At 40.3% G+C, this 72,089-nt stretch overlaps 2 protein-coding genes and 1 long non-coding RNA gene across 3 annotated transcripts; all 3 read right to left on the bottom strand.

Moving 5' to 3' along the window:
* Positions 1-2,861: 2,861 nt before the first annotated feature.
* Positions 2,862-7,921, bottom strand: LOC130466960 (uncharacterized). Its single transcript, XR_008927116.1, has 3 exons — positions 7,847-7,921; positions 7,515-7,560; positions 2,862-3,105 (listed from the first exon to the last, which is right to left on the bottom strand). It is a non-coding gene; the product is annotated as an uncharacterized lncRNA (long non-coding RNA).
* Positions 7,922-45,161: 37,240 nt separating this feature from the next.
* LOC130467448 (proline-rich receptor-like protein kinase PERK10) lies at positions 45,162-46,901 on the bottom strand. Its single transcript, XM_056835956.1, has 2 exons — positions 46,891-46,901; positions 45,162-45,729 (listed from the first exon to the last, which is right to left on the bottom strand). Exons 1-2 carry the CDS (start codon positions 46,899-46,901, stop codon positions 45,162-45,164), a joined length of 579 nt encoding a protein of 192 aa, XP_056691934.1.
* Positions 46,902-60,457: 13,556 nt separating this feature from the next.
* Positions 60,458-62,860, bottom strand: LOC110787136 (uncharacterized). The gene is made up of 4 exons (XM_021991709.1): positions 62,221-62,860; positions 62,037-62,121; positions 61,621-61,949; positions 60,458-61,533 (listed from the first exon to the last, which is right to left on the bottom strand). The coding sequence occupies exons 1-4, from the start codon at positions 62,858-62,860 to the stop codon at positions 60,458-60,460; spliced, it is 2,130 nt and encodes a 709-aa protein (XP_021847401.1).
* Between the last annotated feature and the right edge of the window lie 9,229 nt (positions 62,861-72,089).

Genomic DNA, 72,089 nt, shown 5'->3' with positions numbered 1-72,089 from the left:
ATACTAGTGTGTGGCCCGGGCGTTGCCCCGGGTTTTGACATTTACTCGGATTAATTTTTGGTAAATATGTGCCAATATAGATGGTATCGTCATCGGAAAAAACTCTAGCCGTCCTTCTCCCTTTTTTTCTCTCTAGGGTTTACAAATTTCAAAAGGTTTTTAGGCCGGATATAGTCAAATTTCTTCGGAAATTTGGCTATTTCCGGCCCTTTTGGTTTAATTATTCATGTGTTTGTCTTCATATTCAATAAAACTACATCGTTTGAGTGTAGTCGTAAGTTCCCCTATGGTGGGATTAGTGAGTGTAGTAAGTTCCCCTATGGTGGGATTAGTTGAGTATCTGGGTTTTGGTATTAGTATAGTTTTGGTGGAGTATCGTCGTGAATTCGGTTCTTTGATAAAGAATAATACGAGATTGAACCAGTTATCAAAATTTCAAATTGACTTAGATGAATCGGATGGAAACCGTCCTCGCGGCTACAACAAATCGTTAGACCGTCTCTCCAAAAAGGTTGTATGTTCCAGCGCTATGTGCGAGAGATGTCCCACAGTGCAAGATCTTCCCAACGATGGTAGTTTTGATGAAGGAATACCTCTTTTTGATTCAATTTGTTATATATTTGTTAAATTCGATTTCTGTTGTAGATGTCGTATGAATTTTTATTAATGAACTAGCTTTTGGCCCGTTCTACGCACGGGCTATATTTTAAGAAACTCAATTTAAAAAAATGATAAATTGACATACCAAAATGTTAAAAGTATAAATGTATAATACTACACTAAAAACTTTCACTAATAATTTTGATAGTACGTAGACATACTAAAATTCCCAAGATATATTGGGTGGGAAGCATTACTTTTATGGAATATATTATGAGCTCCCCAAGGCCACAAATACATTCTTAGTTTAGGAGTATACTCCATATCTTTTATCCAAGGGGTTTAAAAAAAATGAGAATAAGAGAAATATGTTAGTACGGAGTAACTAAGTTAAGCATATGTATTCTTTGAATTAAACCAAAGAAATCAACAAATCTTCAATATGCTAAGAAATTCACCATTGTTGTTTGTTGGATTAAAAACTATGTTTCAGTTGCCAAGTATATATGAAGTTTCGCACCCTATCCTTTGCATCACAATCAAGAAAAATACCCAAAAGGAAAATGACCTAAGAATTAAGAGTTGTGATCAAGAACGACACGTGATATGTCAAAATTCTGGAAAATATCAAAGACTAAACCATTTTTTAAAAACTCGAAATTATGCTTATAGAGTTGGGGGTGTGGTAGTAGTAGATGTCATACAGATTTCAAAACAAAAATGCATCCATGTTTGTCGGTTTTTAAGTTGTTTGTAAAAGAACTTGAAATATGATGACGCTTGAGGCAAGTCAGGCAACGGGATGCAAAGAAGATGCACCGTTGATTTAAATGGGCTAAAATAATGAATATAATGATAGCTTTAACTAATACCAACCTCATTAGAAGAAATATTTTTCCAAAAAACAATGGGGTGGACATGAATCAGAAGTTCATAACATAATTTTAACTTCCACCCACCTATAGAAAAATAATAAAATTCTTCAAAATGAAGAAATTTAGCAAAATAAGTCAGGGTGGAATATCGGTCAATAAAAAATTGTAAACATGTAGGTTTAATAAATAGTCAAATTCATTAACCAGAGAATTATAACCATCTGAAACGTTTCTCATTCTTGATTCACCATAACCGCCAATGTATTCATCAATGTCTCGAATTAAATTGTTCTAAACGGTGGTAAACTAAAATTGGAAAGCGAAGGATGAAAGGTTGAGGTGACTTATTATGTTTTAAATGAAGAATTGATTATGTATTCTTGGCCACATGTCTTCTAAGTGGTCATGATTATGTGTCTGCCACGTGTCATCAAAATAGTGTTGCTTACGTGTCGTGAAAAGGAAGTTGGTTTTCTTTTTTAAATACTAAGTATTGATATTGATTGATTGATTGATTTTACATTCAAAAAAAAAGATGGTGTCGTCATCGAATTAGCGGTGGTACGTGACACAAGATTAGCAACCAATCGAAAACCTTCTCAATCTGAAACCCAACAGCAGAAAATGAAAACAAGGTCGAATCCTTTTCTTCATCATTAATTGATTAATCACTTAACCTCCGTTAATTTTTTTTCCTCTTACTCATTATTACACTCTATTACCCCGAGCTTTTTTGTAAATTGAGGCTTAAGCTAGGAAAGCAATAGTTGTATATTTATAAATTAAGTAATCATTCTTTTTTTTTTTTTTGCATTCACTTTTACTCAATTTATATGGAACGACACAACGTACGTTGTAGTTGGTTAATATGGTAGGAAGTGTAACTTTTAACAAATGAGATCTAGATTTCAATCCTTGCTACACGTTTTTTGTTGTAAATAGCGATGACGTGGAGTAATAAGAAGGGGTATACGTGACACATATACGTTATTATGAACGCATTTTAATATATCTCTATTATATAAGCCAAGAGGGGAGGGTTATTTTCGTAATCACGCTTTTCGTGTCCACCAACTAAAAGACAAAATTACCCTCAGCTCTTCACAATTACCTATTAATGTAAATCTTATTATTTTAAAAAAACTGATTAATTACTAATTTTAAAAACTGAAAATCTATTTTGGGCTAATTAGATGTTTAAACGTCAATCAACCAGGAAATCAGGCAGGGAAGAAAGAAAAAAAGGAAAGAATCCTGTAATTCTGAAATCTATCAAAAAAGTCAAAATAAAAGGCAAATAAGGAAGTATCACGCATAAATCCAGCCAAGAAAATCGCATAAACCCACAGCCAAGGAAATCACGCATAAACCCGCAGCCAAAAAAAATAACGCATAAACCCAGCCAAGAAAATCACACATACAACCAACCATGAAAATCTTATTACAAATTATTACAATTTCCAAATTAAATCAAATGGACATTCAACTGAATTAAATCAAAATCAGTCTAAACCAAGAAAATTAAAACAAAAACAGCAGAAAATCAGTAATCCAGTATGCGAGTTCCGAAAACTCCATCACCGTTCTTCAAGTCGCACCGATACACGTAAGTAATATCTTCTCTCGAATCCTTGAATGAAAATAAAAACATAAATTAAACAATTTATTTTATAATAATTGTGATTTTTATGCATAAACAACTGTTGTTTTTTAAAATTGTTGTTATGTAGATTGAGTCTGTCTAACTTAAACAATGGCGTTTAATTTTTTTGCAGATTATAAGGTAGGTTCAGCATCGTCTTATTAAACAAAATATTAATTAAATATTTGTGAGTTTTTATTACGAGATGTTTAAATTCACATGTATGCAGGTTTAGAATTCAGTTTATGTTTTCCATCAACCATCGATAAACTTTTAGCATAAAAAAGGTATGTTTTTCTTGAGTTTTATTCTTGGTTATACATTGTATTTTATATGACATCTAAGATACGGTCTATTGTTTGTATTACATGTTGAGTTTTTATTACGAAAATAAACCTATTGTTTTTTATATGATATCTAAGATATAACGCTTTAATAGACCTATTACAGTCCACGATTCATATTCTTTTGCAGGTTAAAAATTTCAGATTTCATCATTGCATACAATAACGACATGGGATAAACTTTAGCATAATAAGGTATATTTTCCATCAACCTATTAAAGATTATTTAATTGTAATATTGCATGTCTTTGTTGTGTTTTATTCTTGGTTATGTATTTTTTTTAAATGTCGTTAAAATAACAGTCCAAAATTGACTAAATTGGTAATTGAAAAAGGCTTACCCAGCCAACCCAGGCTCTAGAACATAAACAAGGCGACAAGATAAACCATAAATTTCGAGCATGCAAAAGAACTTCACTGATTAAGAATCAAGCTTCAGAATAAAAATATATATATATAACATAAGAAACATACAAGTACAATGAGGATTAGGAAATGTAACACATTCATCAATAACCATTAGAAGATAAAATCACAAAAGAAATCAAAAGCCAAAAAACCACATTCATTAAAGAAAAAAAAGGCATCGTATAAAAGAGAAATGAAGAACAACTTTCAAGATTGAAGGTTAGGTATTTAATAAGAACAACTCTCAACATTAGGTTATCACTATACAGACAAACGGAGTCAGAACATTAAGATTCTCTGAACGCAATGTGTGCGAAATTACATAAACCTTAAAATTATTTTGATACAACTAACATAAAGAGTGCGATAACCTAACAAATACTTCATATTTCGTGTCTAGGCTGATAAAGAGTACAGTGATAATATGTATTACCACTTGAGATAATATCTAGATCATAACTGATCTGTACAGATCATGTCCAGATCATGTTCAAATCTGCAAAAATCTTGTCTACATCAGAACCGATCCTTACAGAACCAATATGTTCAGATCAAAACCGATTTGTCAAGATCATAATCAATATGTCCAAATTATAACTGGTCTAGATATCGAGTCTGTACATATTATGTTCAGATCAGAATTGATCTGCAAAGATCATGTCCAAATCAGAACTGGTCTGTACAGATCAGGACCAGATCAGAACTAATCTGTCCAGATCATGTCCAGATCATGTCTAGATCAGAACTAAACTTTACATATCATGTCCAGATCAAAACTGATATGTATAGATCATGTCTAGATCAGAACTGATATGTACAGATCATGTCTAGATCAGAACTGATATGTACAGATCATGTCTAGATCAGAACTGAACTGTACATATCATGTTCGATCAAAACTGATCTATACAGATCATGTCCAGATCATGTCTAGATCATAACTGAACTGTACATATCATGTCCAGATCAGAACTAATATGTACAGATCATGTCTAGATTAGAACTGATCATGTCCAGATCGTAACTGATCTATATAAATCATGTCTAGATTAGAACTGATCTGTACATATCATATCCAGATCAGAACTTATATGTCTAGATCATAACCGATCTATCTAGATCATGTATAGGTCTATCCAATATAAGGAATAGTTAAATCATGAGCAAAGTCAAATAAATAATAACAATATTATAAATTTGTGTAACATTTATTTTACACGTAAGTAGTTTAATATTGATAAATGTAGATTTTTGTTTAAACTTAATTCCGAAGAATCAGATCAGATCAGAAAAAATAAGTTCAGAAAAAAAAAGTTCATATTAGTTCAGACCAGATCAGATCAGATCAGATCAGATCAGATCAGGAAAAATAAGGTGAACTAAACAGGGCCTAATATTATCATAACGAAATATTTAGTGAAAATAAGAATGCTATAACATTTACAACAATGTTAGAAAAAAAGAAATAAAAGATTAAATCACTATCCTAAATTCGACAAAACTTTTGAGAGAAGCCCTAGGGACCGTAAGGGTTGTAACTCAAAAGCTAAAGCCCATTAAAAGACTTTAAGTGTCACTCTTACCAAGCTTTTTATTTTTTATTTTTTTATTTTTGAGGAACATTCCTACAAAACTTCGTTCACACCATCACACTCACTCTTCTCTCTTCTAACAACTACAACATCAATATCAAACAAAAAACCAGAGATTTGAGCATAAAATGGCGACAAAGCTTTCATATAAATGTCCAAGATTGATAATCATATCTTCATTTTCCTTCCTAAAAAAGCCCCATCTTTATCTCCTCCCTGTTCTCCACTTGCCGCCAAACTGCCAGCATATAGAAACGACAACCAAGCACATGTATCTTCCTCCTCGGAAATTAACTTATCTATGGTGTTGGGGGTTCGTGTGGGGTACTGGAATTCGATTTGGGAAAGTTTTGATCTTCAAATCAGAAAGAGTTAAAAGAGAACTCTTTGATCAATAACTATTTAAATACGACATGCAAAATCAGGTATCTCTATTACCTCAGCTAGATGATTGCGTTTTTGGGATTAATTAGCTTGTGAATTTGAGTAGATAATAATGACATGTTCTTTATAATTGGATTTTTTATGGTTTAGTTTGGTGTGCTTGTCATATTTTTATTAATTTGGGTAAATTGAATGAAACTCAGATTCACTTAATCTGCAAAAGGCTACCTAATTGAATGAAACTCAATTTCCCAAATTATCGAAATAGTGCTTGTTATAACATTCAATTTTGGGAAATTTATATATTTACCAATTACCATCATCTGTACTCTTGGCACCGGACAGTGTTGATTGTTCTTCATAACTAATTTTCTCAAAGTGTAGATCTCGATTTAAATCAACATCTTCACTTTGTGAAGAAATTGTGTATGTAACTGTTGATGAAGAAGACGAAGAGGAAGTAGAAGTACGAAGGATATGTATGTCTAATTTATTTGTATTTTCTAATTTATTGGGTGCTTTGTTGTGTAGTTGATTCATTAATTCTGAATACGTATGTCACTAGTCATTTTGTGTTTGGAATGGTGAAAATGTTATGGAAGATGTTATGTTTTTGGTTGAAGATGCTATTATCGAAATTGTGAAATAGGAGGTTTATGTTTTAGCGACTATAGATGTTAGTCTGTTAGGTTCTTTTTAGGGGGCTGATTGGATCAGTTGTCGAACTAATCTTCTGCGGCATAGACGAATAATCCTCATATGGCTGGCTGAGGAACTCTTATTTGGTTTATCAGTTCATTATTGCTGTGCATTTCATTCTAGGAAACGTAACAGTGGTAGCGGAGAGTTAGCTAAATTTTTGAGGTTATATATATATGTCTGATAATAGATTGAGCTCTTTGTGGTAATTCTTGTTATTTAATTATATATACGATGCGATTAGACAATATTGTATTGTTAAAAATATAATGTTGTATTATTCTTGCTACTTTTCTTCTTTGTTCAGGGATGGTTGCAGTCCTGGGTTTATGTCAGTCATTGTGTGTTTGTGTGTTTGAGACTGGTTCTATTTGTGGTAGTGTTTAGATCTGAATACTTGAGGTGTTAGACTTTCTTAGCGTTGTTGGCTTGTCTTGCATGATTGCATGCACTCAATGTGTTTGTTAAAAGTCCTCAAATCACTATTCTCTTGGGTAGACATTGAAATTGGGGTTTGTGTAGATTTGCATTAGATGGTGGGAAATTTGAAATTTTAATAATTTAATTAGTGAATGGTTTTTTGTATGGTTGTTTTTAAGATACCGGATTTACATATATTTATTCCTTTTTTGTGAAATTGTGTGATTTTTTAAATATGTTTTTCTTCTTTTGGGATCTCTTAATTAGTGTTCTTTGCCTTTTAATGGGCCTCGTCTAGCTTTGTTTCTGATTGCATGTGTTTCTTAGATCTGTGATTTGTGTTAGATCAATGTCTCATTCAGTTTGTTTCTCGATTTACAGGTGTTTTCTGAGGTGGGTTTTTATAAAAGAAGCTTTAGCATAAATGGTGAGCTAATAATATACTTCGTATCAGATTTAGAAGTTCTGCAAAATGTTAAAGGTAATTTCTATAATTCAAGTTAATGTGAGTTATTCATCAAATGACATAAAAATACAATCTATAACATACCTTTGTTTCCCATGTGGTTATCGAATGCAATGACAAACCATAAAACCTGCATAAAAATCGATTTTGTATTTAGTATATGTATATGTATTTGTATTTATATTTAATGCAATGATGATATTTTTTCCCTAAATAATAGTTCTTAATTGATTCAAAAATCAACGGACATCAAACAATTGAAGAAGAAGAAATCGTACTTGAAGGTTACTTTTTTCAAAGGCAAGTAACCTTTTTTTCCATTAATTTTCCCCTTATTCCTTGAAAATCAGAAATGCATGGAGTTGGTTAATCAAATACTAAAGAGGTGTATGATTCAGGGCGAAGAATGTACTTACTTGAATCGACAATGTTAATCGTAGGAGGAGAAACGGTGATGGAGTTTATGTAGATGTTTGCGTGGTTTACTTTTTGTTGAAATATTCGACTCAAGAATTTTGATTTTGGTAATTGTAATAAGTAGTTATAGTTAATTTCTATTTTTATCTTTGACTTTTGCTTGTTGTTACATTTCTAGCGTGATTTTTGGTGGGTTCAATTTGCTGTGTTTAAGTATGTAGTTGTAATTTTTTTTCCCTTTTTAGTGTGATTCAGTATTTAATTATTTACTATGATTGAATATTTGATTGTAGTTTTCCTTTTTTATTTCTGATTCTTTTACTAATTTAGTTTGACTATTAAAGAGAGAGATTGATTTGTAATTGTCATTAAGTACATACAGAGTATTACTTGTTAGATACGGTTACACTTCGTAATATGTGTTACACTTAGTAATATGTGTTCTTGAGTAGGAATTAAATTTTGGGATTGCTGTCAAATGTAACTTTTATGCGTCATAATTTGATAACTCATAATAGCACTAAACAATCCGTTTATTACATGAATTCAATTTGATAAAAAAATCAGTTTGTTTTAATCGATCTATTCCATATGGTACACCAAAGGGTATTAAAGTCTATTCAAAGGTGGACACGAAAAGCGTGATTACCGAAAATCCCCTCCCCTCTTGGCTTATATAACTGATCAAAATGACCAGTGACATACGTATTCAGAATTAATGAATCAACTACACAACAAAGCACCCAATAAATTAGAAAATACAAATAAATTAGACATATCCTTCGTACTTCTACTTCCTCTTCGTCTTCTTCAATTCATCAACAGTTACATACACAATTTTTTCACAAAGTGAAGATGTTGATTTAGATCGAGTTTGAGAAAATTAGCTATGAAGACCAATCAACATTTTCCGGTGCCAAGAGTATAGATGATGGTAATTGGTAAATATATAAATTTCCCAAAATTGAATGTTATAACAAGCACTATTTCGATAATTTGGGAAATTGAGTTTCATTCAATTAGGTAGCCTTTTGCAGATTAAGTGAATCTGAGTTTCATTCAATTTCCCCAAATTAATAAAAATATGACAAGCACACCAAACTAAACCATAAAAAATCCAATTATAAAGAACATGTCATTATTATCAACTCAAATTCACAAGCTAATTAATCCCAAAAACGCAATCATCTAGCTGAGGTTAATAGAGATACCTGATTTTGCATGTCGTATTTAAATAGTTATTGATCAAAGAGTTCTCTTTTAACTCTTTCTGATTTGAAGATCAAAACTTTCCCAAATCGACTTCCAGTACCCCACACGAACCCCCAACACCATAGATAAGTTAATTTCCGAGGAGGAAGATACATGTGCTTGGTTGTCGTTTCTATACGCTGGCAGTTTGGCGGCAAGTGGAGAACAGGGAGGAGATAAAGATGGGGCTTTTTTAGGAAGGAAAATGAAGATATGAGTATTAATCTTGGAAATTTATATGAAAGCTTTGTCGCCATTTTATGCTCAAATCTCTAGTTTTTTGTTTGATATTGATGTTGTAGTTGTTAGAAGAGAGAAGAGTGAGTGTGATGGTGTGAACGAAGTTTGGTAGGAATGTTCCTCAAAAATAAAAAATAAAAAATAAAAAGCTTGGTAAGAGTGACACTTAAAGCCTTTTAATGGGCTTTAACTTTTGAGTTACAACCCTTACGGTCCCTAGGGCTTCTCTCAAAGGTTTTGTCGAATTTAGGATAGTGATTTAAACTTTTATTTCTTTTTTTCTAACATTGTTGTAAATGTTATAGCATTCTTATTTTCACTAAATATTTCGTTATGATAATATTAGGCCCTGTTTAGTTCACCTTGTTGTGGGGTTTTTCCGGTGAGATACCTTGGAGGTTTTCCGGTAACTTTTAAAGATTTCACAAGATTGTATTTTTATAGAGAGAGAAAGTAGAGAGAAGGCAGAGCAGCAATTGCTCTTGAATGTATTGATTGTGACTCCTTTTTCTAGGGAAGTGGGACTATTTATAATACTAGGTTTTTGTGGGAATGACCTAATATTCCCTTTACATGATTGGCTGGGGTATGGGAGGAGGACATGTGTCCTTTCTCCTTACAATTCTTTGGCCCCTTTTGGCAATAGTGGGCTATTTGGGCCTATTGTGCTTAGTCATTCACTTGGGATACATACTAATTATGCCCCTTTCCAGGTATAGGTATAATACATACATTTATACACACTTAAATACAAATACACATACATTGTAGATACCTAGATTAATACTCATGCTCCGGAGTAGACTTCGTATGGTTTCTGCTTAGGGGGCGTAATACGTGCCATGTGTCACATCCTCATTGGTACACGAAGGCATGGTAATTTTGCCCACAACATTTGCCTCTCAAGAAGGGCATTTCTGGAAACACTTTCCGGGTATCGCTTCTTGACCTTTGATTTGCATCTTCATCTTTGGGACAGGTGTTGAGGTGGTGACACGTGTCACCTTTCTCCATTTTGCCCCTCCCTATATATAGAGGGGGGGGGGGGTAAATTTCATTTATTACTTTTCGTTTTCACAGAGCTGTCTCATAGGCGATTTCCGGCGTATTCCCACCACCATCAGGCGATTTCCGGCCACCGCGAGACTCAACCTTTTCTTCGTCAAACTCATCCTGTTCTTCGCAAAACTCATCCTGTTCTTCACCGAGTACTTCGCAGATCTTTCAAGGTTAGTTTTCGCCTTTCTTTCTTGTTTTTGTTATCCTCTCGTCATTTTTCTCTTTGTTAGCGGCCGACCTCCTAGTACTAGGTAAGGGTTTGAAGGTTTTATTTAAGATTTTTCCGCCGTTCATCTTTTGTCGGGGCGGACGTCCAATCGCGTCTTATTCTTCATTGTTGGTCACTCCTAAGCCGTGCTTCGTTCACTATGCAGAAGGCATGGCTAGAACCAAGCAAACAGCAGATCCTACGCGCTTGCGCTTGCGGGAAGAAGCATCGACACCCCCTAGGGAGAGATATTCTTCCACCGCCCCGGCAGCCGACGAAGAATATGCCGAAATCTTTCAAGAGATTGACGAATATGTCGAGGTGGGGGAGCAAGCGGCAAGCTCGTCAGGGGGTACAACGAGCCAGGCAGTGGGGGAGTCAAGCGTCGCTCCATTGTCATCGGCCGCCGAGGAGCAAGAGGCTGCTCCCCAGCCTATTAGGCCCAGAGGACGGGAGGAGGCCCAATTGCTTCCGTCGGAGATTCACCCAGACGTAGGCTGGATGCGGTGGCTAGACAGGCACGGGGCCAAGATGAGGGACGACCTCTGCGTGGGGGAAGGGTACCAGATGCGCGTGCCGGCCGGTCTGGACTCGACCGTCAGCCTGCTTGCCGAGGGAGAATTCCCCGTGTATGCCGCATCCATCAAGCTCGGCATAAGATTCCCTCCACACCCCTTCGTTGTGGAAGTGTTAGACGGTTTTAACATTGGGGTGGCCCAGCTGACCCCCAACTCGTGGGCTGATATCTTTGGCTATATTGCCAAATGTGCGCTGAACGACGTGGAGCCGTCTTTCAGCGCTTTTCTGCATCTGGTCTCCCTCTCTCGTTCCCCCAGTGTCGCCAAAGGGTGGTTTAATCTGAGCAGCCGTGGTACCTACCAGACAGTGGTCGGCAAGCTCAGCAAATGGCATATGTGGAGGAAAAGGTGGGTCGTGTTTTACACGGACGACCAGGAGATGTATGAGAGGATGAGCCGCTGGAACTGCAACGCCAACTATATGGACCGTGACGAGCCCCTTCCACCCCTTACTGCCGAAGAGTGGGATCAGATAATGGTCCTGTTCAAGGCCAACACTTACCACTTAACAGTGGACAAGACTTTCCATGTGCCGGCCGAGTGGTTGCCGCACATTAGCCAGTTTCGGAACGAGGCCTTTCTAGCGGCCGTAGGCTTAGGATATTCTATGACTCGAGGTTGTATGCCAATTTATGTGCCGTTCCGCGTTGGTCTATTCATTTTTTCTAACTTTGGGTTTTTTTTGTTCACAGAGGAAGGGATGAGCAAGTTATCGGCGGCGGATATTGGGAAGGGCGATATGACCGATTGGATGGCCGACATCTATGAGGCCAAGATGCAGAAAGCCAAGGCCGAGTTGGAGGAGAAGGTGAGTATTCTCTTAGGTTGTTGTTTTTGCAAGTTAAGCTTTTCCCGTCCAGTGTCTACAGTGGACGTCTTTTTAATGACGAGCCACTATCTTGTGAGTGACTTGTGATTGATAAGGTACGCCTCGTCATTTTTGAGACGGACGTCCTTTTGAATGACGAGCCACTATCTTGCGAGTGACTTGTGAATGATAAGGTACGCCTCGTCATTTTTGAGACGGACGTCCTTTTGAATGACGAGCCACTATCTTGCGAGTGACTTGTGAATGATAAGGTACGCCTTGTCATTTTTGAGACGGACGTCCTTTTGAATGACGAGCCACTATCTTGCGAGTGACTTGTGAATGATAAGGTACGCCTCGTCATTTTTGAGACGGACGTCCTTTTGAATGACGAGCCACTATCTTGCGAGTGACTTGTGAATGATAAGGTACGCCTCGTCATTTTTGAGACGGGCGTCCTTTTTAATGACGAGCCACTATCTTGCGAGTGACTTGTGATTGATAAGGTACGCATCGTCATTTTTGAGACGGGCGTCCTTTTAAATGACGAGCCACTATCTTGTGAGTGGCTTGTGATTGATGACGAGGCCCAATATTTGACTGTCCTTTACGTTCTTTTTTAGCAAGCTGAGGACGCGGCTAGGGCGTCAGGGAAGAAGAAGGGGACGACTCTGTCCCAGCTGAAAAAGAGAGCTGTGCCAGCTGGCTCGGAGACTTCGAGTACCTTCAAAAAGCCCAAACCCATACCCCGCCGTCTTGTGAAGAAGGACGAGTCGAAGGTTGCTGAGGGGGGTTGCCCTGATGACGATGAGATTGGCGTGGACAAGCCGTCTCTGGTTGTGGACTTGGTGTCCAAATCGAAGTCTGGTGGGCATCCTGACGAGCTGGAGGACCCTCTTTCTGGAATTCCGGCCGACGTCCGTTCCCAGATACCTGCGGAGGTAGCCCGCCGAGCTAGGTCATCGGGCGGTAAGTATTATTCGAACGTCGTTCAGACGTATCGAGCCTCCTCTGGCAGTTCTTCTTACTCTCCGCGTCATCCTAAGGCCGTTGTTTTTCCTATAGCCAAAGACAAAGGGAAGGATGCAGCTGCTGCAGAGGACGAGAACGTACCCGCTACTCCCCACTATTCGTCAAAGGATAGGGTGGCTATATGCCGTAAGGTTTTTAAGGCCGTCCCCGCAGAGTATGTTGCTTCTCTTCCTGGCCGCAAGACTGACGCCCAGTTTGGTGCGATCCAGGCCACTCTTCTCGACGTGAGTCTATTTCCAACTTGCTTGTACTTGTTTTTTCTTTTCGAGTCATTTACTAACATGTAGCTCCTTTTGCAGTTGTTCTGCCGCATGGAATTCTGCAAGAGTTGGAAGACCCGCACTGCTGAGGAGCTCAAAGCTCAGGTGGCTGAGTCCACCCACCATGGCGACTATGCGTTCAAATCCATTGAAGAGGTCCGCCTGCAGATGCAGACGACCATAGACCTTCAAGCAAAGGAGGTAGCTTCATTGAGGTCTGACAAGGCCGAGCTGCTTAAGAAGATCTTGGCGCAGGACAAAGACATGGTGGCAATGGTCGAGGAGGCCAAGACAGCGGCGGCGGAAATACGGACGCTCCAGGACCAGTTGCGGGAGTACCCTCAGGTCAAAGAGGCGGCTGAGGAAGCCGAGCATCTTCGGGGGGAGCTGGAGACGGCCAGGTCGCAAGTTCGCTCCTTGCGTGAGCGTCTTTTGGAATCCTATGATCAGGGGGAGCAGGCGACCAAGGACGCTGTTAAGCACGCCTGGGAGAACCACATGTCAGAGTATGATCTTGCGTGGTTCCAGCGGCGAATGGAACACAGTGCCGCTGTGTTGGCTGCTGAGCGTCTCGGTCAGCCGCCCCCTGAGTTTGTATCATCTGATGATGAGGACGATGCGGCTGCTCCCTGATTTGCTTCCTTCCCCTTTCTTTAGAATTTTATTCAAGTGTTCCCGTGCCTAAGGGCAAAAAACAATTATTTTGTTAAGTTTTGGCGCTGCTGGCGTCTGTACCATTGTGCCTGCTGAGCACACAACAATTTCTTTCTTTTTGTTTTTGAATTCTGGGCTACTTTTACACGCCTTTCTACGGGCGTTGTTTTATAAGTAAATAGGTTGTTTTTGTTGCTTCTTTTATCTCGTATTTATTTGCTCTTCATAATTTGATTATTCCTTAATCAATAGGCTTAATAAATAGGTATGCGCTAGGCACTACTGTGGTCGTCTCTTTCTTTGGCGAGCGTGTCTATAACGATATTGATTGACGCAAGTCAATCAATAGGTATGATTTCCGCTAGACAGGCTCGTCAAATGGACTAGACGGCCAAACGTTCATGCCGCCGAACTTTTGAGCAAACAACCTTTGTTTCAAAGTTATTGGTGCCGCTGGAAACTGAGCATGCGCTAGGCACCACTGTGGTCGTCGCTTTCTTTGGCGAGCGTGTCTATAACGATATTGATTGACGCAAGTCAATCAATAGGTGTGATTGCCGCTAGACATGCTCGTCAAATGGGCTGGACGGCGAAATGTTCGTGCCGCCGCACTTTTGAGCAAACAACCTTTGTTTCAAAGTTATTGGTGCCGCTGGCAACTGAGCATGTGCTAGGCACCACTGTGGTCGTCGCTTTCTTTGGCGAGCGTGTCTATAACGATATTGATTGACGCAAGTCAATCAATAGGTATGATTGCCGCTAGACATGCTCGTCAAATGGACTGGACGGCCAAATGTTCGTGCCGCCGCACTTTTGAGCAAACAACCTTTGTCTCAAAGTTATTGGTGCCGCTGAGCTTTTGAGCAAACAACCTATGTTTCAAAGTTGTTCATGCCGCTGAGCTTTTGAGCGAACAACCTATGATTTAAGGTTATTTGTGCCGCTGAGCTATTGAGCAAACAACCTATGTTTCAAAGTTGTTCATGCCGCTGGGCTTTTGAACAAATAACTTATGATTTAAGTTTATTTGTGCCGCTGGCACTTACTATGCCGTACTGGTTGGCCAGCGGCTTGCTATACTGGGAAGGGAGTTGGATAGGTGATCAGCCTACAACTTGGTGCTAATCTGGGCCACTTCTTAGGCTTCAAACAATTAGTCTTGCTGAGAGTTTTTGCTAATCTGGGCCACTTCTCAGGCCGTCATACAATTAGGCTTTGGTTATGCATTGGAGTGTACATTTTTATATTCATTGTGCGAGCAATAAATATTACGAGACACATAGAGTAGTATTATTTATAACTTTGCAAGGTGAATTTAGCCGGTTACAAAAGTGATTACTACCCTACTATGACCATTAGAGGCCGCCCCTTGGGCAATGGATCGTGGTAAGTAAGACAAAGCTTAGCACATATCTAGAAGAAATACTTCTTGAGATTGTCGGCATTCCAAGTGCGCAAAATAGGCCGGCCTTGCATGTCTTGAATGCGGTAGGTTCCATCTCTAACCTCATCATAGATCTCATAAGGTCCCTCCCAAGTGGGCGTCAGCTTACCCTGTTCATTTGCTCGTCCTGTGGACTCCATTTTCCTGAGGACAAAATCTCCCACTTTGAGCACTCTATTAGAGACTCTCTTGTTGTATTCTCTTGCCATCCTTATCTTGTACAGCTGTTGTCTGAGCGCTGCATTTCCTCTAACCTCGGGCAGGAAGTCCAAGGCTGCTTACATTGTCTCCCAGTTAGCATTTTCGTCATACAGCATGACTCTCAACGTTGGTTCACACATTTCTATGGGTAGGACAGCCTCGGCGCCATAGGCTAGCAAGAAGGGTGTTTCACCGGTTGAATTCTTAGCCGTGGTGCGGATGGACCATAAGACATTTGGCAGCTCATCAGCCCATAGACCTTTGGCTTCGTCAAGCTTCTTTTTCATTCCTTCGGAGATAATTTTGTTGAACGCCTCAACCTGACCATTGGCTTGGGGTCGTCCGACTGATGCAAAACAAGTGTGTATGCCGTGATCTGCCAGCCACTCTTTCAGCTTAGGCGTCTCAAACTGGGGCCCATTATCGAAGACGATAGCCTGTGGAATCCCAAAGCGAGTCATGATGTTCTTCCAAATGAATGCTCTCACATCAGTAGTTTTTATGTTTTTGAGCGCTTCTGCCTCCACCCATTTGGTGAAGTAATCTACATCAACGATGACATAACGCCTTCCTCCTGGTGCAGCCGTAAATGGCCTAGAAGATCCATCCCCCATTTAGCAAATGGAATTGGGCTTGTAATGGGCGTCAGAACTCGTGCCGGTTGGTGTATTAGGTGAGAAAAACGCTGGCATTTGTCACACTTCTTGACCAGTGAAATTGCGTCCTCCTTAAGAGTCGGCCAGTAATAGCCGGTTCGAAGTGCCTTTTCAGCCAAAGCCCTTCCACCAATATGCGAGCTGCACAACCCCTGATGAAGGTCTTCTAGAATTTCCTGCCCCTTCTCAGGTGTTACACATCTTAACAAAGGACGGGAGTAGGCCTTTTTATAGAGGGTGCCGTTCCACATTTCAAACCAAGAGCATTTCTTCTGAAGTTTTGCCGCTTCCCTTGAGTCTTCGGGCAAGACTCCATTCATTTTGAAGTTTACTATGTCATCTATCCATGTGGACGTTCTGTCAAGAGTTTCCACCTCCATCTGCTCAACACTTCTGTGCTCTTTTACCTCCCAAAACACGTGCCGAGGGGTATCACAAGACGCGGAACTTGCCAATTTTGACAGGGCATCAGCTTGGTTATTTTCCGAGCGAGGGACTTGCCTTACTTCAAAACTTTTCAGTGGCTCTACTTCCTGATGGACGGCCTGCATGTATTTGACCATAGTCGGATCCCTAGCTTCTTAGGTCCCATTAACTTGGCTCACAATCAGTTGGGAGTCAGATAGTGCTACAATCTCCTCGGCGCCTGCCGCCTTACACATTTTAATGCCACAAAGCAGGGCTTCATATTCGGCTTCATTATTTGACGCCTGGAAGTTAAATCGCATAGCATACTCAAAAGTGTCTCCTTCTGGGGAGTGACAGATTATCCCAGCTCCACATCCATTCTGTGTGGATGAGCCGTCTACATACACTGTCCACACCGTGTTTGTATTCTTGGCAAAGTCAGGCCTCGTCATTTCAACAATAAAGTCGGCACATGCCTGCCCCTTGACAGCTTTCCTCGGCTCATAGGTGATATCAAAGGCGTTCAGCTCTATTGCCCAATTCAGCATTCGTCCTGACGCCTCCAGCTTTGTGAAGGGAAGTTTGAGCGGTTGATCTGTGTAGACCACTATTTTGTGAGCTAAGAAATAAGGACGGAGTTTTTTGCTGGCCATGAACAGAGCTAAGCCAAACTTTTCCACTGTAGGGTATCTAACTTCAGCATTTTGAAGAACATGACTGACAAAATATACCGGCATCTGTATTCCTTCCCTTTCTGTCAGTAGAACGGCACTCAACGAGTGCTCGGACACGGCAAGATACATGTACAAATTCTCTCCTAGCAAGGGACTAACAAGACGAGGCAAGGTATGCAAGTGCTCCTTTAGTCTGGCCAATGCCGCCTCGGCCTCGTCCGACCATTCAAACTTGGCCTTCTTTCTGACAGACCTAAAAAAGTAGTGGCACTTGTCTCCAGCCCTGGAAAGGAATCTGCCCAGGGCGGCCAAGCAACCTGTGAGCCGCTGGACCTCCTTCACTGTCTTTGGTGAGCTCATATCAATTATTGCCTGGATTTTGTCTGGGTTGGCTTCGATTCCTCTTTCATCAATCAAGAAACCTAAGAATTTGCCTGCCGTCACCCCGAACACACACTTCTTAGGATTCAACCTCATGTTGTAAGCTCGAATAGTCTCAAATGTCTCCCTGAGATCAGTTATGTGCGCCGCCCTCAGCTTACTTTTTACGATCATATCATCAATGTAAGCTTCAATATTTCTGCCGAGCTGCTTAATGAACACAGTGTTAATAAGACGCTGAAAGGTGGCCGGTGCATTCTTTAACCCAAACGGCATCACTTTGTAGCAGTAAAGGCCTTGTTCAGTAACAAATGACGTTTTTTCCTGGTCGTCAGGCCACAACGGAATCTGATGAAACCCTGAGTATGCATCCATAAAGCTCATCATAGCATGCCCTGCTGTAGAGTCGACGAGCCGGTCAATCTTGGGCAATGGGAAACTGTCCTTTGGACATGCCTTATTGAGGTTGGTGTAGTCAACACACATTCTCCAGGTACCATTAGGTTTTTTGACGAGGACCACGTTAGCAACCCAGTCGGGGTACTGACTAGGCCTGACGAACCCAGCCTCCATCAACTTTTGTATTTCCGCGGCTTCCCCCTGATTTCTATCTTCCCCATGGTTCCTTTTCTTCTGACGAACCGGTTTGAAGTTTGGGTCCACATTCAGCTTATGGACGGCCACAGCAGGGTCAATACCCGGCATTTCGTCCACTGTGAAAGCAAAGATATCTTCAAATTCTCTCAAAAGGTGGACCAACTCTGCCGCCAGCGGGTCGTCAGGAGAAATCCCGATGGGTACTACTCTGTCAGGTTTATCTGTGTTTAATACCACATTGAAATGGGCCCCAACAGGCTCTGGGCGTCTTTCTTCCATGTGCCCTGCTGAGATAGTTAATGTTTCTTTGACGATCTTGGGTTGTGTGTCGCCACATTTTCGTTTGTTGCTCGATGTCCCTTTCTCTTCACCCGTCCCCCATGCTTCTGGACTCAAGGTGGTTAGGTAGCAATCTCTAGCTTGTTGCTGGTCACCATGTATTGTGCTGACACTCCCATCGTCACAAATGAACTTAAGGAGCATCAGATGAGTCACAATGACAGCCTTTGCCCTATTCAACGTGGGACGCCCCAAGATGATGTTATATGCCGTCAGGTCTTTCACTATGAGAAAACGGACGTCCATTTGTCGAGATTCCTTTTTATTTCCCATCCTCAGAGGAAGGGTAATTATGCCGACTGGGTGGATGATACTACCTCCGAAGCCTATAATGGGATAGTGGATTTTCTCAATCTTTGAGGAATCATGTTGCAGCCGATTCAAGCACTCTAGACTAATTATGTCCGACGAACTTCCTGTATCAACCAAAATACGCCTAACCCTCAGGTTAGCAACTTTTAACTCAATTACCAAAGGATCGTCATGCGGGGTGGAGATTTTCCCACGGTCGGCCTCGCCGATTTCAACTTTTGGAAACGGGTCAACTGTGGCCTTGCCGAACAACATCACTTGCCCCAATCGCTTGGCATAATCCTTCTGGCCCCTCATGGTCGGCCCGCCGGCGGCCAATCCTCCGGAGATGACTGCTACGCACTCTGGGTCGGTACGATTCCCATCTTCCTCCGAGGGAGGGGATTTGTTTTTCTTGTAGAAGGGTTTGCCAGAACCTCCCGTGTTCCTGCTGATATAACTCTTTAAGAATCCCTTGGTGGCTAGGCCGTCCAATGCCCTTTTCAAGCTCTTACATTCATTGGTGTCATGCCCAATGTCACTGTGAAAGTGACAGTACAGTTTGGGGTCCCTACTTTCTGGTGGCGACTTCATGGGAAATGGACGATCAATGTCATATTTGGACCCGACGTCCATCAGAATTGTGTACATGTCTGTGTTATACTCAAATCGCTCCCGATCATAAGTTCTGGACCGTTTCTGACCTGCCGCTCCGGGGGCCCTGTCTGACTCTTTTGCAATAGCCCACGTCCCGTTAGGCCGGTTCTTCTTTTCGAATTTCTCCTTTTTTGCCGCTAGCTCGGCGGTATCACTTCCTCTGGGATCTTTCGGGACGCTGCAAATCTCTGTTGCATGAATGAAGGCCTCGGCCTCATCCAGCACTTCTGGCATTGTTCGGACGCTTTTCTTTACCAGATCAAACTTGAAAGAGCCCTTTTTAAGCCCTCGAATGAAGTTATCGAATGCAACACCATCTGGCAAATCCGGAATTTGCCCTGCCTCTAGATTGAATCTCTTCACATAACTCCTCAGAGACTCGTCTTTCCCTTGCTAAATCCTACTCAGATGCATGCTCGTCTTCTTCTCTTCCTTGTGAGCCATGAACCGAGTAGAGAACAATAGCTCGAGCTCCGAAAAAGAGCGAATAGTTCCAGCTGGAAGTCTCTCGAACCACTTAGATGCTACTCCTTTGAGTGTGCCCAGAAAATACTTACACCAGGTTGAGTCAGTCGTTCCTTGGACATACATGTGATGCCGGTAAACCAAGAGGTGCATGTCTGGATCTGTGGTCCCATCGTAAGCATCAATGTTGGGCGGCTTGACTTTGGGTTCCCCCGGGGCTCTCATGATGGAGTCTGCAAAAGGGGTGGTGTGCCCTAGGGCCATGTTGGACTCCCCCTCCTGAATGTGATACACAGGATCTTGACGCCTTGAGTAGGGTACCCGCTGGGAAGACTCGCGTCCGCGAGTTTGACAGGTTGGACGGGTGACCCCTGGGCGCGCCCGGCTCAGATGCGTATAAGTTGGATGAGGGAGAGGTCTATCCGGCATGACGGGGGTTGACCCAGTGTCAGAAAGTTCAGACTCAGAGTCAGGCAATTTCTCTGCGCGTGGCTGCTCACGTCCTCGGGACGTTTCTCCGATCAGCCGCCGTGGCAGTCGGCGTGGTAGGTAAGACATTGCCTGATTGGGCTGACTTGCTGGCGGCTGTCTCCTCAGGTCCTCGCCTGTCAGCCTGGTCTAGACGTTTGGGGGGCGCAAAGAAAGTGTTGGCCTATTGCTTGCCGGCCCCTCATGATTTGCAGCCACAGCAGTGGTGTAGATCAACATACTCTTCTGTACCTCAGCATTAACTGTCTTTCCCACATCAGCTTGGAACTCAGCCAAAATAGCCCGAAGAGCACCCACAGAGACAGGCATATCAGGGTTCTCCTCTATTACCGTATCCACCCGAGGATCCAGGTGTCCTCCAGGAGGGGTGCGATTGGCCTGGTCGTCCTCCTCGCTGAGCACCTCTACCTCGGCAGCGTGACGAGGGGTGTGCCCGACCGCAAATATACGCGCGGCATCTCCAGTGATTCTCGTGGCCGGCGTATGATGTTCAGTCGGCATTTCTCTTTCGAGGGGTGGCCGCTCTACTCGCGTAGGCCGCCCAGTATCGTTGTCCTGTCGTTGATCTTCCATGTTACCGTACCTCCCCACAGACGGCGCCAAATGTTGTGGGGTTTTTCCGGTGAGATACCTTGGAGGTTTTCCGGTAACTTTTAAAGATTTCACAAGATTGTATTTTTATAGAGAGAGAAAGTAGAGAGAAGGCAGAGCAGCAATTGCTCTTGAATGTATTGATTGTGACCCCTTTTTCTAGGGAAGTGGGACTATTTATAGTACTAGGTTTTTGTGGGAATGACCTAATATTCCCTTTACATGATTGGCTGGGGTATGGGAGGAGGACATGTGTCCTTTCTCCTTACAATTCTTTGGCCCCTTTTGGCAATAGTGGGCTATTTGGGCCTATTGTGCTTAGTCATTCACTTGGGATACATACTAATTAAGCCCCTTTCCAGGTATAGGTATAATACATACATTTATACACACTTAAATACAAATACACATACATTGTAGATACCTAGATTAATACTCATGCTCCGGAGTAGACTTCGTATGGTTTCTGCTTAGGGGGCGTAATACGTGCCATGTGTCACATCCTCATTGGTACACGAAGGCATGGTAATTTTTCCCACAACACACCTTATTTCTCCTGATCTGATCTGATCTGGTCTGATCTGATCTGATCTGATCTGATCTAATATGAACTTATTTGTTCTGAACTTATTTTTTCTGATCTGATCTCATCTGATCTGATTTTTCGGAATTAAGTTTAAACAAAAATATACATTTATCAATATTAAACGACTTACGTGTAAAATAAATGTTACACAAATTTATAATATTGTTATTATTTATTTGACTTTGCTCATGATTTAACTATTCCTTGTATTAGATAGACCTATACGTGATCTAGATAGATCGGTTATGATCTAGACATATAAGTTCTGATCTGGATATGATATGTACAGATCAGTTCTAATCTAGACATGATTTATATAGACACTAGTAGAAAAATATTGATATGAGGAGTCATTTTTATATTGATTTGCAGCGTTTTAGGCGTAGTAGCAAATAGAGTGGCAGCAAATGAATAGTATTGATTTGCGGTGTTAAAAAACGCCTCAAATCAATCATTCATTTGCAGCGTAATTAAGAAAAAAATGCCTCAAATTAATTGAATTGTATGGCGCGTTTCTACCTAAACGCCTCAAACTTTGGTAAAATTGCGGGAGTTTATACGCCGCGAATAATTTGTAATTTTTTTTAATAATAATATATTTTTTTGTAAATTCAACAATCCCAATAATATAGAACCTGTACTCACGCCACATTTATACAACGTTCAAAAGTGTCATCAACCACCAATAACTTCCAAGAAACATTGATTTTTACATATAAGTTAACCATCATATGTTTACAAAAATAAACCACCTAAATAGTTTCAAGTCTATAATAACTATATCTTTTACACTTCATACGTTACAAAATTGCACCAAAAATATAATAAGGAAATTATATATGACCATAAAAAGAGATTGATGAAGCGTTAATTACACACAATGTTCGGTGAAGTATGATGCTCATTTGTCTCGAATTTCATCAATTTGCTCATCGGTGAAAGGATCTCCACTCACTGATGTGAAAACCTAACAAAATAATACATATATATCATCAAATTAGTTATCTTCGGTTAGATGATCTGACGCATAGAAAACGTTAGACGACTAGAATGCAAGATGACTAGTAGTTATGTTTCTTGAACTATGTGGACATGACAATGTCATAATCATGGCAATGTCATAGTAACCTATCATACGAAGTCTAATCTCAAGATCGCAAGATTGGGATTGTCCTCCCATAAATCAGGATGAGATGTTGAAAGTTGTACAAGGCCACTAATCTAAAAAGTTGTTGTCTCCTAGGTCCTCGAACCATGGCTAAGCATGGAAGGGCGAAGCCCTTAGAATCAAGAACCTTGACAACATGAAAACAACATTATTCATGACAATAAAGGAACCAAAAATCGTGTGTCTTTCCATCAATAAAACTTAGTCCAATGAAATAATAAAGGTCATATTTTGACTGTTATAATCGTTTTTGCTCCCAACTCTAACCCGTGAACTTAAATTGGTATTATAAACCATTTAAATGTTTAATATACTTAATATTAGGTTACTTAGACTCATTATCATCTACTTTTGTCAAGTTATGCGCGTTTAAGGCTTTATTGATCATTATAGTTCATATTTTGACTGTTATAGTCGTTTTTGCTCTCAACTCTAACCCGTGAACTTAGATTGGTATTCTAAACCCTTTAAATGTTTAATATACTTAATAGTAGGATGATAAAACTCATTATCATCTAATTTGGTCAAGTTATGCGCGTTTAAGGCTTTATTGATCAATAAAGGTCATATTTTGACTGTTATAGTCGTTTTTGCTCCCAACTCTAACCCGTGAACTTAGATTGGTATTCTAAACCCTTTAAATGTTTAATATACTTAGTATTAGGTTACTTAGACACATTCCCATCTACTTTGGTCAAGTTATGCGCGTTTAAGGCTTTATTTATCAATAAAGGTCATATTTTGACTATTATAGTCGTTTTTGCTCCCAACTTTATCCCGTGAACTTAGATTGGTATTCTAAAACCTTTAAATGTTTAATATACTTAATATTAGGTTACTTAGACTCATTATCATCTACTTTAGTCAAGTTATGCGCGTTTAAGGCTTTATTGATCATTATAGGTCATATTTTGACTATTATAGTCGTTTTTGCTCCCAACTCTAACCCGTGAACTTAGATTGGTATTCTAAACCCTTTAAATGTTTGATATACTTAGTATTAGGTTACTTAGACTCATTCCCATCTACTTTGGTCAAGTTATGCGCGCTTAAGGCTTTATTGATCAATAAAGGTCATATTTTGACTGTTATAGTCGTTTTTGATCCCAACTCTAACCCGTGAACTTAGATTGGTATTCTAAACCCTTGAAATGTTTAATTTACTTATTATTAGGTTACTTAGACTCATTCTCATCTACTTTGGTCAAGTTATGCGCGTTTAAGGCTTTAATGATCATTATAGGTCATATTTTGACTGTTATAGTCGTTTTTGCTCCAAACTCTAACCCGTGAACATAGATTGGTATTCTAAACCCTTTAAATGTTTAATATACTTAGTATTAGGTTACTTAGACTCATTCCCATCTACTTTGGTCAAGTCATGCGCGTTTAAGGATTTATTGATCAATAAAGGTCATATTTTTACTGTTATAGTCGTTTTTGCTCCCAACTCAAACCCGTGAACATAGATTGGTATTCTAAACCCATTAAATGTTTAATATACTTAATATTAGGTTACTTAGACTCATTCTCATCTACTTTGGTCAAGTTATGCGCGTTTAAGGCTTTATTGATCATTATAGGTCATATTTTGACTATTATAGTCGTTTTTGCTCTCAACTCTAACCCGTGAACTTAGATTGGTATTATTAACGCCTTAATTGTTTAATATACTTAGTATTAGGTTACTTAGACTCATTCCCATCTAATTTGGTCAAGTTATGCACATTTAAGGCTTTATTGATCGTTATAATTCATATTTTGACTATAATAGTCGTTTTTGCTCCCAACTCTAACCCGTGAACTTAAATTAGTATTCTAAACCCTTTAAATGTTTAATATACTTAATACTAGGTTACTTAGACTCATTATCATCTACTTTATTCAAGTTATGCGCGTTTAAGGCTTTATTGATCATTATAGGTCATATTTTGACTGTTATTGTCGTTTTTGCTCCCAACTCTAACCTGTGAACTTAGATTGGTATTCTAAACCCTTTAAATATTTAATATACTTAATAGTAGGATGATAAGACTCATTATCATCTAATTTGGTCAAGTTATGCGCGTTTAAGGCTTTATTGATCATTAAAGGTCATATTTTGACTATTATAGTCGTTTTTGCTCCCAACTCTAACCCGTGAACTTAAATTGGGATTCTAAACCCTTTAAATGTTTAATATACTTAATATTAGGATGATAAGTGTCATTCTCATCTAATTTGGTCAAGTTATGCACATTTAAGGCTTTATTGATCATTATAGGTCATATTTTGACTATTATAGTCACTTTTGCTCCCAACTCTAACCCGTGAACTTAAATTTGTATTCTAAACCCTTTAAATGTTTAGTATACTTTATAGTAGGATGATAAGACTCATTCTCATCTAATTTGGTCAAGTTATGCGCGTTTAAGGCTTTATTGATCATTATAGGTCATATTTTGACTTTTATAGTCGTTTTTGCTCCCAACTCTAACCCGTGAACTTAGATTGGTATTCTAAACCTTTTAAATGTTTAATATACTTTGTATTAGGTTACTTGGACTCATTCTCATCTAATTTGGTCAAGTTATGCACATTTATGGCTTTATTGATCGTTATAGGTCATATTTTGACTATTATAGTCGTTTTTGTTCCCAACTCTAACCCGTGAACTTAAATTGGTATTCTAAACCCTTTAAATGTTTAATATACTTAATAGTAGGATGATAAGACTCATTATCATCTAATAGGTTACATGATTTACGTGAAAGAAAGTTAAAAATATTACCTACTTAAGATAAACAAAGAAAAGTTACCTCATGAAAACTTGAATAATGGATATATTTAGCTTTGCTCCTCTTAAGAACTGTGAAATATCATTCTTGTCTACTAGAATTTTTTCATTTTCATTGTAATGGAACGAGGTCCCATCTAGAATCACTTCAAAAGAATCACCATCTGGCATGGAGCCAACAAATGTCCGCAACCACTCACATTCTTGACTAAGGGAAACTACAACAGTATCGGGAATATCCGGGCTTCTTCGAGAAGCCGACAAGCTAGAGGCTAGTTCATTGCTAACAATCATCTCTAGCGACATTTGTGTTTTGGGCAAATTCGGCTCAGAGACGAACTTGCCTTGATGAAGGTGCTAACAATCGATCGAGCTAGATAATTGAAAATGGTGAGAGCAAGATGTAATAGCATAGGATAATTGCCTGTGTATTACTCGGAAATCATGTATGTAAAATAGACAAGACTAAGCCATTTTATAGGCATTTACAACAAGAATGTAACGTTTATGGAATAATTGCCCATAATTAGATAATTAATACGTAATGAAGGCCGGCTTCATCAAAGGTTTGTAAAGTCCGTTTTGAGCCCAACAGTTGGGAATACCGTTCGAATAATGCCACCTTGCGCCTTGTTGGCAGCCACGTAAGCAATGCTTGCCACGTATGCCCACGTCACCAAGAGGGTATTTTCCCCCCTAACAATTGTCCCCAAACCCATTTTGAATTTATTCCGGGAAGTTCAAAAAAGGAGAAATGGGTTTCACGGAAGGAAAAAACGGAAACCGCCTCTTAACCTCCCCAACACTGACGGCGTCAGGATCATGATGACTTTTGCCTTGGAGACGCCAACCGTCCATCTGCGCCAATAAATAGGACTGCGCTTCCAACCATCCGCAATCACTTCTGCAATCTCTCTCTTCTCCTTCCCGGAAAAAACGATCGGCGCTCTTTCTCTCTCCTTTTTCCAGGTAACTGCTCGGCTTCCTTCTTCTTCTTTTCTTCTTTCTTTCTTCTATGTCGCAACGAATGGGGACGAAATCCACCCGTGCGAAGAACAAGAGAGTGGTGGTGGAGTGCGATCTGACTAAGGGGCCGATTTTCAGCCCTACCCACATTCTGGACAAAAAAAATGCTCGGCCGGCCACTTGGGGGAAGCAGGATGTGGAGGCGCTCAGGGAGGAGTGTGGTTTTCCTCCTTCAGCGGTAATTCGCTTGCCGCAGCCCGACGAACAGGCGATTGGGTATCGGACGGCTGGGTGTGCTTCTACGAGTATCCCTTCAGAATTGGGTACACTTATCCCTTCTCGCCACTGGTGCGAGGAGTTCTAAGGGCACTAGCGGTGCCGCCGGCGCAACTGATGCCGCAGGTCTGGAGGGTGATGCACTTGGTCGACCACCTGGCCGACAAACTGGACATGGAGTTCCGGGTCGAGGACCTTGTGTACACCTACAAGGTCCAGAATTACGGGGCTGGTAGGTACTTGCTGCATGTCAAGGATGACAGGGAGGCTCTTCTTGGTGCGGACAAGTCGAATGACCGCGAGTGGATGGGTCGGTTCTTTTTTGTGGAGTTGGCTAGTTTAGGGCCCGACTCCGACTTCTTGACGGGGGAGTGGATGGCAAGAGGTATTTTGTTTGTTTTTGGTGTTTTTTGGGCTTGTTGATTTGACTTTGTCTCACTTTTATGTTTTTGTAGGTGCATCCTTCGACACAGTTGGTGTTGGTGCCGAAGCTATAGAAAAGACTGCCGTGCTGTTGGGGGTCCCTCTAAAGGACAAAGCTTTCATTGGCCTTAAGTTCGAACGCGAGGAGCCTTCTCAAGAAGAAGAAGTTTCTGAACCTGCGAATATGTCGACATCAACAGGTAAACATGGGTTAGGGTTAGTTTACATTTTGTCTGGGTTCGTCGCCCTTTTCAATACAAAATGCAAATTACAACTGCTGTGACGAGACTGAGTCGTCAAATAAATGCTATCAACAGGTACTGGCCCGTCGACACGCTCTGGCAAGGCTCCATCTGCGGATGCGTTGCTGAGGAAGAGGCTGGAGTCACTTGGAAGTGTGTCTCGAGCCAAACCCATCACTGTGTTGTCACCACCGAGGCCGCCAAAGGCTTCAACTGACACAAAGGTGACGGAGGAGACCAGCTCGCTTCTGCCTGCTGAGAAAAAGCTGCCGCCTCCATCCCGGAAGAGGAAGCTTGCAGTGGAGTTCCCTGACGACTACGGGTCGGCAGATACGCCACAGGTTCAGCTTTGGCCTGAAGTCGACCGCCTCTGGATGCCGTCAAGCCGAGAGCGCCAGGAATCTTTGTCCCCAGTAGCTGCAACCGTCGAGAGCGTCTCGGATGCATGGAGGGTATGTGTTTGCGTTTTCTTGTAAATTTCTTCGCCTCTGCCATCCTCATCTCGTCTTTTTAGAAACTTTAAATAATTTGCCTTCGCACAGGCCCTGCAATCTGCTCTAGCCACACATCATCATGTTAGAAGATCAAATAGTAAAACTAAAAAATGACATGAAGAAGGCAAGGCAGGAGGCTAGTCGTCTTGGCGGTGTGGCCAAGGAGGCGACAGCAAGGGCCGAGGCGCTGCAGGTGAGTCAAGAGAAGGGGGCTGCTGAGGTTGCACAGTTGAATGCTGAGAAGGAGTCGCTGGTTGCTGAGGTCGACGAGCTGAAGACTTCTCTCTCCAAAGTCAAGGCAAGGATTTACGAGTGTGCTGGTTACTACACTTGGAAAATGAAGGCCGAGATGATGGAGGAGTTCAAGGCGGGCAAACATGTGAACTGGACTCCTGACGAAGACACTGCTCAGTTCAACACTGCATTCCCCGAGGACTATATCCCCCCTGGTGCCGTTAGCGATGAAGAAGACGTCGAGGAGGGTGCAACTGCAACCAGCCTCGATGTCGAGACGATGGCGGCACCAGGCGATGGCGAACAAAGGGAGAATGCAGGCCCAGCAGACCATCAGGAGTAGTTCTGTCCCCCCTCCTTAAAAAATTTAAAATTTGTGTTTGTTAAACAATGGCTTTTTAAACAATGTTTTGTGTGTTCGGCCTTTGGGAAGGTCGAAAAGATATTTGCGGCTGTGTTTCGCCTTGAAGGCGGCAGTCTTTTGAATGTTTTTGGGCTTCTCCAAGGGGGCAAGTCATGTAAATATTTGTGGTTTGTGAATTCTGTGTTGCTTGCTTTGTTTTTGGAAAAATGTGTTTGGTTTGGTGTTTGTTTTGCAGGTTGGGCACATACCTCGAGTTCGACTTTGGTGACGCCTCCAGCCTGTCAAAGGGGAACCTGCAAGAAATGTATGCTGTAGAAAAATGTAAAGCTGTATTCCATTATGTATGTAATTTACATTGTAGTGTACCAGGCGTTTTTGTTATGGCCTAAATTGTGTTTTGTAGTTTGTAAGATTTGTAATATGTAATGTATACAAGCTTTTTTGAATAAAAGAACGCTGTTTCCTTTCACTTCGTGTTTCTAAACATGCGTGCACATTTTGATTTCCTGTATGTTGTGTACTTTGCTTCACTTGTTTTCTCCTTGTCGAATTCGTCACCATGTGGGCACCATACTGTCAACACAGCAGAGCGTGAGGATTGGCCGTTGGTGGAGCCAACGGCCCTCCGATGCTTAAGTCAGTATGGAGCAACATAAAAAATGAGAGGAAATTACGACAAGGAGAAAAAAAGAAAGAGTTCAAGGAGAAATACGGGACGACGTCGAGTCGAGTCTTTATGTTCGTTATTCCTCCTAAGTGTATACTTATGATGTCGCCACGGTGTTGTCTGCAAAACGAGACGATGGCGTGACGGTTGGCTGTTGGTGGAGCCAACGGCCCTCCGATGCCTAAGTCAGTAATGGTGATAACATATAAGGAGGAAAGGAAAAAAGATAGAGGAGAGGAACTTAACTTCTTGTTACTTATAAGTGTATATAGTTCGAGATGCTCCCGACTTCGTAATACGTCATGCTCACTCTGTCTCGGGGGTATCGACATAATGGCGATGAATGCTAGAGTACCTGTAGTGTTTGAAAAACTGGAAAGCAAAAATTATTCGAGTGTTCAGAAATGGTACAGTTTTAGGTGTGTCGCATTCCAACTTCTTGGGATGGGTGTGCCGTCTCTGTCGACTAACTCGTACGCGTCATGTCCTGTTCGTCTCACGATCTGGTAGGGACCTTCCTATGTCGGGGCCAACTTGCCGTGTCGAGGATCCTTTTTGTTTGGGAAGACCTTACGCAGAACCCAATCTCCCTGCTGGAATATCCGAACCCTTACGTTCTTGTTGTAGTTGTTCGCGACGGCTTGTTGGTAGGAGGCCATCATGACCAGTGCCGCTTCCCTCAGTTCGTCAACTGTATTGATGTCGTAAGCCAAGACTGAGTCGTTCATTCCTGGTGCCATGAAACTGCTTCTTGCTGTGGGGAGTTCGACTTCAGGAGGGATGACTGCCTCGCAACCGAAGACCAAGGGGAAAGGAGTGTGGTTGGTCGCCGTCTTTGGCGTCGTCCTGTCGGCCCAAAGGATCATAGGTAACTCGTCTGCCCATCTTCCTTTGGCGTCATCGAGGCGCTTCTTGAGGTTGTTGATGATGATTTTGTTACTTGACTCGGCTTGGCCATTTGCTTGAGGATATCTTGGTGTTGAGGTGTGCAAGGTGATGTTATACCTACTACAAAATTCTTTGGTTTTGTTGCTGATGAACTGAGAACCATTGTCGCAGACGATCTCGGAAGGGATACCGAACCGACTAAGGATATTTCGTTTAATGAACGAAATGACTTCAGTATCTCGAACTCGCTTGAAAGCTTCTGCTTCGATCCATTTGGAGAAGTAATCGGTCATCGCCAACATGAAGACGCGTTGTCCTAACGCTTGTGGTAAGGGACCTACTATGTCCATCCCCCATTTCGTTAAGGGCCAAGGGGACAAGATAGGATGGAGTACTTCACAAGGTTGATGGGAGATGGACGCGAATCGTTGGCAGGAGTCGCACTTCTTAGCAAAGGTGATTGCGTCTTTCTTCATGGTGGGCCAAAAATATCCCATGGTAAGGGTTTTGTGGGCTAAGCTTCTTCCTCCGGCGTGGTTTCCACATTCTCCATCATGTATGTTGCGTAATGTCGACTCAATCTCGTCATGATCAAGGCATCTTAGGTACGGTCCTGCAACCGACTTTCTGAACAATACTCCATGGATTAGGATAAATCTGGAGGCTTTAATGCGGAAGGCTTTTTCGTGGGTGACTCCAGGTGGGGTAGTGTTGTGTTTAAGCCAGTGTATGTAAGGTTCGCGCCATGAGGGAATTTGAGTAGGTTGAGACTGTTCGGTGATGGGTAGGTTATCTTTGGTGATGGCTGGATACATTAAGTGGACTACGGGGATGGAGGTGAGTTTAGGTTTAATCTTTGAGCCAAGATTGGCTAAGGCGTCAGCCTGGGTGTTTTGGTCTCTTGGTATTTGTTGTAAGGTGCATGAATCGAACTTGTTCACGAGCCTTTTTGCTATTTCCAAGTAGGCCTGCATCTTTGAGTCCTTCGCTGCATACGAACCGTTAATCTGGCTGATAATTAATAAAGAATCGCAACGTACCTCAAGTTGGCGGATATTCATGTCGAGTGCTAATGACAACCCCAAGATCAAAGCTTCGTACTCTGCTTCGTTGTTGGTAGCTTTGAACTCGCAACAGACAGATTGTACTATGGTGTCCCCTTGTGGCGACTTTAGCACGACGCCGAGGCCTGTCCCCCGTATGTTGGAGGAGCCATCAGTATGTAGGGTCCATGTAGACGAGGATCCATTGTTGGTCAGTGTGTTGACTTCATCATCGACTTCATGTTGGAGGCTCGGGCTGAAGTCAGCCACAAAATCAGCCAGGGCTTGCGACTTGATGGCTGTGCGAGGTTCGTACCGGATGTCGTAACAACCTAACTGTATAGCCCATTTGGACATCCTGCGAGACAACTCGGGTTTCCTCATGATTGACTTCATGGGATAGTTAGTTCTAACAGTGATAGGATGACATTCGAAATAAGGACGTAATTTAACAGAAGCAATGACTAAAGCAAGGACAAGTTTTTCGAGATGAGAGTACCTTGTTTCGGCGCTAAGTAAAGACTTACTGACGTAATAAACAAGTAGCTGCTTTCCGTCTTCTTCCCGTACTAGCACCGCACTGATGGTGGACTCCGTAACTGCGAGGTAAACTTGTAGTACTTCATTGTTTTTTGGTTTGGACAGTAACGGGGGGTTTGATAGGTATTGCTTGAGTTGTTGTAACGCGGCTTCGTGTCGGTCAGTCCAGCTGAACTTCTCATTTTTCCTGAGGATGTCGTAAAATAATTTGCACTTGTCGGATGACCTGGAGATGAAGCGGTTGAGGGCAGCCACTCGGCCTGCTAATTTTTGTACGTCCTTCTGGTTTCGAGGTGATTGTAGGTTGATGATTGCGCGGATCTGATCGGGACTAGCTTCAATGCCTCTTTGAGTAACCATGTAACCTAAGAATTTTTCGGAAGAGACTCTGAACTAACATTTGGTGGGGTTGAGTTTCATACTGTACTCTCGCAACACGTCGAAGGCTTGCTGAAGATGCGTGATGTGATCCGAGGCTTTCTTGGATTTCACAAGCATGTCGTCGATGTAGACTTCCATTGTGTCGCCCAGTTGTTTTCTGAACATTTTGTTGACTAGGCGCTGATAGGTGGCGCCTGCGTTCCTTAATCCGAACGGAATGACCTTGTAACAATAAGTTCCCCGCTCCGTGATGAAGACGGTTTTCTCTTGATCTTATGGGTGCATCAAAATCTGGTTGTAGCCACTGAACGCGTCCATGAATGTGAGCATCTCGTGTCCCGCAGTAGCGTCGACCATGGCGTCGATGTGGGGTAAGGGAAAAGAATCTTTAGGGCATGCTTTGTTGATGTCGGTGAAATCTATGCACACACGCCATTTCCCATTTTTCTTCCTGACCACGACGACATTGGCCAACCAGTCTGGGTACTTCACCTCCCTGATCTTTCCCGTATCTAGTAGCTGCTGAACTTCATCGTTGATAATTTGGTTGCGTTCTGGAGCGAACTTCCGCCGCTTTTGCTTGACGGGCTTATGTCGGGGGTCGACACTGAGTTTGTGAGTGATGACGTCTGGGCTGATGCCTGTCATATCTTCATGTGACCATGCGAAGCAATCCGCGTTGGCTTTAAGAAATGTAACAAGCTCCGACCTGATGTCGTTGGGTACATCGCATCCAATAAAGACGACCTGTTCTGGTTTCGCAGGATCCAAGATGATCTCGTCGAGTTGTTCAGATTTAGGTTCTTCGTAGCTAGCTGGTTCGGAGTTGGACTGTAATTGCTATAATGAGGATTTATTTGTGGCCGATGGCTTTAGGGCCGCCTTATATCATTCTTTGGACTCTTGCTGGTCTCCTTTAATTTCTTGAACCCCCCATCGAGTCGGGAATTTGATGGTTTGGTGATATGTCGAAGGGATGGCCTTCATGTCGTGGATCCAGGGCCTGCCCAAAATAATGTTGTAAGATGAAGGGCAGTCAATAACACAGAATTTTACCTGTTGGTTGATCCCTTGTGCGTAAACGGGTAGGGTAACTTCTCCGAAGGTGGTTTTTGCTTCGCCACTGAATCCTATTAGCACGGTGCATTTTTTGACGACATCTGTGTCTGGGTTGAGCCCCATCTCTTTGAGGGCGTCGAGCATCATCACGTTAGTTGAGCTGCCATTGTTGACAAGGACTCGTTTGATCATGCAATTTCCAACAGGAATAGATATCACCAAGCCGTCGTGATGTTTGTCCGAGATGTCCCCTGCATCAGATTCATCAAAAGATATAGGGGTTAGGTATTTGGCGGCTACAGCTCGTGCTAGTCTGTCTATCTCGTTTTCTTGGGGTGTCTCTTCGCTGCAGAATAAGTTAAACCACAAATGTCAGAACCTCCAGCAATGAAATTCACAGTTTTAGTATGAGGGGGAGGTGGAGGAGGTCGAGATGGAGAGTTAGAGTTGTCTTTGTTGACAACGCCACGAGCTTTATCTGACATGACGTCCTTGAGGTAACCATTTTTCAGCAGGTAGGCTACTTCTCTCCTCAACGCGACGCAGTCGTTGGTTGTGTGACCGATGTCGGCATGGAAATCACACCATTTGGAGGGATCCTTCTTCGACTCGGGTTTGCTAGACTTCGGCGGCCATTGCACTGCTTTCCTCATCTTCGAGAGGTGGTTCATCAGACCTACAGTGTCAACACAGAAAGAATATTCGTTAATTTTTGGAGGTAGATCCAGGCTGCTTTTCCAGTCGGAGTCGTCGTCTTCCTCCATCACTGCTATATGTTGAGGTCGGGAATAAGGAGCGGGGCGATCGTTGGTCCACTTGGGGTAGGGCTACCGTCTTTCCGTCTTTGAGTAATCATTGCTGAAGGAAATAATGCCCTTGGTCCAAGTATGCATTCTATGTTAAGTCTAATAAGTGCGGTTCAGTATTAATTAACAAGTTAATAATTCAGTGAGATCAAGTGAGCTGAATGCCTAGCTAGAGGCCGCTTCAATTCAAGTGGAATTAATGATATTAATCCACATCTTACTCTTGACTGAACCCGTAGGGTCACACAAATAGTACGTAAACGGATCAAGTATTTAATGGCATTAAATACTCTATCTATGGATATTCGGAATCAACGGATCTTGGTTTCAGTGGGAGCTGAGATCGTCACAAGCAAGAAATGAATACTCCGGAAACGAAGATATTGCCGGAAATGGAAATATGGATCGTATCGGAAATATAAATATTATCCAAATCGTAGATGTTGCCGGAAACGGAAACATGGTACGTATCGGAAAATATTATCGGAAATGGAAATATTGCCGGAATCGGAAATATTGGCGGAAACGGAAATATTGTCAGAATCAGAAATATTATCGGAATCGGAAAATAATTCCGGAAACTGAAATATTAAATATTTGTTCGAAACGGAAATTAATTCCGGAATCGGAAATATTAAATATTGTTCGTATCGGAAATGAATTCCGGAACCGGGAATTTAATCGGAAGCGTATCGTACGAATAAGCATCGGACGAGGCCTGCCGGACGAGGGCCCAGCACGAAGCCAGGCCATCGCCCAGCAAGCCAAGCGCGCCACACGAACAGCCAAGGCCACGCCAGGTCCAGCGCAAGGCCAGGCCCAGCAGGCCATGGCAGCGCGCGCAGCGCGCGCAGCAATGGGCTGCGAGATGTGCTGCTGCTCGCGTGGGCTTGCGGCTCGCGTGGGCCGAGCGGCCGTGTGGGTTGTGCGCGGGCATGGCCTGCACGCTCGTGGGTCATGCTCGTGTAGAGTTTGTGTTCACATACGAAACCTAAATTGTATAGGATTTGTTTGATGATTAAATTCCTAATCCTAAAAGGATAAAATTAATTAGTTAGAGTCCTACTAGGATTCTAGTTTAACTAATTAGTATCCTAATAGGATTCCAGTTCCTTTTCCATACCTCTATAAATAAGGTCCTAGGGTCATTATTTGCAGGTACGATTGAAGTATTCAAAGGGTAAGTTTTTGAAAGAAAAATCAGCCATACACTTGCAAACACAAAGCCGAAATTCCTAGTAACCTTAAGGGCGATTCTAGTTGGTCTAACTTGAGGCGGATCCGGACGTACTGTGGACTATCTACGGAGGGACGACATTTGGAGTCCTAAAGACTTGTTCTTGTTCGATTCGGGCGCAGCTAGGGAAGGCACGCTGCAACATGTATGCATCTATTCTATGCTAAATGATTATGTGAAAATAATATGCTTTCCTGGCTTTATGGTTTTTCCGCATGATTTATGAATTGTCATATGTATCATAACCTAACAGTGGTATCACGAGCCTCTTACTATTTTCATAATCTAAATTGCATGAACATGGTTAAATATTACAAATTTGCAAGAATTAAAAGGGGTGATTAATTTTCGTAATTGTTAATTAATTGCAAATTGCGTTTATTTAATTATACGTACGCAGTTTTTCGGCAGTTTCTTCGTTACTCATCCAAATCGAGTGATTTTTGTGTCAATTACGCATGTAAAAGGCATTCTAAAATTTTGACAAAATTAATATTTTTCGGCCGAACCCAGAATTCTCAAATTCGAAGCCTAACTATGACTTTTCGGAGGTTTTAGTTTTTCGAATGCAAAATTTCGTAAATTTAAGATGTTAAATTAAATATTTGCGATTCTTGTTGATAAATCTTGAATTTTTGATTGACCTACTGTATATGTTTAACAAGTTTGAATGCCTAGCCTTGTTAATTATGCAATCTAATTTGTAATTGTGATTAATTTGTTGAAAATTGGAATAATTTAGAATTAATTTGATTTTCATAATTAGTTATAATTTAATTAGATACCTATGATTAAAAACCACCATAAAAATTGTAAATTTATGTTAAATTTTAAATTTTTATGACCTAGACTTGAATCCATGTTAATCGGAAATCAATTAAATAATAAATTTTCGATTTTTCGCCCTAAAATTATGAAATTAATATTATTTATTAATTTGTCATTAATTTTGAAAATAAATTCTAAATTTTTTATGCGATTCGCTCATATAACTTGCACGCACAAAGCAATGGACGCTACGTGTTACCCTTAAGGGGTGTTGTATAGTGCGGGCATGCGACGACGAGCAAGGGAGCTCGTCGCCCATGCGGTACGAATGCAGCGAGCAAGGGCATGGTGCACGAGCACAAGGCAGCAGCCCTGCCTTGTGTCGTGGGCTGTGAGCAATGGGCGCATGGGCAAGGGCGAGAGCAAGGCACGAGCAGTCGCGTGTGGGCAGCAAGCGTGCTGCGCCACAGCGCGCACTGCCTCGCGCAAGCGCACGGAGCCTCGCGCGCAACAAGCGCATGTGTGCGTGCGACGAGCGCTGCGCCCAGCGATGGCGTGCAGCGTGCTTGTTGCGACGTGCGACGAGCGCTGCGCCCAGCGATGGTCAGCAGCATGCCTGTTGCGACGAGCGCTGGCGCGCGCCTTGCGATGGGGAGCAGCAGCGATGCGACGCAGCGCATGGGCTGCGCGCACATGGCCAGCGATGGCTGTGTGCGTGTGGCCCATGGGCGTGCGTTGCGTGGTATTGTTGCGTTGCGATTAGATCGTTTTGAAAAATTTTAATTTGAAATTTTCAGTTTAATTAATTTTAATTAATTTTAAAATTAATAATTTAAATTAATTTCTTGGATTTTAGTTTTGAATATTGTAATTATAATAAATTTTGTTTATTCTAATTATTTTACTAAAATTAAAATCATGAATTAATTTAAATAAAACTGAAATTAAATTAAATTTATGGATTCAATTATAAATTTATATGAGCTTTAAATTTTAATTAAATTTGTATGTTTCCGGTTAGACTAGAAATACATTTTTATGTTTAAAATTAGTAAAGCATATGAATTTGTTGGTTTAAGTGGGAGCCCTTTTTAGTCATATACTCTTGATTAGGTCTACAAATCCTTAAGGTTAAAACAACTTGATTAGAATTAATAAGGACTGAATAATTTGTAGATTATTGGTGCCCTAGCTTGATTAATTGCTGCAAATGTTTATGTGATGCATAATGTGTTTTACTAACCAGCTATGTGGGCCATTCATGATAATGAATGGGTGAATGGTATATATTGTATATGTACTGTTTTGTAGGTTATGAAGTGACTAGTATGGCCCAAATAGGATAGAAAATATGGTCTGCGTACCATTAATTTGAATGTAATTGGTCTAAAGTACCAAAGTTGTTTTTCAATTCAAATATGGTCTGCGTACCATCAAATAGTTGTAATTAGTTTTAATCATAGCTTATCCTATTTGAAGAAAATGGTGCCTCCCACGGAGATTTTCAAGACGGACTTTGAAGTTAAAGCTTCAAGATGAAGTCGGGCCATACTAGATCACATTTATCTTATGCATGTTTTAAGTTATTTATTGCTTTTAAATATGTCTTAAAATGCATGAGATCAAAGCTTGATTATGTTGCATGATTAAGGATTTTAGTTCACTTAAAATCTAACCAACATAGTAAGAGCCTTAAGTTCCAAACTTAAAAATTGAGTTAAAAGGTGCCATGCCAAAATATACACTTGCTTGGATATCCTTTACATCAATCTAGTAATAGTTTTCGCTCAGCGAGGTGTTACTTATTGGTCCTAAAGGGGCAAGGTACACAAATAATTGTGAGTACATGTTAGTTTTGGTGAAACTCAACGATATAAGTAAGGAGTCCTTTTATGTCGTGGCAAAATCGATAGGTTTACCTAATAAGTTCTTAGACGTACCTATCAACCAAGAATAGTTTCTAGACTATTAGCAAAAGGCTTTTGCTTACCTAAAATGTTTTAGGATTAAGTCGACAAACTGTGCTTAGTTCTTCAATGATTTTAGGATCTTGGAATCATTTTATTCACACCTGCCGGAACACATAACTTGAATAAAATGCTTAATTAACACTGAATTATGCATGTATGCTAGAATTTAAGTTTATTAAGAGAAACTGTGAATGGTTATTTATTTGTTTATTCTTTTCAATTGTAGTTTTAAGTATGGCAAACAACAATTCATTCAACATTCGATCAATTCTCGAAAAGGAGAAGTTGAGCGGGAAAAACTTCCTTGACTGGCAAAGGAACTTGCAAATAGTTCTTATGCAGGAAGAAAAGGAGTATGTCCTGGAAGAGGCGATGCCCGAAGCCGCAGGCGACGGGGTCACTCAGGCAGCCCTCAATCGTTGGATTGATGCCAACAAGGATGTGAAATGTCTAATGCTCGCCACCATGAGTGCAGATCTGCAGTAAACGTTCATCAATTCAGATGCTTTCACGATCATCAGTGAGTTGAAGAACATGTTCCAAGATCTGGCTCGAGTTGAAAGATTCGAGACTCATAGGCAAATTCTTGAGACCAAGCTTAAGAAAGGCGAGCCCGTAAGTCCACATGTTCTCAAAATGATTGGACTCATTGAGAATATGAGTCGGCTGGATCAGCAATTCTCTCAAGAAATGGCTGTAGACACCATCCTCCATTCTCTTCATAACGGGTATGATCAGTTTAAACTAAACTACAGTATGAATAGTCTGGACAAAACGCTCATTGAGCTTCACGGTATGCTGAAAACCGCTGAAAAGACGCTCAAAAGTGATAAGCAAGATGTGCTTATGGTGCGTGGGGGCAAGTTCAAGAAATCTGGAAAGAAGAGGAATGCTAAGAAAGGTGGCAACAAGGCCAGCCCAACTAAGCAAACTGGCGCCAAGTCTGAAAAGAGGAAGGTCAGTCAACCCACTTCTGAATCCGAATGCTTCTACTGCAAGAAGAAGGGGCATTGGAAGAGAAATTGCTTGAAGCTAAAGGAAGATCAGAAGAACGGAACAGTCATTCCATCTTCAGGTATTTTCGTTATAGACTGTATACTTGCTAATTCAACTTCTTGGGTATTAGATACAGGTTGTGGCTCACACTTATGTTCCAATCCACAGGGACTAAGAAGAAGAAGAAAGTTAAGCAAGGGTGAAGTCGACCTACGAGTGGGAAATGGAGCACGGATTGCTGCATTAGCTGTAGGAACTTATTATTTGTCGTTGCCCTCCGGGCTAGTTTTGGAACTGGAAGAATGTTTCCAGGTTCCAAGTCTTACTAAAAACATCATTTCAGTTTCTTGCTTAGATGCTAAGGGATTTTCCTTTTTAATAAAAGACAATAGTTGTTCGTTTTATTTTAAAGAGATGTTTTATGGATCTGCTAGATTAGTCAATGGACTTTATTTATTAGATCACGACAAACAAGTTTATAACATAAATACCAAAAAGGCCAAAAAGGATGATTCAGATCTCACCTATCTGTGGCATTGTCGATTAGGCCATATAAACTTGAAACGCTTAGAAAGACTTCAAAAGGAAGGAATTCTAGAACCATTTGACTTAGAGGATTATGGTAAATGCGAATCATGTTTACTTGGCAAAATGACAAAGCAACCTTTCTCTAAAGTTGGAGAAAGAGCAAATGAACTATTGGGTTTAATCCATACAGATGTATGTGGACCAATGAGTACAAATGCTAGAGGTGGTTTCAGCTACTTTCACTGATGACTTCAGTAGATATGGTTATGTCTACCTAATGAAGCATAAGTCTGAATCCTTTGACAAATTCAAGGAATTTCAGTGTGAAGTAGAGAATCAATTAGGCAAGAAGATTAAGGCACTGCGGTCTGACAGAGGCGGTGAATATCTGAGCTATGAATTTGATGACCATCTGAAAGAATGTGGAATTCTATCAGAATTGACTCCTCCTGGAACACCACAATGGAACGGTGTGTCGGAACGGAGGAACAGAACCTTGCTAGACATGGTCAGGTCAATGATGGGTCAGGCCGAACTTCCATTAGAATTTTGGGGACATGCACCAAATACAGCTGCACTCACTATAAATAGAGCTCCGTCTAAAGCTGTCGAAAAGACTCCATATGAGTTATGGTTTGGAAAGCCTCCAAAAGTGTCTTTTCTTAAGATTTGGGGATGTGAAGTATACGTCAAACGATTAATTTCAGACAAACTTCATCCAAAATCTGACAAATGTATCTTTGTGGGCTATCCAAAGGAAACAAAGGGGTATTACTTCTATAATACATATGAGAACAAGGTGTTTGTTGCTCGAGATGGTGTCTTTTTGGAGAAAGATCACATTTCCAAAATGACAAGTGGGAGAAAAGTAGACCTTGAAGAAATTCGAGTCGAACAACAAACTCTATAGAATGCTCAAGATGACATTTAGGATGAAACTCAGAGATCTTTAGAAGAATCTGGTGAGAATCATGGTCAATCTAGAAATGTAACCCCGCGTAGATCGCAGAGATATAGATCTCAACCGAAAAGGTACTTAGGTATTTTGACAAACGAGAGCTATGACGTTCTATTACTTGAAAGTGATGAACCTGCGACTTACAAACAAGCTATGACGAGTCCTAGCTCCAAGCAATGGCAAGAAGCCATGCAATCTGAATTAGACTCCATGTCTGAAAACCAAGTATGGGATTTGGTCGATTTGCCAGATGGCTACCAAGCCATTGGAAGCAAATGGGTTTTCAAACTGAAAAAGGACAAGGATGGGAAACTTGAAGTTTTCAAAGCTAGATTGGTTGCAAAAGGTTACAGGCAAGTCCACGGCGTGGATTACGATGAAACCTTTTCACCAGTTGCAATGCTAAAGTCTATTCGGATAATGTTAGCAATCGCTGCATATTACGATTACGAAATATGGCAGATGGATGTCAAAACTACTTTCTTAAACGGTGTTTTAACAGAAACTGTGTTTATGACACAGCCTGAAGGTTTTGAGGATCCAAAGAATGCTAAAAAGGTATGCAAGCTAAAGAAATCAATCTACGGATTGAAGCAGGCATCCAGGAGCTGGAATATACGTTTTGATGAAGCAGTCAGTGACTTTGGTTTCATCAAGAACGCAGACGAATCTTGTGTATACAAGAAGGTCAGTGGGAGAAAAATTGCTTTCCTAGTATTATATGTCGACGACATATTACTTATCGGAAATGACATTCCTATGTTGAACTCTGTCAAGATTTGGCTTGGGAAATGTTTTTCGATGAAGGATCTAGGAGAAGCATAGTACATATTGGGCATCAAGATTTACAGAGATAGATCTAAAAAGATGATTGGACTTAGTCAAAGCACTTATATCAATAAGGTGCTTGATAGGTTCAAGATGGCAGACTCCAAGCGAGGCTACCTACCCATGTCTCATGGAATAACTCTAAGCAAGACTCAGTGCCCAAAAACACTTGATGAGCGTAGACGAATGAATGGGATTCCATATGCATCATTGATTGGTTCAATAATGTATGCTATGATATGTACACGCCCGGATGTTGCGTACGCACTCAGTGCTACGAGCAGATACCAGTCAGACCCAGGAGAGGCGCATTGGACTGCTGCCAAGAATATCCTGAAGTACCTGAAAAGGCACAAAGATGACTTCCTGGTCTATGGTGGAGATGATGAATTAATTGTTAAAGGCTATACGGACGCAAGTTTCCAAACCGACAAAGATGATTTCAGATCACAGTCTGGGTTTGTCTTCTGCCTCAACGGAGGTGCAGTAAGCTGGAAAAGTGCTAAGCAAAGCACCATTGCGGATTCTACAACTGAAGCGGAGTACATTGCTGCACATGAAGCAGCAAAGGAAGCTATATGGCTAAGGAAGTTCATAGGCGAACTTGGTGTAGTCCCCTCCATTAAAGGACCAATAGCCCTGTATTGTGATAATAACGGAGCTATTGCACAGGCAAAGGAGCCTAGACACCACCAGAGAGTCAAGCATGTACTTCGTAGATTTCACCTTCTACGAGAGTTCGTTGAAAGAAAAGAAGTCGAGATAAGCAAGATTGGAACTGATGAAAACATATCAGATCCATTGACTAAACCTCTGCCGCAGGCGAAGCACAACTCGCACACTGCAGCTATGGGAATCAAGCATATTGGAGAATGGCTTTGATATCCTTGTTTAATGATTTAAAGTTTTAGAGTTTAAATCTTTGTAAAACATTATTGGGTAATCATTCACAATAAATGAAGAGAATTCATTTTTCCATTTAATTTGTGGTTTATTAAATGATGAGTCCCTTCAATTTGACGATATATTCAAGATAGACTGTCAGGACCAGTCCTATGACTAAGAAATGTCTATCAAGTGAACTTGAATGTCAAAGGTTGAAAATGGTCCCTAGTCGGAGTTTTCTATAAAATTGGACGCATAGAAAACGTTAGACGATTAGAATGCAAGATGACTAGTAGTTCTGTTTCTTGAACTATGTGGACATGGCACTGTCATAATCATTTGCATAGATACTTACTTTGGGAAGACTAGTATCGGACAAGACCTATGAAACTTTACTATAAGAGATGAAAATCTGTCATAAGTAAATTTCATTAAAATTATTAGACACTAAATCCTCAATACCTGAGTGATTTGAGATTACTTGTTTGAGAACTGGTTGCTTTGACGTTGACCAACCGTCGCACCGTAAAAGGAGGCTATAAAGGCAACGCTCAGGTAATCACCTATCAAACGAAGTCTAATCTCAAGATCGCAAGATTGGGATTGTCCTCCCATAAATCGGGATGAGATGCTTAAAAGTTGTACAAGGCCACTCGGAGAGCTAGAAACTGTGAAATGCATGGCCGTGCTCGGATGAATCATAGGCTATGATTATCTGTTTATTTGATCAGTTGAACTCTGAAACCGAGAAACACCTCTGGACATAATAAGGTTGACAAATCTTACCTTATGTTCAAGAGCAAGCATCGAGCGACAAAGGAATTAGGAAATGCACACTTGTCCCTAAGGACAAGTGGGAGACTGAAGGAAATAATGCCCTTGGTCCAAGTATGCATTCTATGTTAAGTCTAATAAGTGCGGTTCAGTATTAATTAACAAGTTAATAATTCAGTGAGATCAAGTGAGCTGAATGCCTAGCTAGAGGCCGCTTCAATTCAAGTGGAATTAATGATATTAATCCACAGCTTACTCTTGACTGAACCCGTAGGGTCACACAAATAGTACGTAAACGGATCAAGTATTTAATGGCGTTAAATACTCTATCTATGGATATTCGGAATCGACGGATCTTGGTTTCAGTGGGAGCTGAGATCGTCACAAGCAAGAAATGAATACTCCGGAAACGATGATATTGCCGGAAATTGAAATATGGATCGTATCGGAAATATAAATATTATCCAAATCGTAGATGTTGCCGGAAACGGAAACATGGTACGTATCGGAAAATATTATCGGAAATGGAAATATTGCCGGAATCGGAAATATTGCCGGAAACGGAAATATTGTCAGAATCGGAAATATTATCGGAATCGGAAAATAATTCCGGAAACGGAAATATTAAATATTTGTTCGAAACGGAAATTAAATCCGGAATCGGAAATATTAAATATTGTTCGTATCGGAAATGAATTCCGGAACCGGGAATTTAATCGGAAGCGTATCGTACGAATAAGCATCGGACGAGGCCTGCCGGACGAGGGCCCAACACGAAGCCAGGCCATCGCCCAGCAAGCCAAGCGCGCCACACGAACAACCAAGGCCACGCCAGGCCCAGCGCAAGGCCAGGCCCAGCAGGCCATGGCAGCGCGCGCAGCGCGCGCAGCAATGGGCTGCGAGCTGTGCTGCTGCTCGCGTAGGCCGAGCGGCCGTGTGGGCTGTGCGCGGGCATGGCCTGCATGCTCGTGGGTCATGCTCGTGTAGAGTTTGTGTTCACATACGAAACCTAAATTTTATAGGATTTGTTTGATGATTAAATTCCTAATCCTAAAAGGATAAAATTAATTAGTTAGAGTCCTACTAGGATTCTAGTTTAACTAATTAGTATCCTAATAGGATTCCAGTTCCTTTTCCATACCTCTATAAATAAGGTCCTAGGGTCATTATTTGCAGGTACGATTGAAGGATTCAAAGGGTAAGTTTTTGAAAGAAAAATCAGCCATACACTTGCAAACACATAGCCGAAATTCCTAGTAACCTTAAGGGCGATTCTAGTTGGTCTAACTTGAGGCGGATCCGGACGTACTGTGGACTATCTACGGAGGGAGGACATTTGGAGTCCTAAAGACTTGTTCTTGTTCGGTTCGGGCGCAGCTAGGGAAGGCACACTGCAACATGTATGCATCTATTCTATGCTAAATGATTATGTGAAAATAATATGCTTTCCTGGCTTTATGGTTTTTCCGCATGATTTATGAATTGTCATATGTATCATAACCTAACAATTGCCTCCTTTCCGAGAATGGAGAGTTTCTTCCAACCTAACTTTGGCCATTGCTTTGGCTTAAGCATCTTCGAACGTCTTGCAGGGGTATTTGATTAAATCCCTCCAGAGGTCAGTTTCGCCGTATAATCCTTGTCTGAACGCTTCGATGGCTGTCGGGACATCACATTCAGGAACAGTCACCTTCTCCCTGATGAACCGGGCTATGTAATCCTTCAGGGGTTCGTTAGGACGTTGGATTACTCGGTATAAGTCGCTTGTCTGCTTCTCTAAACACCTGCTGCTAGCAAACTGCTGGTTGAACATGTTGTCGAGGTGAGCAAAAGAGGTAATGCATCCATTCGGAAGGCTAGTCAACCACTTCAAGGCGGGCCCAACCAAAGTCGAACCGAACCCTTTGCAAAGGCTGGCTTCTCTCATCTGCTTGGGGACTGGAATGGTCATCATCCGTTGCTTGTAGGTCAAGATATGTTCTCTTGGGTCGGTCGTTCCGTCGTACATGGGCATGTTGGGTGGGCTAAATCGTTTCGGGATGTCTATTGCATCAATGGGATCAGCATATGGGGAGTCGGCATAACTGTCTAGGCTAGCTTCTTTGATTGGCGTTGGTACACCAGGAATTTTGTTTATCATGGTCATTATTTGTTGGAGTTGGTGATTGGTGTTCTCACAGATGCTGTTGAGCACCGGGACGAGGGGGCTGAACGTTTCGGGAAGGCTGGCTTGGAGATGTTGATAGTAGGTACTCTGCGGGTATATGCCATGAGGTTGGTGAGGAGTGAACTGCGGCACCACTTGTTGCATGTAAGGGGGCGTTCCTTGAGTAGCGTGGGTACTGAGAGAAGAGTTGGTCCCATGGCATTTGAATCGCCGACGTTGGTCCTTGCGCTAGAAGCGTAACAGACAGGGGTGGGGGAGGTAACGGGCGAGACACCGGAGTGGAGGCGGGGGCCGTCACCATGGTGGATGTCGGGGGACCGACATGAGGTGGGGTTACCCGGGCGGCCGTCGAGGTGACAACTGTTGCCGATGTAACTGCAGAAGATGGTTGAGTTGGAGGCGGGGGAAGCCAACTCGGGTTAGAACGGGGTTGATTCGGTAATGGATCGAATTCGCGGATCTGCTGGAGAACAGGACCCCCAGGTTCGCCAAAGGGTATATGGAGGGGGTGATCCGGAGCGGCGTCAAGATCCAAGCGGCGGTTTAACGTGGAGGTGTCTCGTCGGTACTGGAACCTGGATCCGGTGGCGATGGAGGCAGTGGACCTAACTTGAGAATGCAACGCTTCGTTCTCCTTTTGGAGGATGTTGATGCGCTGCTCCATGGCTTCGAAGCGACGAGTGATGTCATCGGATGAGCTAGCATTTCCAGCCATGGTGATTGGAATGGTATTATCAAACTGCTCTTGATTGTCAGCCCCACGGTGGGCGCCAAATTGTTTTGGGCAAATTCGGCTCAGAGACGAACTTGCCTTGATGAAGGTGCTAACAATCGATCGAGCTAGATAATTGAAAATGGTGAGAGCAAGATGTCATAGCATAGGATAATTGCCTGTGTATTACTCGAAAATCATGTATGTAAAATAGACAAGACTAAGCCATTTTATAGGCATTTACAACAAGAATGTAACGTTTATGGAATAATTGCCCATAATTAGATAATTAATACGTAATGAAGGCCGGCTTCATCAAAGGTTTGTAACGTCCGTTTTGAGCCCAAGAGTTGGGAATACCGTTCGAATAATGCCACCTTGCGCCTTGTTGGCAGCCACGTAAGCAATGCTTGCCACGTATGCCCACGTTACCAAGAGGGTATTTTCCCCCCTAACAATCTGCTTCAACTTCCTAACTTCTGATCAATAAAGCCTTAGATTGGTATTCTGAACCCTTTAAATGTTTAATATACTTATTATTAGGTTACTTGGACTCATTCTCATCTAATTTTGTCAAGTTATGCACATTTAAGGCTTTATTGATCGTTATAGGTCATATTTTGGCTATTATAGTCGTTTTTGCTCCCAACTCTAACCCGTGAACTTAAATTAGTATTCTAAACCCTTTAAATGTTTAATATACTTAATAGTAGGATGATAAGACTCATTATCATCTAATTTGGTCAAGTAATGCGCGTTTAAGGCTTTATTGATCATTAAATGTCACATTTTGACTGCTATAGTCGTTTTTGCTCCCAACTCTAACCCGTGAACTTAAATCGGGATTCTAAAACCTTTAAATGTTTAATATACTTAATATTAGGATGATAAGACTCATTCTCATCTAATTTGGTCAAGTTATGCACATTTAAGGGTTTATTGATCGTTATAGGTCATATTTTTGACTATTATAGTCGTTTTTGCTCCCAACTCTAACCCGTGAACTTAAATTGGTATTCTAAACCCTTTGGCCATGGATGATTAATTGGATTTAGTTAGGAATGAAGAAATGGAGATGAGAAAAGTCATCCCTGCTCAAAATAACAAAAGATAACTACGGGTTTCTTATTTCCCTTTGCATGGATCCATTAGTTAGGTTCTCAGAGGACCAAACTTCATACAATCATCTAGGATTCTAGACGGAACTGAATTCCAGAAATAAATTAAACTATATAACAAGGATAACACCCTTACCTTCTCTAAATCTGAAACATCATTGCAGCAGGAGACTAAATCAAACATGTACCGCATTACGTAAAATCCACACTCAAGGCCTCCCTTTTGTTGAGCGCACTAGAAACAAGGGTAAGATTTAGATTAAGTAAAAATGGAATCCATACAAATTATAAATATCAAATCAATTTTACGTGGGAAGTTACCTCCACATATTTCCATAAAGGCTCTTTCCTGTTGACACGGTTGCCACACATCTTATACCTTGTAAAAAAGCTAGAAATTCCCAATTAATCTTAAGTTATTGCTTGGTTATATCCTTAAAAGAATACTTGATAAAAACATAATTACATAACGAAAAAACTAAACGGACTTACTGTCTCACTATTGTCTTCATCTTCACTTTTCGACCTAAACTCAAGCGAACGGAATCGAAGTGATAGATGGTGCAATTTTTAACAGATATTGCAAGGAGCATCCAATGGTCGCTGGATTAATTCCATTACCATTTTAATAATATAAGTAATGAATATGAGCAACGCAGCAGACGCAACAACTTAGAACAACAACATATGCACAGAGTTAGAACAATAACAATCACACAGCATCTACTTAGCATAACAACAGATCGTGCATAGCAGCAGCAACTTAGCACAACAACAACAACATAATAACAAGAACATCAGAAGCAATAATATAACACACATCAGATAGCAGCAGATTAGTGGGTCATATTGGGTTTGAGACATTTGGTGCAAATATAAACCTTAAATTCGAGGAGATGAGTAAGGAACACATTTTCAACAAAACTTCAGAAATTTATCAATTGTATAAGAAAATTCTATCATACTAACCAATTACAACAGAATCAAGTGGTGCTTAAGTAATTAGAATTAATCATATTTCCCCTAGGGATATTGTGTCGCATCAGTTTTGCTTAGTTAAGATATCAATTTCTTAGTTAGGAAAAGGTTGGGACTTTTTGTTCTTAGGTCAAACCTCTCTCCACTTAGAGTAAGCCAGTGTTGCCCCTAATGTAGCTTCTCTGTATGAATGTTATTTCAAGTTACAGTTTTCTGAATATTTTTCGTGCCTTTGATTTTTCGTGCCTTTTATTTTCCCAAGTTATCCATTTAGAGTATTGACTCATTATATGCTCTGCATGAGTTTGATAACAGTGTGCTAGTTCAGGACTCATCTGATGGTGTACATACCTTACAAAAAACAAAAACTAAACCCAAAACCAAAACCAAATGTCTTCAGGTAAGAAAGGAAGTGTACTCTCTCTATATGGTGAACTAATATGGCAAAGCTGCAAGGATATTACTCGAGCTGAAACTTACTTTCATCATACTGTTCTTTCTAATCCTAATGACAAGTAATCCAAACTTAGCAGCAGCAGCAGCAACTTAGCATAACAAAAGCAGCATAATAACAAGAACATCAGAAGCAATAATACAACACACATCAGATAGCAGCAGCAGCATAAGGAACTCATTACATACTTACTTTTCAAAAATCGGTGCTAGAACGAACTCATTTCTGGATTTTACTGATTCATTCATTGCTTTGAAAATGTATGCGTTGACTTCCTCGGTGCTTGAATTGATTTTGGTGTCAGAAGTAGTGTCTGGACATAGCCACCCAACTTTGGTGTTAGAATATTCTTGTCATTTGAGTTCAATTCATTTCGGAGTGCTCTGAGCGATCGATTATTGAATAGGTTACATAATTTACGTGAAAGAAAGTTAAATATATTACCTACTTAAGATTAAAGAAAAAACAGTTACCTCATGAAAACTTGAATAATGGATATATTTAGCTTTGCTCCTCTTAAGAAGTGTGAAATATCATTCTTGTCTACTAGAATTTTTTCATTTTCATTGTAATGGAACGAGGTCCCATCTAGAATCACTTCAAAAGAATCACCATCTGGCATGGAGCCAACAAATGTCCGCAGCCACTCACATTCTTGACTAAGGGAAACTACAACAGTATCGGGAATATCCGGGCTTCTTCGAGAAGCCGACAAGCTAGAGGCTAGTTCATTGCTAACAATCATCTCTGGCGACATCTGCTTCAACTTCTTAACTTTCGGTGTCGACTAAAAATCAAATTCAAAGAATATAAACTATAAACGATAACATGATTGGTGAATATGAAATACATATAATTGAATAAAAACAATTAGAATCTTATTACCTCAACTAAAAACCATATTAATGTAGTATGCCATTGCACATATGTACCAATAGCATTCTCCATTGCCTCAATATCGAACGCCGGAATAGGAACAAGAAGTGGCAAGCCCAAGAATTCATCTGGCGCTTTCTGAATTTTCACCTTCAAATGACCAGGAAGTAACGGTACAATGTGACAAACTTCATTCTCACGAGGTGGATATGCGGTAGCACTCGCCACATCATACATTGCTCCAGATTCTGGGTCTTTAAGTAGAAAGTGGCATGATAAAGTGTTTTTCCGTCGTTGAAACATCAACACCTCAATCAAACAAAATTTATAAACCACTATCTAACCGGCTATATGGACTATAGCGACAAGCATAGGGATCGTCCCATAGAAACGGTGTGTGTGCATTGAGTCAAGGTATTAAGCTAGTTTGAACAAGAATTTGTTTGAATTAATATCTAAAGAAGCTATACTAACAATTGCGAGAATTGATCAATCTAAGGAAATGCTAGGGAGTCGGGGATAGCCTAGGGAATTGGGGGAAATGATCTAAACAATCAAGTAATCATGATCATGCAATGACTTATCATATAGGGGAATGGAATTGAATGGCGTGCCCGCCACCTCTTGGATAGGGCACGCAAAGAAATCTAGCATATTGAAGAGCTTTCGCCTAATCCTAAACTAGATATACTTGCATATAATAGGAACTACCATTCACTTACACAAAATAGGCTCACAATGTCTTGCCAAACCTAAGCTATGCAATCCACAATCAATTCCAATCAACTAGTATTTGCAACTACTACTCAATTAGACATGAAAATCCTATCACTAAATCGATTTAATTACATTAATCAATCAACATTCAATCATCAATTTTCCCCTAATTAATCCCCTAGTTTCTCCCCTTTCCCTAACCTAAATCTACTCACTACACATATTTGAAACTAGGAAATTCATGGATTCTATGCAAGCAATCATGTAGTTGAAGGAGTAGAAGGAAATAATCAAGAATTCAATTGCAAACTAAAATCAACAACTAAGGAATTCAGAATTAATGAAATCAAAATAAAAGCATAGAAGGAATTCAAGAAGTTGAAGAGTAATCAAGAACAATGACAAAATAACATGAACAAAATACTAAGAACTTGAATTAAATTGCAAAGAAAATGAGAAGAGATGAAGAAATTACAACTTTGAAGCTTCAAATTATTGAGTTTCTCTCTCTAGAATCCTAGCTTGAAGAGCAAACCTCTAAAACTTCCTAATTTTCTATTTCTGAAACTAATTGTTTAATAATGAAAATGAAAATTCTATTTATACAATCCCCTAAAAAATAGAAGTTTAAACTCGAAAAGGTCAGCCCGCGCAGCCGTGCGATCGAGCAGATCCAGATACGATCGCATCGGTGCAAGCGGGCCCTGGTTCTGTGCGATCGATCTTAGCGACGATTCTCTTCTTCGATCCGTGCGATCGGGGCTCACAAACCGTGCGATCGCACGGTCTTGACTTATCCAAATTTTCAGAATTCTTCATGTGCTCGCACGGAAATTCAGTGCGAGCTCACCAAAAATCCGTGCGAGCGGGCTCATTCATGGTGCGATTGCACGAAATCCCAAATAGTTCCTGCATCGTTTTTTCAATTTCGTGCGAACACACATTCCTGGAGCACGAGCGCACGAGCCTGATTGACTTTGAAGCCAAGTCTGCTGACCCGTGTGATCACACAGAATTTCTGTGCGATCGCACGGGCTTATTTCGAGCAATCTTCAACTCTTTTCCATCATTTTCAACATTTTTACCTGAAAAGTTCATAGATGGAATAAGGGGATAAAAATGTAACAAAACTATACAAAACTATCAAAAAGCATAATAAAATTCTATAAAATCCTAAGCCTAGAGCGACATAAATGTCGCTCATCAAACTCCCCCAAGCTAGTCGTTTGCTAGTCTCTAGCAAACAAGACACTAACTAGGGAAGAATGAGCATATTATTGCGAATCTAAAAATTACAAAAACAAGGGCTAAAAGAATTTACATCCTAACTCACTTTTGTAGGAATCACGGTTGCATTTAAGCGCATGCAACAAGCTCTTTAAACCCCACAATCGCTCATGAGGGCGAGTGGGATCTCGCAAGGGTTTCCAAAGAGAAACACCTATAACTCTTCCAAAAATTTGAATCAAGGCAAGGCCTAAAATGAAAAATAAACCACGAAAAAGGAAGAAAAGAAAAAGAAAGAAAAGAAAAAGAAAGAAAGGAAAAGAAAATAGAAAAGGGAGAAAAATGAAACTACAAAATTCAAGACAAGGGCCTTTATTATGGAACAAGTATGAGAGAATGCTAATATTACTAACTAAATAAACAAATGCATGCTAACCAATGTCCTAAATCGAGTGAAAGATTCAAACGCCAAGCAAAGTGAACTAAGGGTAGGCACTTATCAATTCCCCTTCAACCGAGCATACCACGTCAAATCTCTAGATCCCATCCACCCTTAAGAATAGTTTCTCATGACTCCGCGAAGGCGCCGGAAAACAAGAATTGCAAGGGAGAAGAGAAGGTTGCTCGACATCTTAGCATGATAATCCATTCCCTAAACTTGACCAAATCCTCCCTCCACCGATAATGACTCAACTCAAAAGGGTCAAGAGGACTTTTTAGGATGAAACGTTAGGCTAGGGGTAAAGGCGTGGAACAAATTTGGGATTTGGTGCTCATTCCTAAAGTGAAGCACAATTAATGAACTCAACTCAAGCAATTCGAACCACAACAAACTCATAGCACTTATTTGGGGTACTCCCAAGCTTATTCAACAACTACACTAAACTAAAACTCTTTTTTGAACTTTTTCTTGATTTGATTTTCTCTTTTTTTTGTGTTTCAAATGAAACTTTTCTCATTGCCTTGTTTTTCTCTGTTTTTGGCTTTTTCAAAACTTTCCTTTCTCTTTTGCTTTGCTTGCTTTTGCTTATTCATCCACTATATACAACATAATTCCTAAATTTGCCATTGACATCAATATCAATCATTCCTCAACATTGCATAATCAATCCAAAACCATCAAGCATCATAACTCTAAGCTTCATTATCACTTCTAAGGGTGAAAACAAAACAAAGGCTATTAGGCTTGTAATGTGCTTATAAGAAATGAAGGGTCAAGGCTCAAATGGCTAGAAAAGGGGCAAATGCAAACAAAAATATATGAAAAATAGAAAATAAATTCCTAAAATAAAAAGAAAATAGTCACCGAAAGAAATGCCTATATCGTCCCCTAAAGTAGTTCGGTCGCGGTCTCGGGAAGGAAATAGTCAAATTCGGGAGATAAGAAAGTCAATGCTAAGGATCCATGCCACTCAATATGTGTAAACAATGTGTTTGGGCTAATGTGAACATGATCCTCACATGGGAGCAAATACTACTCTCTCCGGTTTCAAGTCACTAGAGAGATCGACACCATCTTACCACAAGCCAAGGGTTCAAGACGCATGCTACCCAAAGTTCAACCAACTTTCTTAACACCTAAATCCTAGATTCGACCCAAGACATTGAAAACCGTGCAAATATCTACCAATTAGGAATAAAAGCATTCTAACCTACAAGTTCCAATTTTATTTGCCCAAATCAAGAATAATGCCTAAGAAACCTAGAAAAACTTGCCTTGACAAAGATCGAAAAGGAAAAAGGAAGAAAGAGAAAATGAAAGAGAAAATAAGGAAAAAAAAAGAAATAAAAAGAAAAGAAAATAAAGAAAATCAATTAAACTAATCAAGAAATATGCACAAAAGCCAAGATATTCACAAAATCAAGCAATCCATCACATGGAGATCAAAGTAGCAACCAAACAATAGAATCTCCCCCGAGCTTGAATTAGGCCATGTCCTCAAGGCCTAAAACGAAACTAGGAGGGGCACAACTACCCATCCAACCAATGCCCCACATGAATGATGCCCGACCCAAAGAATGCATGAGAGTTAGAATGATATTACCGGAAATGTCGTGGGAGCAAGTCCTGCAAAGAACCGTAATAACGAACGAACTCACCAAGAAGAATAGACGGACATGGCAAAGATTGATGCAAATATTTCCACATCAAGAAAGCTTGGGGAACAAAAAACTTCAAAAATCAAGAAAAATTAGTATACATGGGCCAAATGGCCAACACCCACGGGTTGCCTCCCGAGAAGCGCTCTTTTTACGTCATTAGCTTGACGCTTTTTACCTCTAGTAAATACCCCGACAACGAACGCAATAGTTTGTCATATGCAATGGCAAACATATCCAAGGGTAACAAGTAGGCAAGAGTCAAAAGAGAAGCAAGCACAAAGTAGAATGCAACTCTATGCCTACGGGGTGTGGGGAACCAAAAATAAGAAAAATCAAAAGGAAAAACAAAAGAAATACTCCCTTCTTCTTACTCCTTTGGGGAAGGAGAATCATTAGGATCAAGAGAGGAAAAAGAATCCTCAAGAGGCGGGAGTTGGGACAAAAAGGGAAAAGAAATGGGAAATGAAGGATAAATGTTGAGTTTCTTCTTTCGGAATGGGGAATGAGGGAAGGGAGTGGGAACCAAAGTTTCACAAACAACTTCACTCACATTACAAAGAGCACAAGAAATCTCAACATAGGATCCTTCATTCACTTTTAAAAGTTTTTGGTTGGCACATTCACTTTTTTCCTCAATTTGAATCGATTTAAGCACTTCAAGGCAAAAAGGAGCAAATAAATTTTCATCACCATCATCGAGGCATTCACTCAAAGAGGAACGAGTAGGAACAAACTCTCAGATACTCAACTCCTCAATGTCATGCATCATAGGTGGCAATGTAGCCTCAAACTCATCTCTTACCATGAAACTTCCTTAATAGACTCTTGCATTAGGTTAGAAATTCCCAAAAATCCTTTTACAACTTGTTGGGACATGACCTCAAATGAATTCAAACTAGAATCTATTCTTTGCTCTACTTGAATTTCAAGATACTTAATGAAAAGGAGCCTCTCCAACAATGATTTTTGAGATTCAAATTTCAAAGAGCTTAGGAAATTACCATGGAGAAAGAAAAGATCATCAAGTGTAATCGATTCGTCATTTTGAGAAACAAAGGAATTTGCCATTTTTTTTGGTTTTCAAAGAAAAAGAAAATGAAAATGAACTAGTCTAGAGAACTAGAATGAAAAATCAAACAATGATGCCATTCCCCGGCAACGAAGCCATTTTAATAAAGTGGTTTTCCGTCGTTGAAAGATCAACACCTCAATCAAACAAAATTTATAAACCACTATCTAACCGGCTATATGGACTATAGCGGCAAGCATAGGGATCGTCCCATAGAAACGGTGTGTGTGCATTGAGTCAAGGTATTAAGCTAGTTTGAACAAGAATTTGTTTGAATTAATATCTAAAGAAGCTATGCTTACAATTGCACGAATTGATCAATCTAAGGAAATGCTAGGGAGTCAGGGATAGCCTAGGAAATTGGGGGAAATGATCTAAACAATCAAGTAATCATGATCATGCAATGAATTAGCATATAGGGGAATGGAATCGAATGACGTGCCCGCCACCTCTCGGATAGGGCACGCGAAGCAATCTAGCCTATGGAAGAGCTTTCGCCTGATCCTAAACTAGATACACTTGCATATAATAGGAATTACCATTCACTTACACAAAATAGGCTCACAATGTCTTGCCAAACCTAAGCTATGCAATCCACAATCAATTCCAATCAACTAGTATTTGAAACTACTACTCAATTAGACATGGAAATCCTATCACTAAATAGATTTAATTACATTAATAAATCAACATTCAATCATCAATTTTCCCCTAATTAATCCCCTAGTTTCTCCCTTTCCCTAACCTAAATCTACTCACTACACATATTTGAAACTAGGAAATTCATGGATTCTATGCAAGCAATCATGTAGTTGAAGGAGTAGAAGGAAAGAATCAAGAATTCAATTACAAACTAAAATCAACAACTAAGGAATTGAGAATTAATGAAATCAAAATCAAAGCATAGAAGGAATTCAAGAAGTTGAAGTGTAATCAAGAACAATGACAAAATAACATGAACAAAATACTAAGAACTTGAATTAAATTGCAAATAAAATGAGAAGAGATGAAGAAATTACAACTTTGAAGCTTCAAATCAATGACATTCTCTCTCTAGAATTCTAGCTTGAAGAGCAAACCTCTAAAACTTCCTAATTTTCTATTTCTGAAATTAATTGTTTAATAATGAAAATGAAAATTCTATTTATACAATCCCCTAAAAAATAGAAGTTTTAACTCGAAAAGGTCAGCCCGCGCAGCCGTGTGATCGAGCAGATCCAGATGCGATCGCATCGGTGCGAGCGGGCCATGGTTCTGTGCTATCGATCTCAGCGACGATTCTCTTCTTCAATCCGTGTGATCGGGCTCACAAACCGTGCGATCGCACGGTCTTGACTTAGCCAAATTTTCAGAATTCTTCATGTGCTCGCACGAAAATTCAGTGCGAGCTCACCAAAAATCCGTGCGAGCGGGCTCATTCATGGTGCGATCGCACGAAATTCGAAACAGTTCCTGCATCGTTTTTTCGATTTCGTGCGAACACACATTCCTGGAGCACGAGCGCACGAGCCTGATTGACTTTGAAGCCAAGTCTGCTGACCCGTGCGAACACACAGAATTTCTGTGCGATCGCACGGGCTTATTTCGAGCAATCTTCAACTCTTTTCAATCATTTCCAACATTTTTACCTGAAAAGTTCATAGATGGAATAAGGGGATAAAAATGTAACAAAACTATACAAAACTATCAAAAAGCATAATAAAATTCTATAAAATCGTAAGCCTAGAGCGACATAAATGCCGCTCATCATGGCATCTAGTCTCTCCCTGGGTAAGGATTTTTATCACATTAGAGATATATATTAGAGATAAGTAAAATTCAAACTAGTTTACACAAAATAAGCCAAAACATCTGCACTAACTGTCAGACTATTTGGATACAAGAACTATTAAACTGATTCTCGACTATTTGGATACAGATCATACATTCATTCAGGAACATAAAACATAGGTTCACAAATAACTTATCAACTTTCTTACACAAGCAGCAACTAACTATTAGAATTCTGATTCAGTGAGTGATATAGTTACCTCTAAGGACGGCCGAACCTCCTCCAACTCAGATGGCAGAGCCTTCTCATGGGGTAACTCCATTTGCTTGGGTGTTGAACGTTGAGAGTGGTTCGAAGGAGTTGTTGAAGGCAATGTGGTACTTAAACCCATAGATTCTAAAATGGAAGGGAGATTCGCCTTCATGCTAGCCTTTAACTCTTCTCTCATTTCCTCCCGAAGTTCCTCCCGAAGTTGTGCTTTTATTGTCTCTTGATTAGACTTAGGCTTTGATGTTGCCTTTCCAAACGCCCTTTTGACCCCGACATTCACCCCTCCAAATCCACGTGCCCGACCCAAATGATCTGACTTCCCAAGAGCCTCAGATAAGGCATCTTGGTTCCGATGTGGAGTAAATTCCCCTTTTGGTTGCTTTTCTTTAATCTCCAGCTGTTCATAGTTGTTATATAAAAGTATAGGCATCAAAACTTATACACAAGCAAACCAACAAAGGAAGCACTATAAGCACCATTGATCTAAAAGAAGTATTGATCGCAGGCTTTAGTTCATATAATAAGTGGCAAGATATTAACTCCATTATCATTCAGTGTATCACTTTATGAACTACACATCTTTTAGATGCTATGTTTCTGTTCTTCCGCTATACTCTAACATGTATGCTTGCATTCTCATTCTCATTCTCATGAATCTCTCTGTCTAACATTGTCTAACATACTACAGTATCTCTCTTTCCTCCTTTGTCAAATTCATACATGTCATAGATATAATTATAAGTTGATTATTATCTCGTGGGCCGCATATAGAAAATCACAAGAATTGAATTACTTACATATTTGTCAGCAATTGCCTTCGTTTTGGGCTTTGGGATAGATCTTTTTCCTGTTTTTTTGTCTTTCTTATGCATTGAACAATACCAATCATCACCTCGATTTTGTTCAGAATTTGGGTAAAAGCCCTCGTGGATCCATATTTTTCGAGCATCCTCATAGTTATGTTGTCCCAAGTGATGAGGATTATCATTCAACTTTGCACTCTTTTGGGCCTTTTGACGCTTAAGCTAACAAACATAAATTTGTACGTTAGTTTCATACCATAGCCAATTATACACATCATACAAAATAGTGAAATATAAACTTACCACTGCTATGTCAGATGTTTTTGATTTTTTAAATGTCTCCCAATCTTCTCGTTGGATGTTTTTCCAAATCTCATATGGTTGACGATTGACCTCATTTTTGCTCAACTTTCTTGTAAAAATAATATGGCCACTCACTAGCTTTCCCTAGCTTGAAGTCCCTGAATCTCTTAGCTACACTAGAGAGGAAATTCTTTTTGATTACTAGATCATCTTCAAGGTGGAATATTGCCTGCACGTTTAAAACAAAACAATCAAGAGATGGCAGGGTATATTAAACTACCGAACTACTGAACTAATGAACTAGCTGAAATACAGGCTGAACTAGCTGACCTACTGAACTAGCTGAACTACTGAACCTGCTGAACCTGCTGCCCTACTGAACTAGCTGAGCTACTGAACCTGCTGCCCTACTGAACCTGCTGCTCTACTGAACTGTTGCACTACTAAACCTGCTGTCCTGAACCTGCTGCTCTACTGAAATGTTGCACTACTAAACTTGTTGTCCTGAACCTGCTGCTCTACTGAACTATTGCACTACTAAACCTGCTGTGCTACTGAACCTGCTAAACTACTGAGCCGCTGTCCTAATGTGGATAAGGTCTATGTAGAAGAAGATTAGCTTTTGGTGGAGCAATGCATTAGATGCAAATACTATGTGATTAGAAGTTGCCTGGACACATTTTGAACTTCTCAACCCAGCAGGGCCTGACACAAAACAGAGTGGGTTAGGCATGGACCAGGCCTGTTAAGGACCGCGACCCGCATGCTAGGCCCGAGTCCAACCTGGCCCGACCCACAACCCTATTTAAACTGAGCATTTCTCAATCACACATGCCTAGCACAGTACAGAAGAACTATATGTCCGTATGTGACCTATGATTATTCGAAATACACGCTTAATATATGCAATGAGACAAATCGCAGACAATACAAACAAACCTCAAACTTAACCAAGCCATACAATTTCTCAATATTCCCTTGTTCACATTCTGGTTTATCAATCTTGTCGACTTTAGTTTTTCGGTTTTTCACAACATCTTCTTTGTTACTCAGTAAGTCTCGGCTTTATACCCGATAACATAAGGTTGTGCACATAGTAACTTTGCTCACATTGTGAATTGATGAATAAAAATCAAGAAGTGTTCATCCATTAGGTTCGGACTGTCAGAAAACATTAACCAAACTTAATAGACTAGCTAAGTATTCTCGATAAAAGAAAGGGACCAAATGTAGACTACATAAAAGCCTTGTAAGATTTTCTGACAAATTAAACCAGTTTGGGAAGTCTGAACAGATTCAAGTATCTCCAAATCCAAATCTAAATCTAAATCTCAGCATAACGTCTGGCTATGAAAAGCATGATTTTAATTCCACAAAAGTTGAACCGAAGAATGAGGCTGGAATACACGATATACAACTATAGTTTCTAAACAAACCTAGAACACGAGACAAAAACTAAAACACTCAGATAATTAATTAACAGCAACCATCAGCTGTACTAAAACTAAACTACAAATCCTGATTAGTCCTAAATAATAAACTAGTCATCCAAAGCTAATGTGAAGCTGCTGCCCTATATCTCAAGCCTTAAACAACACCGACAGATGAACCAGTAATACAGATGTGAGTGAAACAAACAAATAACTAAACTACATAACTAGATGAACCTGCTGCCCCTATATCTCAAGCCTTAAACAACACCGACAGCATTAATTGCCAAGAGCATGTCAAGCAATCGAGTAGAAGCAAGTATGCTCACTCAACATGTAGCCCAAACATCAAAAGAATCACTGGACAATGATTATGCCAGCTAAACCAGAAAAACCAGCTAACATATTTCTAAGCCGCTCAACAGAAACCAGAGGAAAAATCACACTAAATCAAGTAGAAACCAACGACCGGGCTGTTTAAAATTTCAAAAAATAAAGGCAGTAGGCCGGTATAGAAAAATGAAAAAAGCATAATTTTAGCACTTACCATTGTGTCCTCCCATAATTTACTCCTTAAACCTTGACTAACACTTGGCCAATCCTAATTAATATTCAACTTGCGACTACACAAACCGATCTGTTGACCATACTTCAATCTCCATTTGTCGGTTGGACGCAAAAGGCTGTCATACTGCAGGAACATGGGCCCGGTCTTTCCTTGCCCTAGCTTTTGTCGCACCCCTAGCTTTTCCTCATCCCCTTCCCCTACCCTTGCCTTTCTTGCTACCTGACTCCTCTGTAGGATGATTAGCATCAACTCCGAGAAGGGCGGCAGCATCAGCCATCTCCTCAAACCGATCAAGTCGACGCAAATACTCGTCATTAGCCATATCTTCTGGTTCACCTTGGTCTTTCTCGTTCAAGTCATCATAGTCCTCATCTTTTTCTAGCATATCATCATCACCTTCATCCCGAGCCATAGCTTCTGCAAAATTTGAATCTTTCAACTTTAGTATAAGAGCGGAACTAGTACAAACAAACAGAATACATAGAACAATACAGAATTGAAAAAAAAATAGGTACTTCAAATAAGAAATCAAACAACTAAAAAACACGAGAAATATGTCTACGCAGTACCTAAATAAGTATCAAGGTTCATCAACAGTTATGCCTTCTGTATGATCTAAGCGCATATAATTGGTATCATTATCCGTTCCATCAAGCACATCGCTTTGTGAAATTGAGAACGGTGGTGAGTCATAAAACTGATCGTACTCTTCTTCATCATCGACATGACCAACACCAAGAATATATCTCTTCCCTTTAACAACAACAGACCAATCATGATCGACATTGTCTCTTATGTAGAAAACTTGCTTTGCTTGGGATGCAAATGTGAATGGCTCTAAAGTGTCGTGCAACCGTGTCATATTGACTATAGTCATATTATTGTCATCAATCTTAAGACCGCGTCAACTATTCTCTGCCCATTTGCATTGAAAAAGCGGTATCTTTATTTTCCCAATATAATCAAGCTCCCATATTTCCTGAATGACCCCATAATACGGATGTGTTGCATCAACATGATTCTTATCTTTAGCACTTGCATAATCTCTAGAAGATGCAACCATTGTAACACCACTATTTTGCATAGACCTTGACTTTTTGTCTTGACGTAGAGTATGGAAGGTATATCCATTGATGTCATATCCTTCATATGAGTGCAAAGTATCTTGTGGACCATATGCTAGAGATTTTATCGCATTGGAGATTCTGTGGCCTTTAACATCTAACTCATCAATGACTTTATCACGAAACCAATCAGTAAAAGTGTGATTATGTTCCAACACCAAAGAACGTTCTGCTTTAGTCGGATTTCGAGCTCTTAACTCCTGCATATGCTTTTCCAAGTACGGACTAACCTCTGTGAGTTGGTGTAGCACAAATAAGTTGGCTTGCATCTGTTTCTCTAATGGAACACTGATCTCTTTAGCACCAATTGTGCCTTTGCCTTCAAGTCTACCCTCATGTCGGGATTTAGGAAGTCCGATTGGTTCAGCTCTAGACATATATTCAGCAATAAACGCACCATTCTCCGCCGACACAGTTCCTTGAATCATACTAGCTTCAGGTCGTGCGGGATTCCTCACCTTTCTCTGCATGCACCCCATATGCCTTTCAAAAGGATAAGCCCATCTTATGAACACTGGACCATAAAGATTGATTTCTCGAACAAGATGGATAACTAAATGAGCCATTATGTCGAAAAACGAAGGCGGAAAATACATCTCAAACTGGCACAGTGTTACAACTACATTAGCTTGTAGTTTGTCTAATTCCTCCGGATCAAGTACCTTATTGCATATTGTATTGAAAAACGAACAAAGTCTCGTGATGGCATTTCTTACATGCTTAGGCAAAATCCCACGAATTGCAATGGGCAAGAATACTTGCATCATGACATGACAATCATGGGACTTCATCGCATGTAATTTCAATTCGGTCATACACACAAGCTTTCTTATGTTCGATGAGTAACCCTTAGGAACTTTAATTCAATAAAGACACTCCAGAAATATTCTTTTCTCAACTTTAGACAATGTTTAGCAAGCAGGGGGTAAATAATAAGACTTACCTTTCCCCTTTCTGGCCTTTTTCTTAAGCTTTGGCCACAAATAAGGTCGAATCTTGAAGTGTTGCATGTCTCTCCGCACCTTAATGCCATCCTTATATTTCTTATCCATGTTCAACAAAGTACACAAAATGGCCTCACACACATTTTTTTCTATGTGCATTACATCGAGACAATGTCTAACTGATAGATGCTTCCAATATTCCAGTTTCCAAAAGGCAGACTCCTTCTTCCAAATTCCATCTTCTTTATTTTCCCCAGACTTTCCAAAAACTATCTCTATGCCTTTAACACGGTTGTAAACCTCTCTTCCAGATGATGGTCTACGAAATCTACGTTATTCCACTTGGCCATCAAATAGAGTTTTCTTCTTTCGATAAGGATGAAACCTATTTAGCCACTTTCGATGAACTGGATACACATGTTTTCTAGAATTTGGCAACCAGGTTGATTCCATATCATCTTCACAAACTGGGCATGGCTTTTTTCCCTTTACCTTATACCCTGACAAGTTACCATAAGCCGGGTAGTCATTGATGGTACAAAATAACATTGCACGCAACGTGAAAATCTAATCACCATACGCATCAAAAACAGAAATACCTTCATCCCACATTTTTTTCAAATCATCAATGAGCGGAGCAAGGTATACATCAATATCGTTTCCTGGTTGTTTCGGCCCTTGTATAAGTAGGGATGACATAATATTCTTTGACTTCATGCACAACCAAGGAGGCAAATTATAAATTACTAACAAAACAGGCCATGTGTTGTGTTGACTGCTTAGACTACCAAATGGGTTCATTCCGTCTGTAGAAAGCGCAAGCCTAAGATTCCTATCTTCTTTGCCGAATTCTGGAAATTCTTCATTAATATCTTTCCATTGAGGAGAATCTACCGGATGTCTAAGCAACCAATCTTTCTTCCTTTTATCTGCATGCCACCTCAAATTCTTTGCCTCCTTCTTTATTGAAAACAGTCGTCTAAACCTTGGTATTATTGGGAGGTAACAAAGCAGTTTAGCAGAGGGACCTTTCTTGCCTTCCCCGGGCATAACTCCATCTGGGAGCTTGTAACGAGACTTACCACACCGAGGACATTTATCTAAATCAGCAAACTCTTTTCGATACAAAATACAATCATTTGGACAAGCATCTATTTTCTCATATGCTAATCCAAAAGGACACATAAACTTGTTGGCATAATAAGTCGACTTAGGCAACACATTCCCTTCGAGAAACATGTCCTCTAATGCCTCAAAAAATTATGTAAATATTGCGTCAGTCACATTGCCCTTAGTTTTCAGGTTGGTCAACACTGCCACAGCCGACAACTGAGTGTACTTGGTAAATCCGGGATACAAAGGTTTCTCAGCAGCTTCTGACAAACGTTCAAATAAATGAGGCTCGTCCTGAATTGCCTCCATCATCTCATCTATATTATCCTCCTCAATATCATCATCCACGTCTTCTTCATATTCATCATCTTCCTCCAAAAACATATCCTCGTTCCGAACAATAGGTTCAGTGTGTACATGATGGTCAATAATTGGATTTTCACTAGAATTTCCCTTATACCCTCCGATCTCACCATGCCATATCCACACGTGATATTGTTGCCTAATCCCACGACGAATAACATGGTCCCTTAATGTTTTGATACTACTAACCCTACTCACATTTTCGCAATCGACGCATGGACAATAAAACCCATTATCTTGTATGTTTTCTTGATGCTCCAAAGCACATCTACAAAACTCCTCTACCCCGTTCAGGAACTCCAACGAAGTTCGCTTCTCATACATCCAACTTCGATCAATACCTTCTATTTCACCGGCTAAATTCATGATAAAACCAAACGGCAACACATTAACACATAGATCCTCACAATGAAATTGTTGTGACACTTTGTTTACATGCTTAACTGAATTTCGCGAAACATATCTGAACTAAAAAAAACAGAACACACAACAACAACAGCAACAACAACAGCAACAAGAGCAAGCAACAACAACAAGCAGATCAACAACAACAACAACTATTAAGCACATCAGAACTAGCTAAATAGCAAATCAGAGAACAACCTAAGCAAACCCAATAACGAATTAGAGTGAAGTCTTAAATTAAGTGATAGCATCACATGGGTCCCAAGAACGAATTCAGTCCACGTGGACACACTACCTAGCATGACGCGTATCTAATTCAACCCTAAACTAACCTACCATGACACGAATTTAATTTCAGGCAGCAACATTGTTTCTGAAAATGGGACTAAGCATAGAAGAACAAGAATATAAGGTTGCAACAACCTCCATGTTTTTTCAGACCACAACACATCAATAAGTATAATTTAAAAATTCACCTTCCAAATCATCTTCTAGCACTTGAGGTTGCAACAGCCTCCAACATTTCTGCACTCTTTTCAAACCAAACCCGGAAAATATAAATAAAAATTAAAAAACTAAAATAAAACTCAGACAATTTAGTAAAAATTCAGCAAGAAAAAATAGGTCTTACTGGAATAAAACTCTCAAATCTGTGCTCTTCTTTCTTCGAAGCACCTCACCTAAACATCAAATTTGCAACATAAATTAGACATTCGAAATTATGGCAACTCAAATTCGAAATTATGCCAACTCAAATTCGAAATTATGCATAAAACTATGGTTTACAGTTCAATTTTGCATAAAATTATGCATAAAACATCCGAAATTATGCATTCGAAAAATTATGCATAAAACATCCGAAATTATGTAAAGAGCATTCGAAATTATGCCAAATTCCAAGCCATTTTAATTAGGGTTTACAGTACAGCGGGAGAGAACAGAGGAGAGGAGAGAGCAATAGAGAAATAATTCGACAATTCAAACCCTATTAAAGTAATTTGAGAGACTAAAACTAGGAGAATAGAGTAATTGAACGAAAATACGGCAAGGATGAGGAGGAGTCTGTGGCGCATAATTTACCTTAAATACGAACGGCGGCGGTGGAGATCAGTTCGAAGGAAAGACAGTGACGACGGCGGTGGCGGTGGGGCTTCACTTTCCCTGCGAAATTCGATGGTGAAGAAACTATGGAGGTCAGAGTCAGTCCCAGTAGTTTGAAGGAAGGAAGAAGAAGAAGTTTTGTGAAAGGACGACAAGAAAAAGAAACAAAAGAAAGAAGTATGTGCGCGGGGGAAATTTTTGTTTTATGTTTCCGTGTCTGAGACAGCCAGCAACTTTGCGGCGTTAATCATTCAGACGCCGCAAAATATGGATTTTTGAGGCGTCAGCTTCCCAAAAACGCCGCCAAACAATATTCTTTCACGTAATTTGTACATTTTGTCATTTAGTCAGAGGCGTTTTGTAATTAACGCAGCTAAGTCGTGGCAGCAAATCAATATTTTTCTACTAGTGAGATTAGTTATGATCTGGACATGATCAGTTCTAATCTAGACATGATCTGTACATATTAGTTCAGATCTGGACATGATATGTACAGTTCAGTTATGATCTAGACATGATCTGTATAGATCAGTTTTGATCTAGACATGATATGTACAGATCAGTTTTGATCTGGACATGATATGTACAGTTCAATTCTGATCTAGACATGATCTGTACATATTAGTTCTGATCTAGACATGATCTATACAGATTAGTTCTGATCTGGACATGATATATAAAGTTTAGTTATGATCTAGACATGATCTGTACATATCAGTTCTGATCTGGTCATGATCTGTACATACCAGTTCTGATCTGGACATGATCTTTGCAGATCAATTCTGATCTGAACGTAATCTGTACAGAGTCGATATCTAGACCAGTTATAATTTGGACATATTGATTATGATCTAGACATGATCTGTACAAATCGGTTTTGATCTGAACATATTGGTTCTGTAAGGATCGGTTCTGATGTAGACAATATCTTTGCAGATGTGAACATGATCTGGACATGATCTGTACAGATCAGTTATGATCTGGAGATGGGGGCAGAGTATTACCACTTGAGATTTAGAGGTTGTTTTAGTTGGAAGATCATGTGTGAGAAATGTTTCTGTTTTACTTTTATGGGTTATAGATCTACACTTACAATTTTTAGTTTTTATATAATCTCGCACGCATCGCGTGCATATAAGACTAGTTAGTATATATTAAAGCATTTATGTGATATTATAAAAGTAAATGTAAAGAACACTTTGGGACACTTGAAATGGAATACGTACCGTAACACCCCGACAATTCTCCCTTTTCTAGAATAACCCTTTTTATAAATATAACTATAGAGAATTATCAAAGTATTATTGCCCGTGTGAAAACGTAACAGCTTATTAGAATTTTGCAGCGGAAAACATAAAACTAACTTTAGGTTTATAAATAATCAATTACAAAGTTAATCCCAAAATCAATCAACGAAAATAAAGTAATGTACTTAGTACGAAAAGTTTAAAGTCCAATTTAACAAACCCAAGTCACTTAGAAAATCAAAACTAAATACAAGCTCTCTAATCCCCAACCCAATGATGCATCATGTTCAAACCTGTAGATGGGAAACGCTTATTGATCCTTAGAGACTGCTCACCAAAATGGGTCATCACAGGATCAATAAGGCATAGCCATGATCAACACACAAAAACAAAGCACGTAATCAGCAAAGCTGAGTACTACATACTAAATCAATAATAATCCTAACATGATTCTATTAAACGAACAATCCTAACATGATACTAATAAAACATAAGTAAGGACAACCAAAACATATTAACTTGAAGACCATATTTGACTAGATTAGACCTTTGTATCATTAACATCATTTTAGACGTATTTTTTCGCCGGAGATTTGTGTCGCCGGAAAAAGTGCTCGACAGAGTGGTGCTAGCCGCCAGATTTCGGGTCACTGGAATTTGGGGTCGCCGGAATTTCGGCCGGAGTGGTGGTTGCCGGAATATTGTAAGGTTGGAGGTGGGTTTTATGGTTAGAGGTAATATGGTGAATGAAAGTAAGGTGAAAGGTAAAAATAATAAAAGGGTAAATATAGGGAGGGGTAATTGTGACATTTAATAGTGTGGGTGAGTATTTATGGGGCGGGGGTTTAACGCTCCACTATTTTATTATGAAATCATTTAGACCATGTTTGTCATTATTTATTTATGCAATCATGTAGTATGAATTGTGCAAGAGTCCCATTCATGCTAAAGTCAAGAGAAGTTATTCATTGCATGTGTATTTTAGTACCCATGTAGAAATAGAGAAGTTATTATTTTCAATTTTCATGCGTGTCTTAGTACCCATATAGAACATCATTTAATGCATGTATGTCAAGTACCCATGCAAAGTAGATAAGTTTGATGTCCCATATGAAGGAAATATGTCCTTCACCCAAGGTGCATTAAGTTTAATACCAAGGTTCAGATTAATTGCGAACAATTAATTCAGTAAGATCAAGTGATCAGAACAGCTAGCTGGAGCATTGCTTCCGATTAGTGAATTCTAATCTATATTAAGCTCACAACTTACTCTTGACTGAACCTATAAGGTCACACCGATGGCATGTAACAGATCACCGGATTAAATGCATCGGAAATTCATTTAATAGCTTTTCGGGAATTGATTTGGAAAAAGTATTATACGATACGACCTTGCATCAGAATCGTATATCGTATCGTGAATATTTGTAAGCTGGGAGAAACGAATAATCGTATCGTACGACGGTGATTCGTAGTATACGATACGATAAATAAATAATAGCCGTCAGGCGTTAGTCGCGAATACGAGGCGCATCGCGAGCAAGCGAGCAGGCCAGCCCGAGGCGTGGCACAAGCGCGCAACAGCAACATCATCGCAGCAGCGAGCACGCAAGGCCCACGGCCCAGCTGCTCGGCTGCGCGCGCTGTGGGCTTCGGCCTGCAGCGTGTGGCTGGGCGCGGGTGTGTGGCCGTGTGCAAGTGTGGCCGGTCAAGGCCCTTGGTCTTGGCCGGTTACACTAATATAATAATTAGGTTATTATATTTTTGCACGCACTACAACATATTCAGTTTCCAGAAACCCTAACCTTAATTTCATTATTACGTTCTTCAGTTTTCTCTCTGTGAAAACTGTTCATCCCGAAAAGCGAATATCTTGTGCGTTGTCTAAGCTACAATAATCAAGATGGATCTGAACGTGTCGGTGAACCAAGTACAGGAACAACAAGTGGTGTTCTTTGTTCGTGTTCGTTGATACAATACTCTGGAAAACACGCTTCGAATGTAAGTTTGCTTAAACTGTGTTTTATACATGTTTCCTCGCTTTAGGGATTGTTAAGCACATGTTATGTATGTTTAACTGTATTCCCCTACACCATATGTGTCTTTTTACCCTTGTGATCCGACATGATACTAGTGGCGGGCAAAGTCTTGGCTATTTAGTAAGTGATTATCTAGTAGTAGTTAATTATTGGACAAACACTAAAAGCTCTTGGATCTTATACTTAGAGTGGACATATGGGGGAGGTTCATACAGTGTCGCCCTTTGAACATCCGTTGTATACCATGTGGACAGGACGTTGTTCCATGTTTTATTATTTTATGCGTTAGATCAGTCACATAATTGTGACATAGTTTGGTAGCATGGGTAGCTCTCGTGCTACCATCCCTTTGTGGACATAGTAGAAGTAAAACCTGTTAGGTTATGATACATATAAATCATATATAAATCATGCGGAAAAACCATAAAGCCAGGAATCCAAATTAATTGCCACATAACAATTAGCATAATTTAAGATACATACACTTTGTAGCGTGCCATCCCTAGCTGCGCCCGAACCGAACAAGAACAAGTCCAGGACTCCAAATGTCGTCACTCCGTAGATAGTCCACAGCACGTTCGGATCCGCCTTAGATTTAATTAACTAGAATTGCACCTAAGGTATTATGATTATTCGGATATTTGAGGCAATAGTAATCTTAGTTTTAATCCTTAAAACTAGGTGAATACTTGAGATTATGTATGTATAAATTGTGAAAGCCATCACATATTTATAATGTAGGAATAATGGAATTAGAAGTCTAATAGGTTTCAAGTATTCTAATTCTATTAGAATTAGTCTTTAATTAAAACTAGTAACTTTAGGAAATTAATCTTTTAATCTAATCCTAATTGCTTAAGGATTCGATGCATGCACAAACTTCAACACACACACGAGCACGACCCACAAGAGAGCAGGCCATGCCCGCGAGCGCGGAGAAGCCCAGTGCAACTCGCAGCCCACACGCTGCTCGCAGCCATGAGCGCGCTGGGCTTAGCCTTGCGCTGGGTCTTGCGTGCCTTGGGCTGCTTGCTGCTCATGCTTTGCGCGCTGGGCTTGCTAGGCGTGGGCCTGGCTTCGTGCTGGGCCTTCGTCTAGCAAGCTCGTCCGATGCTTATTTCTTACGACGCGCTTCCGATTAATTTTCCCAATCTGGAATTCATTTCCGATTCGAACAATATTTAATATTTCAGATTCCGGAATTAATTTCCGTTTCGAACAAATATTTAATATTTCCGATTGCGGAATTATTTTTCGATTCCGATAATATTTCCCATTCTGACAATATTTTCGTTTCCGGCAATATTTTCGATTCCGGCAATATTTCCATTTCCGATAATATTTTCCGATACGTACCACGTTTCCGTTTCCGGTCACATCTACGACTTGGATAATAATTATATTTCCGATACGATCCATATTTCCGTTTCCGGCAATATCATCGTTTCCGGAGTATTCATAATCTGCCTTTGACGATTTCAGCTCCCAGTGAAACCGAGATCCGTCGATTCCGAATATCCATAAATGGAGTATTTAATTTCTTTAAATACTTGATCCGTTCACGTACTATTTGTGTGACCCTACGGGTTCAGTCAAGAGTAAGTTGTGGATGAATATTATTAATTCCATTTGAACTGAAGCGGCCTCTAGCTAGGCATTCAGTTCACTTGATCTCACTGAATTATTAACTTGTATAATTAATACTGAACCGCATTTATTAGACTTAGCATTAAATGTATACTTGGACCAAGGGCATTATTTCCTTCAGTCTCCCAGTTGTCCTTAGGGACAAGTGTGCATTTCCTAATAACTTTATCGCTTGATGCTTGCTCATGATCATAAGGTAAGAGTTGTCATCCATATTATGTCCAGAGGTATTTCTCGGTTTCAGAGTTCAACTGATCAAATAAACAGATAATCATAGCCTATGATTCATCTGAGCACGGCCATGCATTTTATAGTTTCTAGCTCTCTGAGTGGCCTTGTACAACTTTCAGCATCTCGTCCCGATTTATGGGAGGACAATCCCAATCTTGCGATCTTGAGATTAGACTTCGTTTGATAGGTGATTACCCGAGCGTTGCCTTTATAGCCTCCTTTTACGGTGCGACAGTTGACAACGTCAAAGCAACCAGTTCTCAAACAAGTAATCTCAAATCACTCAGGTATTGAGGATTAGTGTCTATTAATTTTAATGAAATTTAGTTATGACAGATTTTCATCTCTTACAGTAAAGTTTCATAGGTCTGTCCGATACTAGTCTTCCCAAAGTAAGTATCTATGCAAATGATTGCGACATTGCCATGTCCACATAGTTCAAGAAACAGAACTACTGGTCATCTTGCATTCTAGTCGTTTAACGTTTTCTATGCGTCCATCTTTATAGAAAACTCCAACCAGAGACCATTTTCAACTTTTGACATTCAAGTTCACTTGATAGACATTTCTTAGTCATGGGACTGGTCCTGACAGTCTATCTTGAATATATCGTCAAATTGAAGGGACTCATCACGTTATAAACCACAAATTAAATGGAAAAAATGAGTTCTATTCATTAATGTAAATGGTTAACCAATAACGTTTTACAAAGTATTAAACTCTAAAACTTTAAAACATTAAATAAGGACATCAAAGCCATTCTCGAACATGATTGATTCCCATAGCTGCAGTGTGCGAGTTGTGCTTCGCTTGCGGCAGAGGTTTAGTTAATGGATCTGAGATGTTGTCGTCAGTTCCAATCTTGCTTATCTCGACTTCTTTTCTTTCAACGAGCTCTCGTAGAAGGTGAAATCTACGAAGTACATGCTTGACTATCTGGTGGTGTCTAGGCTCCTTTGCCTGTGCAATAGCTCCATTATTATCACAATATAGAGCTATTGGTCCTTTATTGGAGGGGACTACACCAAGTTTACCTATGAACTTACTTAGCCAAATAGCTTCCTTTGCTGCTTCATGTGCAGCAATGTACTCCGCTTCAGTTGTAGAGTCCGCAATGGTGCTTTGCTTAGCATTTTTCCAGCTTACCGCACCTCTGTTGAGGCAGAAGACAAACCCAGACTGTGATCTGAAATCATCCTTGTCGGTTTGGAAACTTGCGTCCGTATAGCCTTTAACAATTAATTCATCATATCAACCATAGACCAGGAAATCATCTTTGTGCCTTTTCAGGTACTTCAGAATATTCTTGGCAGCAGTCCAATGTGCCTCTCCTGGGTCTGACTGGTATCTGCTCGTAGCACTAAGTGCGTACGCAACATCCGGGCGTGTACATATCATAACATACATTATTGAACCAATCAATGATGCATATGGAATCTGTTAGGTTATGATACATATGACAATTCATAAATCATGCGGAAAAACCATTTAGCCAGGAATACATATTATTTACACATAATCATATAGCATAGTTTAGATGCATACTCTTTGTTGCGTGCCTTCCCTAGCTGCGCCCGAACCGAACAAGAACAAGTCTTTAGGACTCCAAGTGTCGTCCCTCCGTAGATAGTCCACAACACGTCCGGATCCGCCTTAAGATTGACCAACTAGAATCGCCCTTAAGGTACTAATAATTTTCGGCACTTTTAGGCAAGATATGTGACTGAATTTTTCTCTCAAAAACTCACTTTGAATACTTGAAAACTCGTTATAAATTGTGAACCCAGGCCACATATTTATAGGGGTATGGAAAGAGAATTGGAATCCTACTAGGATACAAATTAATTAAATTAGAATCCTAGTGAAACTCTTATTTAATTAATTTATCAAATAGGATTAGGAATTTAATCATTAAACGAATCCTGTACGTTTTAGGTTTCGTATGTGAACACAAACACACACGCACGCACAGCAGCCCACGAGGGGCCCCATGCGCGCGCGCGCACAGCCCGAGCAACGCAGCCCACGACTGCCGCAGCCTTGAGCGGGCGCTGGGCCTGCCTTGCGGTGGGCCTGGCGCAGCCTTGGGCTGGCGTGTTGTGGCGCGCGTTTCCCTTGCTGGACGTGGGCCTGGCTTCGTGCTGGGCCTTCGTCTAGCAAGCTCGTCCGATGCTAATTCGTACGACGCGCTTCCGATTAATTTTCCGATTCCGGAATTCATTTCCGATACGAACAATATTTAACATTTCCGATTCCGGAATTAATTTCCGTTTCGAACAAATATTTAATATTTCCGTTTCCGGAATTATTTTCCAATTCCGA

The sequence above is a fragment of the Spinacia oleracea genome, chromosome 2 (genome assembly GCF_020520425.1).
Source record: "Spinacia oleracea cultivar Varoflay chromosome 2, BTI_SOV_V1, whole genome shotgun sequence".
Classification (NCBI taxonomy): domain Eukaryota; kingdom Viridiplantae; phylum Streptophyta; class Magnoliopsida; order Caryophyllales; family Amaranthaceae; genus Spinacia; species Spinacia oleracea.
The sequence above is the reverse complement of the archived record's forward strand: the minus strand, read 5'-3'. Positions and strand labels throughout refer to the sequence as shown.

Excerpts from the sequence above, each read along its gene's own strand:
- LOC110787136 (XM_021991709.1), bottom strand. The coding sequence starts at position 62,860 with ATGTTTCTCGAAGGGAATGTGTTGCCTAAGTCGACTTATTATGCCAAC. Across the intron at positions 62,122-62,220 it reads GAAAAAAATGTGGGATGAAG|GGTATAAGGTAAAGGGAAAA; the intron begins GTATTTCTGTTT and ends GTAACTTGTCAG. Across the intron at positions 61,534-61,620 it reads AAAGGCCAGAAAGGGGAAAG|TTCCTAAGGGTTACTCATCG; the intron begins GTAAGTCTTATT and ends ATTGAATTAAAG.